At 35.1% G+C, this 72,089-nt stretch overlaps 5 pseudogenes; all 5 read right to left on the reverse strand.

Moving 5' to 3' along the window:
• Positions 1 to 24,982: 24,982 nt before the first annotated feature.
• Positions 24,983 to 26,135, reverse strand: LOC149546044 (monodehydroascorbate reductase pseudogene; annotated as a pseudogene).
• Positions 26,136 to 26,137: 2 nt separating this feature from the next.
• Positions 26,138 to 29,126, reverse strand: LOC149546045 (NEDD8-activating enzyme E1 catalytic subunit pseudogene; annotated as a pseudogene).
• Positions 29,127 to 31,529: 2,403 nt separating this feature from the next.
• LOC149546046 (monodehydroascorbate reductase-like) lies at positions 31,530 to 32,835 on the reverse strand (annotated as a pseudogene).
• Positions 32,836 to 32,879: 44 nt separating this feature from the next.
• On the reverse strand, positions 32,880 to 34,707 carry LOC149546047 (NEDD8-activating enzyme E1 catalytic subunit pseudogene; annotated as a pseudogene).
• A 2,484-nt stretch (positions 34,708 to 37,191) lies between these two features.
• On the reverse strand, positions 37,192 to 45,269 carry LOC149546048 (uncharacterized; annotated as a pseudogene).
• Between the last annotated feature and the right edge of the window lie 26,820 nt (positions 45,270 to 72,089).

The raw sequence follows: 72,089 nt of genomic DNA on the forward strand, positions 1-72,089 counted from the left end.
ACTTTGTTAAGAGATTTAGGAATCATTACTACAATGGTAAGAAAGTAACAATAAAATGATCTAAATGAGATGCAACTGAATTGTTGATTACAGATCTCTATTATGCTTCACACAAGATCCTTCCTGATCAAATGAAACTTTGTTGCTCCTCAAGGATATCTGACCATCTTTCAAATTTTCTCACACTTTCCACTTCAAACAATCAATACACTCACATACTTACTCATTACACAATAGAATTCTCAACTTGACCTTTCATATATACCTTTCAGATTAGCAAGTTGGCCCAATTATAAGTTACAATTACTAATAATTATTATCTCAGTCAGCTACAATCATTACTTGAAATGATTAATATTTATTTCTCAAAGTAACAAAATCCTTCAAACTAAGTCACAAGAACCTGAGGCACATTTTGAAGCTACCAAGCCAATGCCTACCAAGTTTGAGCAGCCAAAACCTAAATTTAAAGTTCAACAGGATGACAATGCAATTCATTCAAGAGGCAAGAAACCTGTATTGGCCAAGTATGCCAGAAGGCATCATGCACCAAATTAGATTATTGGAGACAAATAAAAAGGTACTATGAGACAAAGTAAGCTAAAAGGTACTTGTTTACTTGCTAATTTTGAACCTAGAAATGTCAAAGATGCATTGGAAAATGAAAGTTGGATTAAGAATATGAATGAAGAGATAGAGAAAATAGAGGAAGAAAAAAATCTAGACTCTTGTACCTAGGCCTAAAGATAAAAATATAATTGGAACAAAATGGATATTTAGGAATAAGTTGAATAAAGATGGTAAGGTATCAAGAAACAAAGCTAGATTGATATGTAAAGGCTACTCTCAAGAAGAAGGAACTGATTATGGTGAGACTTTTACTCTTGTTGCAAGATTGGAAGGTGTCAGGACCCTACATGCATATTCTACATATAAAGGATTTAAGGTATATTAGATGGATGTTAAATCAACATTTCTCAATGATATTTTGGATGAAGAAGTCTACATTGAACAACCTGAAGGTTTTGTTGATCTAGACAAAAGGGACATGGTCTACAAATTACATAACACATTGTATGGTTTGAAACAAGCTCCTAGAGCATGGTATGAGAGATTTCATAACTACCTTATTTAGATTTATTTATAGAGAACTAATGATAACAGTAGCTTGTCCATCAAGGAAGGATCAGATAACAAGATTGTTTGGGTAGAAATATTTGTGGATGATAGTTTGTTTCTAGGGAATGATGATCTATGCAAATTTTTTTTTAGAGAAAATGAACAAAGAATTCGAAATGCCTATGTTTGGTGAGATTAAGTTCTTTATTATTGTTTAGATTCAACAAAGAAAGAATGGTATCTACATCACTTAGTATAAGAATATCAAGGAGATACTCAAGAAGTTTCTTATGGAAGATTCAAAACTAGTTGGAACCCCCATATGTACTAGCCCAAACCTTACCAAAGATGATGATTCAAAAGAGGTAGATCAGACCTTACATAGATCAATGATTGGAAAATTGTAGTATTTAGTTTATAAAAGGCCTAATATTGCTCTTGTAATTGGTATAGTGGCAAGATTCTTGTCAAAACCTAAAGAAAATCACATTATGGCAATCAAAAGGATCTTAAGATACTTGAAGGTCATTGAAGATTATGGATTGTGGTATAAACTTGAAGGAAATTTGGACTTAGAAGTTTTTACTGATGTTCATTGGGCAGGAAACATTGATGACAGAAAGAGTACAAGTGATGGAACATTCTTTCTTAGAAAAAGATTGGTATCTTGGACAAGCAAAAAGAAAAATTGCACATCTCAATCACAATAGAAGTAGAATATGTTGCAGTACCAGTGAACTATTCTATGGTTTAAATAGTCGTTGGAAGGCATGAAGGTTGAAATCAAAGAACTAGTTGTTATGTTTTGTGATTATACAAATGCAATTAACATATCAAAGAATTCAGTGATGCATTCCAAAACCAAGAACATTGCTATAAAGTACCACTTTATCAAAGAATTGGTGTAGGAAAAATAAATTAGATTGGAATATGTACATACAAAAGAACAAATTTCAGACATATTCACCAAGCCATTACCTAAGGATGCATTTTTGTATCTAAGAGGCAAGTTAGGGTTCATTCCCCTATCTGTAGCTCACTAAAATAAAGTTTTAGTGATGCATCAATAGGAACCAAGTTGGAGATCTATTAGTTGATGTAGCAGAGTCATGGGAACATTGCATATAAATCAATACTCAAGGTACATTGTTACTCATTTGGTCTGTGTTGTCTTTGGCATGTGTTGTCAAAGAGGGAGAGTTTATTGTCATATCTTTCTAAAATTTACTTGTGGGAGAGTTTACTATTTGAAGAAGAAGCTATGTAATTCCTTCACAAAGGGAGATTATTGCATTAAAGAATTTTGTGGCATAAAATCTAAGAGAGAGAAAAAATTCTATAAAAAAAAAGACTTATTTTCAAATTTCACTATGCTATGACATGTTGTGTTGCCATCAATGCCAAAGAGGGAGATTGTTGGATACAATTGCCTAATTGTGTGTTGCCTTTGATGGAACACAAATGTGATAATAGTTGGCAGTCAGTATCTACCAAGCTCAATTGGTCAACAAAGCAAATTTCTATGTCTGCAAAGCATTCCTAGAAATTACTTCGTGGAAATAATATCTACTGAGATCACTCGGACATCGAAGGAAAATGTGGTAGAAATTAGTGTTAACCGAGATCTCATGGTTAATGAAGAAAAGTTAGTGTTTACTGAGTTCACTTAGTCTTCAAAAGGTTTTTTAGGATTGTAGTGTTAACCAGTTTTATATTGGATAACACAAAAAATATTTTCAGGAACAGTGTTTACCAAGTAGGTTTGGCCAATGAAGGATTTTGTTACTTTGAGAAATAAAGTTTAATTATTTCAAGTAATGATTGTATCCTACTAAGCTAATAATTATTGGTAATTGTAACTTGTAATTGGGCTGACTTGCTAATCTAAAAGGTAGATATAAAAGGTCAAGTTGAGAATTCTATTGTGTAATGAGCAAGTATGCAAGTGTATTGATTGTTTGAAGTCGAAAGTGTGAGAAAATTTGAAGGATGGTCAGATATCCTTAAGGAGCAGCAAAATTTCATTTGATCGTGAAGGATATTGGGTGAAGTAGAACAAAGATCTATAATTAGCAATTTAGTTGCATCTCATTCAGGTCATTTTATTTTTACTTTCTTACCATTGTATTATTGATTCCTAAATCTCTTAATAGAGTTGGTTTAATAGCCATTTACAAATCCTCTAAAAAGGTGACAGTTCCATTGAATTTTTCTAAAGACCTCTTGCAAGGCCACTCCTAACAGGGTGATTAAATCCTCTAACAAGGTCACACCTAACAATGCATTTTGTAACCTTTAACCAGGTTGGCTCCTAATAGGACTTACTTCATATGAGTGAAAATTAGTAGCTAGTTACTTGGTGGTTTTTTCATATTGGGTTTCCATATTAAATCTAGTGTCTCATGTGTTCATGTTATTTCTTTTATGCTTGCATCTTAATCACTATGAATGTTTAGGATCTATTAAAGATAACATACACTAAATTTATCAAGTTACAACATTTTTCATATGGTTACCAAGTGAAAATAGTAACTAATTTTATTAGACATCTAAGGGATCTATGGATTTGTTTTTGTGGTAACTAATTCACCCCCCCTCTCTGTTACTCTATCTATATTTGCAACAAGAAGGACCCACTATCCAAACAACCTTTTAGGCAAGACCACTGAATTCACTATCCAACTAATCACTCAACTATTTCTTGTAGAATAATTTTCTATACTACACTTTAACCCCCTTCCTTTGTCTTGTCAACTAGACCAATCATTGCTAGAACTTTTAGACTAGATTGTGAACCTCAGATCCAAATATCAAACCTTAGATCTCAAAATAAAACCTTTGAAATGAAGTTCTTTCCAACTTTTCTCTACTCTACTTATTTTTGTATTCCACTCTTTGTGCTTCTTGCGATCATTCATCCATTCCATACATAATAAAGGAAAATGTGCTTCCTTTAAACCAAATCCATAAAACCATTCCCTGAGTTAGTTATTACACCTTATCAATTAATTATTATAGGACCTCATTAAGAATACATTACACTTAGTGATAACATTAATCTTTCACCTTATAACTTGAATATCTTTCCATATGTGTGACATAATGATGAGTGAGATTAGCAACATCATCTCCAAAATTTTTTCTATACATCTTTAACTTCGGCTTCTTAGAGTATCAATTTTGCTAAGAGATGTAACAAGTTTACTAGAACATGCTTCAATAAACTCTATCTTAGAAAAATCTTCACCAAAACTTGCATAAATTCTTCTAGACTTAATATCTTATGCTTTCAAGGTTAGCTTGATATACTAGACACTTAGTAGTGTCTCCTTTAAACCTCTCTCTGTGAAAATACTCAATGATCTCTTTTTATCAACTTGATCTTTACTGTTGTTCTTCTATCAGATACCACATAAAATATTATGTTGACATCAATGACAAATAGAATCATGAATGTAACATATCATCATGATAATGATCTAATAATATTTCTACAATACTCCTTTATAGAAGTATCACCAAAATCAATGATTCCAACAGTCTCCCCCTTGTTCATTGATGTCAACATGGATGAAAAATATCTAGTGCTAAAAATACAAACTATAAATGACTATTATCCTTTCTTTTCAAATCCTCTTCATCAATAAATATCCTCTATTGATATACCTTAATGTGATCTATATTAGTTGTAATCTCTCCCTTCAATGTACTCTATATAAGAATATTTTTCATGCTATAATCTTTCCACATTGACATCAATGTCAAAAGTTTCAACAACTATCAATCTCTGCAACAATTTTCTCTAACTTTCTCGAGTGTCCAAAGACACTATTCAAAATAACATCCAAAAAGAGTCCTAGATTACTCTCTCCATCATAGATTCATATAGAAAGCATCATCATTTAGTCTAGAAAAACAACAATTCTTTGTAACACTAGATTGATGTAGTCTTGCATCATTTACTCTAATGTAGGAATGGGCATAACCCCTAACATACCTTCTAAATACTCAAAAGTCTCTTTGGGAAGAGACTTGCTGAAAATATAAGCAATTCATTTCTTTGGTGCTTAAATACTCCAATCTAATTTCCTTTTTTGGAACTTTCTCTCTCATTATGTGATATTTGATAGACATGTGCTTAGTCTTAGACTACAACACTAGCTTCTTAGAAACATTCACTATGCTTTTGTTGTCACAATGTATGATAACATGTTCATTAAATTCTGTCCTTATATCTTTAAACATTTTTTTCATCCAAACAACTTGATTGAAATTATTTGTTGTTGCAACACATTTTTCCTTTACTATACTTTCTAAAGTATAGTCCTACTTCTTGCATAACCAAGAAACCAATCTTCCTCCAAGAAAGAAGGCTCCACCACTAGTGCTCTTGTTGGAATTATGATATATTTTTCATTAGTGCAAAAACTTATTCATTTTTAAATGCTTATCTAGCTCATCACTTAGTTTGTAGTGTATACTGAGCATTTAGTGGTTACCTTATAAGTTCAACAGGTAAACAATTCCCACTGAGCATTCTAGAGGATATCGAGTGAATGAGAAGTTTAGTAGTGTTTACCGAGTGATAAAGGTAAATAAAGGACTCAATGTTTATCAAGGGATAAAGGTAAAAAAAGGACTCAGTGTTTACTAAGTGAAAAAGGTAAATGAAGGACTCACTGTTTACCGAGTGAAAAAGGTAAATGAAGCACTCAGTGTTCACCGAGCAAAGCAAGGTAAATGAAGAAGTTAGTTTCTATTGAGTGACACTATATCTACAGAGTAACCAATTGTTACCGAGTTCCAAGAAATTTTGTGTGGCTAGTATGAACTAAGTCTCTACTTCTATTGAGTGCATGATGATGCTAAGTAATGTAGTAGATGTTGAGTATCAGAAGGTCACCAAGTTAGCTTGACTAACTCGAGTTTTCTACTATTTGGCCAACTCTGTAATGTTTTGTCCACTTGTGTTTTGGCCGACCTTGAAATTGTAAATATTGGAATGGTATATATGTAATGTATGGTATTATTTGTAGATAAGGAGCAAGATGTGGATAAATGTATCAAGAGAGACATGTAATGTTGTGTGAATCAGTACAAGAGAAAAGCACTCAACAAGGTCTACAAGGAGCAGAAAAGATTCATCAGTCACAAGAGGTAATCTATACTTCAAGGATCTAATCAAAAAATAAAGTTTGTAAGTAGATCCACTATTTCATCCTAATAGGTGAATCGGTTTTGTAAATCCTTTAATAGGGTAGACTTAATAGTCTTTGTATAAATCTCCTAACAGAGTGCATACTTTGGTGTATGTTTGTAAATCCTCCAACAAGGTGGACCTAGTAGTCCTTTGTGCTCCTAACAGGGTAGATCATCAGAAGTGATCAATGTAAGCCTTAACTGGCCAACTTCATATTGCAGTGATGAATTTTTATGTGCATCATCCCTACCCCAATTTTACTTTCTATTTGAAAGGTTTTTGGGTCACCAAAACTCTGTGTACATGTGCAATGAATGATTAATCTTTCATTTATGCAGTAGATTAGATGAATGAATGATGAATGGTTAAAATGAAAAGTTTTATAAGTTACTGATTCACCCCTCCCCTCTTAGTAACCTATCTTATCTTGAATATTTCCAACAATTGGTATTAGAGCTTTGTGATTCTCAAGATGAAATTTGACAGCTTGAGCAAAGATCAAGGACAATGGAGATATTCAAACTTGACAAATCTATTGAAAATGAAAAGCTAGATATAGAAATGACCATGGCTCAACTCAAAGAAGCTAAGGATCATCTTTCTCAATCTCTAAAGAGAAGGAAGGAACTTGCAAGATAAATGAATGATCATCAGTATGTTGAAGAAAAGATTGAAGACCTTTTACCATCAAACAGTTCAAATGAAGCTAATGAAGCGATCAAGGAACTCCTAGCAAAGAATGGTTCTCTACATAAAGAAGTAAGAAAGCTTAAAAGAGAACAAGAAATCCAATCAATCAGGCTATGTAAAGTTTTGGAATAGAGAAACAAGGAAAATGAAGACTTAGAGGCAAGAAATAATCAATCCCTTCAGCATGAAGATCTTGTAGGTTAACTATCTAATGGAAATGAAGAAATTATGAATCTAAGATCTAAGAATGAAAGTTTGAGAAATGATTTAATTACTAAAAGACAAATCAATGCAAGCTTACAAAGTGATCTAAGATCTGAAAATCAAATCAATGAAAGTTAAAATGACTTGATCATTGAAAGGTAAGTCAATGAAAGAATGATGAAATCTCAAGCAGACATGAATCAATTGAATCAACAAAATGAGTAGAATCTTCATAGACAAAAGGGTAAAGCTGGTCTTGGATACAAGGAAGAAGGTGAAACCTCCAAACAAGGTTCCCAAAGGAATCAAAGACCAACTTCCAATCACTATGGTAAGTTAGGTGATACATCAAACAAGTGTTGGAGCAATGGAAAAGGAAAATTCAATGGCAAATGCTACAATTGAAGTCAACATGGTCATTAAGCTAATGAATGCAAGGATAAGCCAAAGTTTGAAAAAAATTGTCACAAATGCAAGAACCATGGTTACAAGGCATTCTAGTTAGATCCAAATCATTCAATCTAGCTGAACAACTTGCTAAAGCAATCTTTGGATGTGACTACAATACTTGGTGTAGATGTCATTATTGTGGTGAATATGGACATATTGGCAAAGACTATTCAAGGAATCACTTGAGGAAAAGAGACACAATAGTAAGATGTTATACATGTACAAAACTCGGTCATATAGCTAAAAATTACATGAATATTGGAAGAATTGAAGATGAAAAGAAAGCTAAAGCTGAAAACATTTGGAAACAAATGAGGCAACAGTGGATTCCAAAATCTATCGAGCAAGACAGTTCAAGTGATGGCAATGTCACTCATGAAGTTGGTGACTCCATCATTTCCAATTAGATTCATAAAGAATCTGAAACTATATCATCAAGCTATATCCAGAGAAATTCCAAATGCAAGTAAGTAAATAGATCGAATTAGTATTCCAGATACACAAAGATCAAAAGAAAGGTATCTTTTGCCGAGTTGCATCTACCGAGGAAACTTGAATGAAGATCTTACCAAGCTAGGTTAGGAGTAACTAAAAGTTTTATTCGACTACCAAGTTGCAAGGATCTACCAAGTAAATCAATGACAGATTGGTAAGAACTATGTCATCATAGCTACCTTCGTACTAAGCATTAATGATAGTATTTTTCTCAAAAGGGCAGAATTCGATTTCATTCTTCATCGCAATTTCAGAGCAAAGAAATTTCTAGCAAATCTAGAGAAAATTCCAAGTGATTTCAAGCAATTTTCAAGTGGATAATTTGTTCAAGATTTTCTTATACTTACCGAGCAGCTATGGCATCCACAAGCATGAGCAACACGAAGGTGAAGAGGGGTTTAGAAATGCTAGTAAAGGGTATAGAATGGAATGCACCCCAATTCAAAATGGTTTCGACCATTGCAAAATCACTTGACCCAAATGGAGCTCAATCACGAATTCCACCTAAGGTACTTCTTATCAATGATTATTCATACTCATTTCAAATGTTCTATTCAAAAAATTAGAAACCTAGAAATGGACAATACCCTAGGTGAAATGAGTGTAAATGGCTCTCTAAAACCCAAATTCAAGCATCTTGAAACTAAAGGCTTGACTCATATCTTGTATATGCCTAGAAACTTTCAAACCAAATGGATTAGGTATATTTTGAGTCAGGTGCATAATGGGCAATTATGGTTAGAGCAGCTAGTGTTAATCACAAAGGAGATGATTCACAAAATCATGGGTCTCCCTATGCTCAGCAAAGCTAAAGCCACCAAAACCCTAGGTCAGAAGGAGTTAGAGAAGCAAACCCTATCTAAATGGGATGGTAGAGGTTTAAAGGTCAACACTGTATCAGATGTCCACCTAAGATTTGCCATTCATGTAATTGCCCATAAAATCTATAGCTCTAGTTGACTAAATAGTGCACCTTGTGAAGCTATGGATTTGGCCTTCAAAATTGTAAACAAAAACCTTGAATTTGATCTATCAAAAGTATTGTTCAGAAAATTGAATAAAAATATGGATAGTATAAGGACTTCCAGAATAACCCTTGTAAATTTGGTTCTCTGTTGATCTATTTATTTTTCTACGTTTAAAATTTTTTTCCATCTAAAGGAACTATCATATGGAGAAAAGACATTCCAATTTTGTATCAGATAAATGAGTTTGTAGCAGAGATGGGTGAAAATTTTGACAAAGTCATGGATAACTATTTTGAAGACTTCAAGGAAAGAATGAATAATAGGTTCCGAATTCCTCCAAAACATTGATCCATGACAACAATTTTTAAGTTGCAGATCATGTGATTGAAGTTTCAGCTGAAGTTCAAATAGCACTCTCCACCTACACAATTTTGCAAGAAAATTGGGATAAGACTTTGGCTCTTATTCTCAAGGTACACTCTAAGTTTATCTCTCATTTTGGTGTCTCTGTGTAAATACATATTGTGTAATTTGGCATTATTTTCAAAAAGGGGGAGATGTATGTAAATAAGGAAGCCATGTGTAAAGATATAGATATTTTTAAATACTCTGTGCATATTGTATGGGGGAGATATATGTAAATCAGTACGTCAAAGTTTGCACATAAGTTTTGGCTCATAAGTATTTTTTTCACTAATGCCAAAGGGGGAGATTGTTGAAATTATGATATATTTGTCATTAGTGCAAACACTTATTCAATTTTGAATGCTTATCTAGCTCATCACTTAGTCTATAGTGTATACCGAGCATTCAATGGTTACCTTATAAGTTCAACAAGTAAAAAATTCTCACCAAGCATTTCAGAGGATACCAAGTGAATGAGAAGTTCAGCAGTGTTTACCGAGTGAAAAAGGTAAACAAAGGATGCAGTGTTTACCAAGTGATAAAGGTAAACAAAGGACTCAGTGTTTACCAAGTGAAAATGGTAAATGAAGGACTCACTATTTACCGAGTGAAAAAGGTAAATGAAGGACTTAGTGTTCACCGAGCAAAGCAAGATAAACGAAGAAATTAGTTTCTACCAAGTGACACTATATCTATCGAGTCACCAATGGTTATCGAATTCCAAGCAATGTTGTGTGGCTAGTATGAACCGAGCCTATACTTCTATAAAGTGCATGATGATGCTGAGTAATATAGTGGATGTTGAGTATCAAAAGGTCACCAAGTCATCTTGAGGAACCTGAGTTTTCTACTATCTGGCCGTCTCTGTAATGTTTTGTTCACTTGTGTTTTGGCTGCCCTTGCAATTGTAAATATTGGAATGATATATATGTAATGTATGATATCATTTGTAGATAAGGAGAAAGATATGGATAAATGTATCAAGAGAGACATGTATTATTGTGTGAATCAGTAGAAGAATAGAACATTCAGCAAGGTCTGCAAGGAGCAGAAAAGATTCATCAGTCAAAAGAGGTGATCTATACTTCAAGGATCTAATCAAAAAATCAAGTTTGTAAGTAGATCCAATGTTTCATCCTAATAGGTGAATTAGTTTTTTAAATCCTTTAACAAGGTAGACTTAACAATCTTTGTATAAATCTCCTAACAGAGTGCATACTTCAGTGTATGTTTGTAAATCCTCTAACAAGATGGACCTAGCAGTCCTTTGTGCTCCTAACAGGTCAAATCATTAGAAGTGATCAATGTAAGCCTTAACTGGCCAACTTCATACTGTAGTAACAAAGTTTTGTGTGCATCATCCCCATCCCAGTTTTACTTTCTATTTGAAAGGTTTCTGGGTCACCAAAAATCTATGTACATGTGCAATGAATCATTAATCTTTCATTTATGTAGTAGATTAGATGAATGAATGATGAATGGTTAAAATGAAAAGTTTTATAAGTTACTAATTCACCCCTCCCCTCTCAGTAACCTATCTTATCTTGAATATTTCCAATAGCTCTTTCTATCATCCATACTACCTACCCAATTAGCAATAATATAAGCATATAAGTGAAATCATTAGATCTTTCATACCACAATCCAAACTTTGGTTTTCCTTTTAGGTATCTAAATACCCTTTTGACTACTACGTAATGTACTTGTTTGGGATTAGCTTGAAATATCACAACAATTCCAACTACGTTTTCTATATCTAGCCTTGTGTGAGACAGATATTGTAACCCTCCAATCATAGATTTGTACTTGTTCTACTCAATAGTAGATGACTCATCCTTTGCAGATAACATGTGTCTAGCTACCATAGGTGTTCCAACTAGTTTACATGTTTTGAAACTAAAACTTTTCAATAGATTTTTCAAATACTTATTCTGAGAAATAAAGATTCCTTCTTTATCATGCACAATCTATAATCCTAGTAAGTATTTCATCTCTCCAATAAATCTCTTTCAAATTCCTTCTTTATTTCTTATGTAAACTTGTCACTTTTATCATCATTTCCTCCAAATATGATATCATCAACAAATATCCAAAACCATCAATCCATAATCTATTTATTTCTAGTATAGATTACTATCTATTGGTCTAGGGACTAATTCCCATGTCTCATTCTTCACTATATGATCCAATTCTTCTTTCATAGCTTTCTTCCAATAGTCATATTTACATGCCTCATCTACATTCTTTGCTTCAACTTGAGATATCCAACATAGTTCTTAATTAATTCTACTTCTTATCATCACATATTTATCTTTAGTTTTGATGATCTACTCCATTGGATGATTATTTGTTATCTTCTTACCAAAAGTAGGATTTATTATTTCATCTCTTAGATCTATTTAAGGTTTCAATATTTTTCCCTACCTTTTCTCACCTTTATTCTACAAATCATTATTACTATCAAAGAATACTTCATCACTCCTTGGTTTAGTAACAACATTCTCATCATTAGAAGTTTAATCAACTACTCTTCCTTGTATCCTCAATTTTTCATCAACTCTTACATTTGCACTTTAAACAATAGTCTTACTTCTCATATTATAACATCTATAAGCTCATATTTTCAATGAATAACCAAGAAAACTATCTTGATCACTTCTAGCATTAAATTTAGCATCATCTCTTTTTGATGTAACATTTGCTATAAAAATTTCTAAAATACTTAACTATAGATGAGTGACCAAATCATGTTTTATAAGGAATCTTATTTGTGCCTTTCTTGACTTGCACTTTTTTTATGGTGTAGACTATTTTATTCATAGCTTCTCTACAAAAAATATTGGATACATCATTCTTAGATAACATAGCTCTTGTTACTTCTATTATTGACCTATTTCTTCTTTATGCTATACCATTCTATTTAGGGTTTCACAAAGCTGAAAATTGTCTTTTGATTCCATTAGTTTCATAAAAGATATCAAACTTATTTAAAGTAAACTATCATCCTCTTCCTAATCTTAAACATTTAATCTTCATACTTGTTTCATTCTCAACTATATTCCTAAATATCATTAAGAAATGCAACCCACATCATTCTAGAAAAGTTATCAACAATAATCATGAAATACCTTTCACCATAGAGAACTTTAGTCTTCATAGGACCACTAAGATCTATGTGTATAATATCCAATTTTGTTGTAGTAGTAAACTTCTTGATAGGAAATGCAATTCTGGTATGCTTTTCCAATACATCCTCCTTGCAAATTGTTTTAGTAGGCTTTACAATCTTAGGCAAGTCTCTAATTGTAAACATAATACTAGTGTTTATGATGTTGTCAAAGTTTATATGAAAAAAATCTCATATGTCATAACTAGCTGTTATCTACCTTTTTAACCAAACATGTCATTTCAATAGGATTCAGCTGAAATAAAGGTGTGATGACAAGAAGAGTCAATGAAGAACTATGCTTGATATCTCAAGTTGAACCTAAGAATGCAGATGAAGCATGTAAAGATGACTATTGGAAAGAAGCTATGAATGAGGAATTGGATTAGATAGTAAAGAATGAGACATGGGAATTGGTTCACAGATCACCAGAAAAGAATGTGATAGGAATAAACTAGGTATTCAGGAACAAGATCAATGAGCAAGGAGAAATTGTAAGAAACAAAGAAAGATTGGTATGTAAAGGTTATTCACAACAAGAAGGAATATATTATGAGATGACTTATGCTCTAGTGGCTAGAATAGAATCCATAAGATTATTCTTATCCTATCTAGCATAGAAGAAATTCAAAGTATATTAGATGGATGTCAAGTCATCATTTCTAAATGGAGAACTTGAAAAATAGGTATACATTGAGCATCTTGAAGGATGTCCCTTGATAGATGACAAGGACATAGTACGTAGAAAAAGAAAATCATTGCATGGATTGAAGCAAGCACCCAAAACCTATTATGCAAGGTTGGATAAGCATCTGATAAAGCCTAGATATAGAAGAGGTATGGCAGATAGTAATCTATATTGGAAAGAAATTGATAATGGTTTGATGATATTGGTAATATTTGTTGATGATATCATATTTGGAGGAAATGATGAAGAAAGTAAGAAGTTTTCTAAAGAAATGAAGAAAGAATTTGAAATGTGTATGATAGGAGAGATGAAATATTTCCTAGGATTGTAGAAAGTACAAAATAAAGAAGGAATCTTTATTTCTCATACTAAGTACTTGAAGGATTTACTGAAAAGGTTTGGTTTGGAAACATGTAAACCTATTGGAACACCTATGGTAACTACACACAAGTTATCCACAAAGGATGATACACCTACTATTGAGCAAAATAAGTACATATCTATGATTGAAGGTTTTCAATAATTGAATCACACAAGGCTAGATATAGCAAATGTAGTTGGAATTGTTGCAAGATTCTAGGCTGATCCCAAAGAAGCACATTATGCAGTAGTGAAAAGGATATTCAGATATTTGAAAGGAACTTCAAAATTTGGATTATGATATGATAGGTCTAATGATTTTACTCTAAGTGCTTATATTGATGCAGATTGGCTAGGTAGTTGAATGAAAGAAGGAGCACTAGTGAAGGAGCTTTCTTTCTTGGAGGAAGATTGGTTTCATGGTTAAGCAAGAAGAAGGTTTGTACATATTGTAATAGATCATATGGGTCAAATGGCATCATAGGTTAACTTGTAACCCATTTCATCATTCCATGTGTCCCTAGTGGTAGTAAGGCCCCTATAGACATATAGTAATTGATCATATGGGTAGAATAGGTTTGTAAGCTAACTGAGAACTCCCTTTGATCCATTGCATTGTTTCATGTTTCCCTATGGGTCCTAGGACCCCTAGGGACATATGGTAATAGATAATATAGGTTGAATGGGGTTGTAGGCTAACCTATAACCCCCTTCAACCTATTTTATCATGAAATCTATCCATAGGAGTCCTAGGACCCCTTAAGACATATAGTCATCAATCATATGATTTGAATGTGGTCATAGACTGACCTACAACATCCATTGACCCATTGCAATGTAACATGTGTCCTTAGGGGTCCTAGAACATCTAGGGACATATTGTAATCCATCTTAAGGGTTGAAGGGTGTTGTAGGCTAAGCTATGATCCCCTTTGACACATTTCATTGTGAGAAGTGTCCATAGGCATCCCGAGACCCATAACAATATATGGTAATTAATCATATGGGTCGAAGGGGGTCATAGGTTAATCTAAAACCCCCTTTGACCCATTTCATTGTGACATGTTCCTTTAGGGTTCCTAGAACACCTAGGGGCATATCATATTCCATCTTAAAGGTTGAAGGGGGTCATAGGCTAACCTACTACCCCCTTCAACCCATTCATCATGACATTTGTGCTTAAAGGTCATAGGACCCCTAGAGACATATGGTAAACAATCATGTGTCGAGGGGGGTTGCTAGCTAACCTATATACCCTTTTAACTCATTTCATTGCAACATATGTCCCTATTGTTAGGGACATGGTAATCAATCATATGGATCAAATAGGGCTATAGGCTAACCTCAAGCCCCTAGACACATATGCTAATTGATAATATGGGTTGAAGGGTGTCTTGGGCTAGGCTATGACCACATTGGACTGATTTAATTGTAACATCTATCCTAAGGGGTCCCTTGGGAAATATGGTAATCAATCATATGGGTTGAATGCAGTTATAGGCTATCCTACAACCCTCTTCCACCCATTGTATCATGAAATGTTTCCTTAGGGGTTCTACAACCCCATGGGACATATGGTAATTGATCATATCTATCAAATGTGGGTTGGTTAATAGTTTTTCCCTCTTGCTAACATATATTTACCTTGACTCTAAATGCCCATAATGTGAGGAAACAAATAGATTTTATCAATAAATGGGTCAGTGTATGTGTTATATCACTACCCTCTAAATTATAAGGTATAACTTCCTTATATATATTATATGCAATGAATTGTGTTTTAATGGATCATTAGGATGGGGGTTATGCTCCTAACCTCAAAGTAGAAGAGGATAAATGAAGATGCTCATAAAGTTCTACAAATAGCCTAGGCAGAAATAGATTTGGGAAACCTATAACACCTAGTGGAATGGATATCACAAGCTACCTCAATTTTTTTCTAACATCTACTCTTACTTCGAAGTGTAGATTAGTCCTACTAAAATGCAATCTAGAGATAGAGCAGTGATGTATATGAAAGATGAAATCAAATCCACCTTGACTGATAACTCTCCACTAAAATGGAATCTAGTAAGATATAACTAGATTCAAATACATATGTCCTACAATCCCATTGAAACTATTCTAAAATGCAAGGCAAGCTTGGCTGAAGGAGACAATGAAAGAAGCCTAGGAATGCTAGTCCTAAATGGAATTAGAACATCACATTACCTAACTAGAAACATCATACAAATCCTTCATTCCATCTAACTCTTTGATTCTCACTCGAAATATGAAAATTTAAGGGAAAAATTAGGATATAATTTTTGATTATTTGTATTATCAAAAGAGATTACATTTATAGTTTTCTATCATTTCTCATTTTTGGTAGAGCAATAGTCACATAACAGCAAGAAAATAAGAATAAAACATGGAAAATATGTTATTTGTAGTAAAAAAGGAATACATGGCATCTTCTCCATTGATGAATTTGTATCTATGAAAATTTTGGAAGCATGTGATGACTATTTATCTTCATGCAACTCAAAAATCCTATAGAAATCAACATTCTCTTCATACTCCACTATTTAGCACCAATTCCATACAATAATATTCCAACTATTACTATATTTTTGAATTACTATCATTGATCTAAGGTCAATAGTCCAAATTAAATCCTAATAAACCTTCTTTATTTTATTCCTTAATCTCTCTTCCATGGGTCCCTTTATAGAAACACATTTTTCAGCATTAGTTAAACTTCATTCATTTCTAAAAAGTAGGAATATGACCATTGTTGATGTCTCCAAATCTAATGACTGAGATTGAAAACTCTTTTATGTTATATCCTCACTCATTTGATGTGATGATACAATTGACTATAACCTTTTTTGTTGGGTTACAACTTAACATGTCTTTATTCCATTAACCATAGTGACTTGGCAAAAACTACTCATTAGCTATGATCATGATTTTGCAATATTTAGTTTAACTATGATGACTAGTTCTCATAGCTTTGCATCATTAACTGCATGTTACTTTAAACCTCTTGTAGTGATGTGATTCCTTTTCTTTTCTCAATCATTTCCTTAGCCATGAGTGACTCTAACCACCAATGAATAGGTAATTTCTTTGTTTTCACTATCTCACAACCTAAGAACAATAGCTACCTGATTACCTGTGATAATGCAGCTATGTTATTTTAAGGCTTAACTATTAACACTTTCACTGGGTCACAACTTAAAATGTATTGAATGATTCTTAGCTAGCAACCTTGCAAAAAATATTCACCTTAACCAATATCATCTCTCACACTATCAAAATCTTAAGTTCAGGTTACTCTCAACTGCCTATGACCATATGATTTTTTTTTTGTTGCTTTGTGCACTTGACCCATGATTAACTTAACCTACTTGTGACCTTGCAATCATTGGATTTATACACTTTCACTCTATCACTACCTTAACTTCAAGTAAGCTTTAACTACACACCACATTGCATTCAATAGCTTTTGTAACTTTGTCATGCTATCTCTAGGTTTCATTTAACCACTAGTGACCATGCAATGATCATTGATCTTTATGATTTGATGGCTATGATTAAAGATCTTAACTCTTTTTTATGCTCTGCACTATGGGTCCATTTTCTAGATATGCACGCCATGGAAAATAGGTGGTACTACTTCATTTCCTAGAAGATTTGATGTTGATCTAGTTTTTTTGGAAGATTGGCAAGATTGGAGATATTGGTTTGATGATGATATGTTACATTCATGACTGATTTTTTCATTGATATCAACATAGCATGTTTGATGTCTTCTATGGTATCTAAAAAAAGAACAATAGAAAGATTAAGTTGGTATAGATAGCTAGTTGAGCATGATAATCACACGAGGTTATAAGAGATACTTCTGAGTATTTTTTTAATTTCAAAATTAGAAAGGACAAGTCTAGAACAAGTTATGTAAGCTTTGGTGATATCTATTTTGAGATGGAGTTTATAGAGGCATGCTCTAGTAAACTTGTTATATTTCTTAGCAGAGTTGATATCTTGATGATCAAGGTTGAGGACATGAAGATGATGTGTTGAGGATGTCATGGCTAAGCTTGATCATCATAATATTGTATGTATGGAAAGTTATTCAAATTGCAAGGTAGAAGATTTCTGTTATCAAGAAGTGTAATGTGTTCTTAATGAGGTCATACAATAATTAGTTGAGAAGGACTAATATCCAACTCAGTAACTATTTTATGGACACAGTATAAAGGAAAAAACCTCATAAGAGGAAAATTCCCCCCTATAAAAGAGAAGAAGAACGAGACAAGGTAGTCCCCCCCCCCCCCCCCCTCAAAATGTAGAGTGTCAATCAGTGATAGCTTCTCCAATGTAGAAGCTGATCCATGACTATTGAATAATGTTCCTCCCCTTTAGAAGAAACAATGGTAGAGGTACAAGTGAGATGCTTCCCCTATGTGTAGAAAGAATCCCAAAGATGAATAGTGTCTTAGAAACCTACTCAACTCTCCCTATGTTGATGCTAATGGTCGCTCCTTCCAATACTGCTGAAAAGAATGAGTGTAGTTCTAGCAAGGATGGATGTAGAACATGTCCATAAGAACAAACTATCTCCTTAAATAATAAGGAGACCTCTTACAACTATTATACATAAGGATCCACAATCATATCAACATGTGAAGACTTATCATGTAGAGAATGGACAAGAGGGTCAGAGTGAGCCCTCAAGACAATTGAAGAAGATTCTGCTTCATTAAAGAGTAGATGTAGATCATCAATGTTGTCTCCAGAATCTACTATGTGTCACTCCATGAACAAACCTTCAATGCCTATCAAGAAGTCATCCATTGATGCTAGAGCTAGAAGACAAGGTGTACCCTATTATGCTAGACCTATCACTATGACAATGGATGAAGTATTTGCCTTAACAAAGAGAAAATGAATATCATTGATAGCTGAAGTAGGAAGTCATGGAGGTTCTTACTGCATTGAATCAAAAGCATCTATGACTAGAATTGGATCAATAGTAGCAATAGGAGCATCAAGAGGTGTGATCTCAACTAGAGAGGATGCAACAATAATGGAGGTAAAAGATCTTTTAGGAATGGAGGAATGTGTGGATCTCCATACATCTCCCAAAGATAGATCCAAATATCATATAAATCAGTTAGCTTCATGTCATCAAGTGAACCCATAACCTCCATATCCATATGTAGAAAGAGGGCATGAGAAATGATCAAACTAGTGTCACCATTGTATGAAAGTCCTTTCGCATATGGCAATGTATTATGTTGACTAAGATAAGTGAGAACTAATTGACTCCACTACTTATACTTTTGTGTTGTCAAAGTAAGTAAATCTTCCTCATCCATGATGTACTAATCAATGTACCCCCAAAGTGCAAAAAATCAATCAATACCCCCCCCTAATGTATGATTTGGTGCTTTATAGATAGTGTGTGTACAGTAGGCCACTTGTTAAAATGTACAAGGTGGACTTTAATTTTGCTACTTACAATAGCCTTTTGATACTCAAATCTATCACTAAACACTATAGCTCAGTTATACAACAATTTGGAAAAGTAATCAAAGAAATACAATGTAGAAAAGGCCCTAAGTCTAAAAGTGATATTTTTGTCCACACAACCCTATAATTTGAATGTATATCTAGAAAGTAGATGAAAAATTAATCACTTTCAAAAATAATGGAACCTGAAAATGTGTCCAAATGAGCCTGTATGGAACATTTCAAGTTGCAAAATGCAGGATTAGATAGGTACAGTTGCCAAAAAATGCAATTTTTGACAAATCTATGCACAAAAACTAGAAAATAAAGCACCACTAAAAAGTTGAGGAAATTCTACCCAAAAAAAAAAAAAAAAATCGCACCTAATTTGGAGTCTGGATGATTGAGATATGGCCTACTAAAGTCAGACTATCAAATCAAAATTGAATCTGGAGAGGGGTTTGGGTAGCTAACTATGAGGTTAAATTTGACTATCAAATGGCCCTTGTAGTAGTTCAAATTTTCCTAGAAATGATAGTCAAATTTAAGATAGTGTCTAGTTGACATTAGAGAAAAAGGCCACCTGAGGGACAAGGCAGATGATGTTAGTGTATGGCTTGCTGAATGGGTAGATAGAAGGGATGACATGTCATACATGTGTCCACCAAGTCACTGATGATGTGGCATAAATATGTTTCTAATGTGTTGATGATGTCATAATTTGTGTGTCTAGTTGACCTGTGGGGCTATGGAAGCACCATGTGGTGGACGTTGATAAGGCCACATCGCCAACTGAGATAGGTCTATATAAATGTGGTAGGATCTCCATGTGGTAGAGGCTGAATTGAAAATGTGGTAGGAGGAGCTATGCTAGAGGGTATGAAAAGCAGCGTCAAATAGAATAAATGCTGTAAGGGTCAAAGTGATCATAAACCTATAGAAAATATGCAGAAAGATTTAAACCTTGTGGTTGCTAGAGTAGGAATTGATGGGGATTAAATTGTAAATGGTGTGAAGTTTATTGCTAGGGTTTTCCATGAACTTCACTTGGAATTAAATGTACTAGCCATAAAAAAAATTCTTTGCCACTGGTAAGGGGTTTTTAATACTGCCAACAAGAGTTGGTGATGGCCTGATAATCATTGAATGTTGACAAAAAAAATGTTGATGTCATCATGGTGTATGGAATTGAAACAAGCTGGTGGTGGGAGAAAAATGTTCAAAAAGGTGGGATTTATTAATCCTACTTTTGTTGTGGGTATATTTCCAAGTGTTTTTAAAAAACACAAACGCAGAATCAAAACAAATAATTGCAGAACGCTAGTTGTATGTTCGTCGGTTATGCAATGTGAGTTGCAGCTAGAATTTGAGTGTGCCCTCACTAGATTTGTAATGTGTGGTCATAAATAGAGAGGAATATTCTATATTTACAAGGAATATTCCCTATAGGTGGTGGGGTTTCACTACTTGGTTCCTGCAAAAAAAAATTCTCTACAGGCCGAATAGGCCAATTTTTTTTTGAAATTTCTTTCAAAATTTATAGTAAAATACTGACAAAAATATAGAGAAAATTAAAATACTAATCTAAATTAAATTAAATTGTAGATCTACTAGATCATTTTGTACTTGTAAATCAGGCCTTTGAGTGCCAATTTGCAAAAAAAAATTGCCTCAAATTTGACTATGGCCTAGGGTAGGCAAATTTATACTCAAATTTTACTACATCAATGCTCTAGACATAATGGAAAGGTCCATTTTGACTCTAGATGCTTCCAATGATTGTGATACTCTAGATGTAGGTCAAGGTGTCCTTAGAGAGCTAAAGCAAGATCGATCTCCAATGGCTATGTGAAGAGAAATTCACTCAGCTTTGATACCATGTAAGAATTTGGTATAACTCTGATACCATGTAAGAATTTTCCTTAGCAAAAAATCACCCAAGATCAAGGATCTCGAGCACAAGCACAATAGTAGACCAACAAGGTATGATTAGAATAACAATATCTAAAATTGATTTATTATCATTCAATGTTCTATTGTTTACATACACACTAGGAGTGCCTAAATATAAAAGCCTTTGGAATGCTTCTAGAATGCCTAGGAATCAGCATACTAATAAGTCTTACAACCAAGCACATCTCCAAGAGTGTGTTATCATCCTTTAAGAACATGAGTAAGTCTGATGATGAAAGGATAAGCCTACAAAGGTGTACCACATAAAATTATGTTGTAGACACCATGTGCTAAAATAAGAGTGAAAATAACTATGTTTTCTACATAATAACTTAGTTAATTATGCAAACTCCAATGTTATAGACACCATGTGATGAATTAGAGTTTCTTACTCCTATCTTGTCAATGAGACAACTCATAAGAGTATGCAAACTCCTAGGTGTCAAACTAATAAATAATAAAATAATGCATTAACCTAAGTAAACATAAGTAAAGTGTAATAAGTAAATAATTACTTACGCCAACACAAATGAAGATAATGATTCTAATGATCAAGCATTAAGTGCTAGTGATGATGAAATTAGATTTATGGCAATTAAAGAGGAAATTCTAGAGAAGAAAAATTTGGTATCATAGGTTGAGAAGAAATCTAATTGGAAAATTGACATCAGTTGCTCAAATGATATGACTAGTGATATGAACAAGTCTGTTGATTTCAAAAGTCAGGATGGAGGAATTGTCAAAGTGGGAAATAATGCAACATGCCAAATAAATGGTATTGGATTTATAACTCTTGATGGTAAAACTAATACTGAGGATGTATACTTTGTTGATATTTTAAAAAATAATCTTTTGAGTGTTGGAAAATTAGTAGACAAAGGTTATCAGTTGCAATTCACAAAAAAGACATGCATGATGAGAGATAAAGATAGAAAGGTAATTAGAATAGGAACTAGATCTAGAGGTAATGTATTTCAGTTGAATCCAACTAAAATGACATGTTTGGTTGCAAAGGTAGATGAAAATTGGTTCTAGAATAAGAGATTCTATCATATTAATTTTGATATTATTGTGAGGACTAGTAAAATATTTTCGTTAAGAGATTTTCCAAAGATTGTAAAGCCTACTAACACAATTTGTAAGGAGTGTGTTTTGGAAAAGCATAACATAACTTCTTTTCCCAGCAAGAAGTTTACCAGTACAGTGAAGTTGGAGAATGTACACATAGATCTTAGTGGTCTTACAAAGACAAGAGGATCTAGGGTGAAAGATACTTTATGATTGTTGTTGATCATTTTTATAGAATGATGTGGGTTACATTTCTTAAAGAGAAATTTGAGGCATTTGATAAGTTTAAGATATTCAAGAATAGAGTTGAGAATGAATCTGGTGTAAAGATTAAATGTTTAAGATTAGATAGAGGAAGATAATTTACTTCAAATGAGTTTAACATGTTTTATGAGAAAAATGGAATTAAAAGACATCTATCATCTCTAAGAAACCCTAAATAGAATGGCATTGTAAAGAGAAGAAACAAGTCTATACCAGAAGTAGCTAAAGCTATGTTAGTAGAAAATGATGTATCCAAGACATTTTGGAGAGAAGTAGTGAATATAGTAGTCTACACTATGAACAAAGTTCAAGTTAGGAAGGATACAAATAAGACACCTTATGAACTATGGTTTGGTCACTCACCTATAGTTAAGTATTTCAGAATATTTGGAAGTAAGTGTTACATTAAGAGAGATGATGACATTGGTAAGTTTGAGGCTAGAAGTGATGAAGGTATGTTTCTTGGTTATTCATTGAAAAGCAAGGCCTAGAGATGTTATAATTAGAGAACTAAGACTATTATGGAAACTGTTAATGTAAAAATTGATGATAAGTTCTAAGTACAATAGAGAATGATTGATTATAATTCACAGGATAATGTTGTTATTAAGTGAAGGAATGATGAGGTATTTCTTGAGACTAACAATGGTTTGTAGAATGAAGAAGAGCAAAGGTGAGAACAAAGCTCAACACCTTTAGTAGATCCAAGAGTTGAGACAAGAACTCCTACTTTAGGAAAGAACACGATAAAGAATCACCCATCTAAATAGATCATCAGAAGATAAGAAAAAGGTGTGATGACAAGAACTAGAGTTAATGGAGCCCTATGATTGATATCTCAAGTTGCACCAAAGAATGTACATGAAGTATGTAAAGATGATTATTGGAAACAAGCCATGAAAGAGGAATTGGATTAGATAGTAAAGAATGAGACATGGGAATTAGTCCCTAGACCACTAGATAAGAATGTAATAGGAAGCAAATGGGTATTCAGGAACAAGATCAATGAGCAAGGAGAAGTTGTAAGAAACAAATCAATATTTTTATGTAAAGATTATTCACAGCAAGCAGGAATAGATTATGAGGAGACTTATGCTCCACTACATAGAATAGAAGCCATAAGATTATTCTTAGCCTATACAACATAGAAGAAATTCAAAGTATATCAGATGGATGTCAACTCAACATTTATGAATGGAGAACTTGAAGAAGAGGTGTACATTGTATGGATTGAAGCAAGCACCCATAACCTGGTATGCAAGGTTGGATAAGCATCTGACAAAGCTTAGATATAGAAAAGGTATGATAGATAGTAATATGTTTTGGAAAGAAACTAATAATGGTTTGATGATTGTTGGGCATTTTTTTTGCATGAGGTCAACGACATGAATCCATAGTATAATTCCTCTCTTGAAAAGACAATATTTTTAAGGATCCACTCCAAGCTACAGTGTTTGTCTTGTGATGTATCAAAATATGCTCATGTTGGTAAACATATTTGTTCTTTTACCTTTTGTGAAATTATGACTCTTCATGCCCAAATTATGAACAATATCTATTCACAATAGTTGAAAAGCCATTTTATAGTTACCCACTTTTCTCTAAATTGGTAGGTACAACTCCCTTATGAAATGATATGCAATGAATTTTTTTTATTTCCTAAACTAACTGGGTGTGTTCTTAACCCAAGAATGGAAGAGGAAAACCAAGCTAATCCTAGGTAGGACTAACTTAGGCAACTTTTAGATCATAAATCTAGCCAACTTCAAGAACTCATACATCTTATGACTTCCCAACATTGGTAATGCGATATGAATACAATAAATGAAAATGCAAATGTAATGTAAATGAAATTAGATTAGAAGGTCACCCATTTTGGTCCTTGTAATAGAAATGGTTGCAAACACTTCTTATCCACAACACATTTGTTATCCAATTCTAAGATGTAAGATATGCCCAAAATTGATTAACACAACTCTCTACTTGCAAATAATCAAAAAAGCCCCCTTTAAACTCTCTGGTTTAACAAAGATCTCTTTATTATGAACATAGCAAATAATGATGCTCTGATCATTATTACTTACAACTCAGTATCAAATCTATTACAAAAATAGAATAGAAAAACCCTCCCAAATGCCAGAAATGAAAATTACAAAAATTAAATGTGCTCCTCTCCCTACTCCAGTTCTCTGACTGTGTGGCGGAAAAAGAAGAACCCCTTACATTGAGTTTCTTACAGTATATTTAGAAATTTTACAGCACATAGAGTTTGTAGGAACTCATGATCTTTTAGCTTCCTTGAATACAATCCATCTTAGAAAGGAAAATATAAGTATGCTTCTAAATTAATCTTGTAATTGGTATTGAATAATAAAAGCTCCCTTCAAGTACTAGAAAAAGCCAATACAACACAAATTGGCAAAAGACAAGTTCATAACCGACTCCAAGAAGTATCATATCTTGGAAGCAAAGCCCAGTCCGTCCTTAATGAGTTCTTCTGTGCTTTCTACCAAAGGCTATACACGTGCTACCTTAGCAATAGCTTTTTTTTCTTCAAGAGTACCATTCTCCAAGAATACGACTACCAAACTTAGCTTTTGGTGTAGCAAGGTTATTTTCACCAAATATAACAGCTTCACCAACATTGTCCCCATAGAATTGTCATGACAAATCAAAGGATTGAGAGTAGAAAAAGAGAAGATAATCATATGGTTCAATGCTCTTTTCTTCCTCTTTGGCTTTGATTGCCTACATAGCTTGTACTGCTGACTTTTGAGCATGATCAACATGTTCAACTCTTCTAACGTCCCCATAAATCTTCATTGGAAAAGTTGCCACATCTCCCACAACATAAACATTGAGAACACTAGTCTTGAAAAAGGCATCAGTCTTAATACCACCCTTTTCCTCCTCAATTTCTCCCTTGAATAACGTTGTCAGAGGTCTTGCTCCAACACCAACAATGACAATGTCTACCTCAAATTCCCTTCCATATTTCAACTTTACCATCTTGACATGTCCATCTTCATTTGTGCTAAATCCAGTTACCACAGTCCCTTTGACAATTTCGATGTCCTTCTCTTGATAATAACCCTCATAGAAAGAAGCTACATATAAAGTGAAAAGATGAGCCATGCACCATGTCTTAGGGTACACCATTTTAACTTTATACTTGTTGAGTCTTGAGACTGCAACCAGTTCAAGACCAATATATCCTCCACCAACAACCATAGCTAACCCTTCCTTTTTCAATTTTAGTGCTCCTACTAAGGCATCAGCTTCATCTATCTCTCTCAAATAGTGGATGCCCTTGGCATTAGTTCCTTGAACATTGAAGTCTGAAAACTTGATAACGGTGGCACCAATAGCAATGATCAAGACTTCATATTTGAAATTTTTACCTTCTAATCTACCAAGAGTTTTGGAGCTGAGATTAGCTTTCACTACCTTAGTACTAATTATCAGATCTATGCCTTTCTCAAAATACCATTATGGAAGTTGCCTCTCTCCTCCACTACCAACACAGACATGGAAACCTAGTAGTCATGTTGTCCCTTCTAGAAAGAGATATGCCTTGCTAAGAGCAGGTCGCTCATATGGTGCTACCTTCACCAGCCTTCATTATTATCGCTCATGAATCTCCCACTAGTAGTGTCTATGTCTGTAACATCATCTGAGATTCCCCAAAAATAAATTCACACTTTTCTTTGTTGTTGTGCTCTTCTTATCGTTAGTAATTATAGTACCACTTAAATGTATAGAGTCTTTTGGAACTTTTCCCATAAGCTCAAACAGAGGAAGTTGTAGATTGGATCTTGTCATTTGCTCGAGGATAGGAGGTGATTGAATATGCAAATTGTTTCCTCTACGCATCACACTTGGTATTGACAACTTAAGCCTTGGATGTTCTCCAACAAGGTCAATAAACTTCTACAAAGTAGCACAAGAATCTAGTTACATCAACACTCCAGGGCCACAGACCAAACAATCCTCATATTTTGATATTTCATCTACTCTTGTATGAGTACCTTTTTCCCATTATAATTCAAATAATTTGACAACGATTTTGCTGCATTCTGTTGCAATTTTTAGAGCCTCCAATGCAAATGCAGATGATATGATAGCATTTGTTGATGCAATGGTTGGTATGATATTTTTGACAACACCCTGAGTTAAGGAGCGACTGACTCCACTTATACCAAAAGTGTTTTCTCTTTTGAATGCCTGTGAATAGATCCACTACATATGCTCTGGATTGTCTGCATCAAAAGTTTTTCAATAACATACCTGGTCCCATTGGATTAGATGAGCATACTCAATGCAGTGAGCAGATGTATGAGGAGTCTTTGCAAGAGTACATAAAGTAAATTTAACCTAAGGTGGGGAAAGATATGTGGTACACTCAAAGTAAGGTGTGACTCCAGGTAAAATTACTCTGGCATGGCCTTGGAATCCTTCAGTACCCCCATCAACCATAAATTTGATTGTTTTCAAATGTGGTTTATCATCAGAATCATATTCAAGAAAGCTACAAGCAACTGCATCAATATAGCTTTGAGCCTTAATTGAATCAAGACCAAGTCTAATTATATTAAACTCGTTGTAGAAATCAATTTCTTTCCCCTCAATCCGACAAAAATGGGGTACAATTTTTACCCCACTAACTTGCTCCATGATTCACTTTGCAGCTATTTTTGCCTTTGGCTTCCCCACATCTCTCATCCTGAAGAGGAACTATCAATTGAGATTGGATACATCAATGGTATCTATATCTATCACCTCTATGTTCTTAAATCGAGACAAGGCAAGATCTTTTAGCAACTCGCAGCCAAGACCCCTAGCTCCTACAACCAAGACCTTGACATATTCTTGCAAATCACTTCTCAACTTCTAATTTCTTCACCTTGAATCATATTTAAACTCTTTAGCTTTGGACCTTTAGAAACTTTTTCATTTTGCAATCTCTACTTTTCTATTATCAATGTATTCATTTAGGATAAGAAAAGCTTCAACAACTAAATGCACACACTATCACATAGCATAAAATCTGAATCTTTCAATGCTAATTCCATTATAATCTTAGTCACATGAAAGCTTTCTGCTGATTCCTTGCAATTGCCTAAAGACCAAGATCCATAATCATCATTTCATCTTAGAAAGGACATCAATTGGAGTACCATTTCTTTGTCAGGTTGGGATCTACAACCTACCCAAATAATGAGACTTTTAAGACAACCCAACTAGCTAAAACATGAAGGCCATGGAAGGAAAACCTGACAAAGATTTCCTATCCTAAAGGAGACCTAGGCCTGGACACCAGACTGACTAGACTAACTTGACATGACCAATATTGCCAAAAAAAATGGGTGACTTAAAGTCAGGCAACAGCTGGCTCCGACTGGGGAATATGTACCACAAGGTGCATAGAGAATCCAATATCTTTGGTTAAGAAAGTGCCTTTAAGCATTGGGTTACAGAGTCTAGACTAAAGATTAGTGAGAAAGTGCATAGAGGGAGGGCAGAGGGGAGTAGGGAAAACTAAAAAAAAGTGAGAGAAAACAACCACAATAGACTGAGAAAGAAGAAGCTACACTAGACACGCCAAACAAGGAAAGAAAACTTTTTTACAAATGGCGAGGAGACCTCACTAGCAGGACCAAAAGTAAGTAAAGATTCAAATGTGGCCATTCACGGGAATAGAAAAATATGAACCTCTTCTGAATAGAGGAAGATACTCCATCAATCTAAAACAACATTGGTAACCTTTAGCCACTCCTTCACTGTTGAACTTAAGTGCCAAAGCTATCTACAACATGATGACCCACAAGACCTTTCTAAATAGCATGCCTCATCAAATACTTCTATTTCCTCTGTACTTGCCTGCATACTGTCTTTCACATGCTCTATCATGTTTTGTGAAGAAGAATAAAATTCACTGAACTCTAGAAATATCAATGAATCATACTTGCATCTATTCTCCTCAACCTTGTCACTTATAACAAGGATATCAATTTTCAAATCCAGACTGGTAGAATATTCAAGTGATTCTAAAAGCACTACTAGAACATAATTACATCTACTGATACTATTACTTTTAGTAGAAATATCTACATTAAAACTGGGATGGAGAACTTCAAAAAATTTTGGCAGCACTGCTTGAAAATACTCACATCTGTTTACTTCATTATAACTCTCAGCAAAGATATCATCTTTCAAATCAAAATGAACATAATCAAAAAATTGAAAAGCTTCTGGAAGTGTTATAGAATCATACCAATCACAGGCTTTATCATTAGCAACTTCAGATTTCAAAATGGGGTCAAAATTAAAGGATTCTTTATTTGCTATAGCGTCCATCCAGGCAGAGACATCTTCTTCATTTGCTACAGCAAGATGCTCATTTGAATTCACAACTTCAATATCTGGATTAATTATGGAACAGTATTTTAGACTAGGATGATTATAATTAGTTTCACTACCTTCTTCATAATGCAACAATACCTCATTATTTTTTGCAATTCCTTCCTTTTCAACATCTATTATTGCTACATCTTCAGATTCAGTATGATGACCACTAAAGCATAATGCAGCCAGCATGTTTGTTTTAGGATAATTTTTAGGAAGACAACAATTTAAAATATAATCCCCATTTATTTCTCTTTCAATTTTGCTATTCATTTCTTCAATCATATTTTCAGATTTGACAAAACATGTTTCCACTTTTTCTTCAAGACACATAGATTCTAATATAGTATCACCACAAACCTTTGGAACTTGAAAATCAGTTTCACAAAATTTTTCAATGGAATTCAACTCTTCATGTTTTTCATTAACTATCTGATTATTCTCATCAAAGACTTCATGCAAAGGTTTATCCTTATTTTCTTCAAATCTAAAACTTTTAAAATCAGAGGTAAATGAAGGTATGAAAGAAAATTCTTTATCAACAGTTCTTACCAATTCTTCATCATTGAGAAGGTTGTCTTCATTTGCTGAAAGTTGTGCTTCCAGAAAACAAGGCTTCTCTTGTTGTTCAGAGCTCAAACCATTGGTTTATATGATCTCTTCATTCTGCTCATTAATTATATCCACCTTAGGAATGCTTTCTGCAACTTCAATGATTTCAGCATGCTGGTCCAAAACTTATTATTTTGAACTTGCAGTTCTAAGAGTGGTTCTAGATTCATACTTACTACATCAGGCTTAGTATTAGGAGAACAAGTCTCATTTCCAACCTTAAATGATGGATCTAAATGTGTAACTAAAGACTCCATAGGAAATATTGTTGACTAACAAGGAATAAAAACAACCTTTTCTTCTTTTCGTGGTGTTTTAGGTTGGAAATGCTTTCCATGCTGATTACCTTCTTCATGTTGATGGGTCATCCATGGTAATATTGAGGATGAAGAAAATTTAGGTTCTCTCAAAGCAGGGAAGATGTGAGAAGACAAAGCATCCCTTTTAGAACTTGCATCAGTGCTTTTCTGCCTGAACTCCTGGAGAACATAGAATCTCTTTTCAATCAGCTTCCACACTTCTCTAGACCGATGGTCTTGAGTTATACTCAAGTTGTTTCTTGTGGCATAGCTAATACTCTCTTTAAATTTACTCCAGAGTTGTTGAAGCATAGGATCATCATCAATATCAATCTCTTCAACAGATGGAAAAAGTCTCTTTTTATATTTTAAATCATTTCTCAGAGGAATCTGACCTCGATACATTTCTTGAGATTATTTGTACAACAAAGTAATAGAAATTTGAATCAAATTTATGGAACGATAATGATGTTACCTCGATCATGAGCAACAAATTTTCCAGCAAGTTCTTCAAAAATCTGTTCTAATAGGCATGATCTATTTTTACAAGAAATTCACCAATCTCTGAGTAGCAGAGGACAATAATAAACTGAAAAAACAATCTCTAGCATTGATCTTCTTGTACAATTCCCCAGTAGAGTCACCAAAAATCTATTGGTAAAAGGATTTTTTCTTTTACCTTTCATGAAATTATGACTCTTAATGCCCAGATTATGAACAATATCTATTCACAATAGTTGAAAATCCATTTTATGATTATCGGCTTTTATCCAAATTGGTAGGTACAGCTCCCTTATGAAATGATATGCAATGAATTTGTTTTATTGCCTAAACTAACTGGGTGCGTTCTTAACCTGAGAATGAAAGAGGAAAACCAAGCTAATCCTAGGCAGGACTAACTCAAGCAACTTTTAGATCCTAAATCTAGCCAACTTCAAGAACTCATACATCTTATGACTTCCTAGCATTGGTAATGGGATATGAATAAATAAATGCAAATGCAAATGTAATATAAATGAAATTAGAATAGGTCACCCATTTTGGTCCTTGTAATAAAAATGGTTGCAAACACTTTTTATCCACAACGCATTTGTTATCCAATTCTAAGATGTAAGATATTGCCCAAAATTGATTAACACAACTCTCTAATTGTGAATAATTAGAAAAGCCTCCTTTAAACTCTCTGGTTTAACAAAGATCTCTTTATTATGAATGTAGCAAATAATGATTCTTTGATCATTATTACTTACAACTCAGTATCAAATCTATTACAAAAATAGAATAGAAAAACCCTCCCAAATGCCAGAAATGAAAATTACAGAAATTAAATGTGCTTCTCTCCCTACTCCAGTTCTCTGACTATGTGTCAAAAAAAGAAGAACCCCTTACATTGAGTTTCTTATAGTATATATATAGAAATTTTACAGCACATAGAGTTCGTAGGAACTCATGATCTTTTAGCTAACTTGAATACAATCCGTCTTAGAAAGGAAAATATAAGTATGCTTCTAAATTAATCTTGTAATTGGTATTGAATAATAAAAGCTCCCTTCAAGTACTAGAAAAAGCCAATACAACACAAATTGGCAAAAGACAAGTTCATAACCGACTCCAAGAAGTATCATATCTTGGAAGCAAAGCCCAATCCATCCTTAATGAGTTCTTCTGTGCTTTCTACCAAAGGCTATACACGTGATACCTGAGCAATAGCTTTGTTTTCTTCAAGAGTACCATTCTCCAAGAATACGACTACCAAACTTAGCTTTTGGTGTAGTAGGGTTATTGTCACCAAATATAGCAGCTTCACCAACATTATCCCCATAGAATTGTCATGACAAATCAAAGGATCGGGAGTAGAAAAAGAGAAGATAATCATATGGTTCAATGCTCTTTTCTTCCTCTTTGGCTCTGATAGCCTGCACAGCTTGTGTTGTTGACTTCTGAGCATGATCAACATGTTTGACTCTTCTAACGTCCCAATAAATCTTCATTGGAAAAGTTTCCACATCTCCCATAGCATAAACATCGAGAACACTAGTCTTGAAAAAGGCACCAGTCTTAATACCACCTTTTTTCTCCTCAATTTGTCCCTTCAATAACTCTATCAAAGGTCTTGCTCCAACACCAACAATGACAATGTCTGCTTCAAATTCCCTTCCATCTTTCAACTTTACCATCTTGACATGTCCATCTTCATTTGTGCTAAATCTAGTTGCCATAGTCCCTTTGGCAATTTTGACGCCCTTCTCTTGATAATAACCCTCATAGAAAGAAGCTATGTCTGCAGTGAAAAGATGAGGCATGCACCATGGCTCAGGGTACACCATTTTAACTTTATACTTGTTGAGTCTTAAGACTATAACCATTTCAAGACCAATATATCCTCCACCATCGACCATGGTTGACCCTTCCTTTTTCAATTTTAGTGCGTCTACTAAGGCATCAACTTCATCTATCTCTCTTAGATAGTGGATGCCCTTGGCATTAGTTCCTTGAACACCGAAGTCTGACAACTTGATAATAGTGGCACTACTAGCAATGATCAAGACTTCATATTTGAAAGTTTTTACTTCTGAACTGCTAAGAGTTTTGGAGCTGAGATTAGCATTCACTACCTTGGTACTAATTACCAAATCTATGCCTTTCTCAAAATACCATTCTGGAAGCTGCCTCTCTCCTCCACTACCAACACAGACATGGAAACCTAGTAGTCATGTTGTCCCTTCTAGAAAGAGATATGCCTTGCTAAGAGCAGGTCATTCATATGGTGCTACCTTCACTAGCCTTCATTATTATCGCTCGTGAATCTCCCACCAACAGTGTCTATGTCTGTGACATCATCTGAGATTCCCCAAAAATAAATTTGCACTTTTCTTTGTTGTTTGTCTTTTCTTATCCTTAGTAATTACAATACCACTTAAATGTATAGAGTCTTTTGGAAATTTTTGCATAAGCTCAAAGGGAAGAAGTTTTAGATTGGATCTTGTCATTTGCTCGAGGAAAGGAGGTTCTTGAATATGCAAATTGTTTCCTCTATGCATCACACTTGGTATTGACAACTTAAGCCTTGGATGTTCTCCAACAAGGTCAATAAACTTCTACAAAGTAGCACAAGAATCTAGTTCCATCAACACTCCAAGGCCACAGACCAAACAATCCTCATATTTTGACATTTCATCTACTATTGTATGAGTACCTTTTTCCCATTATAATTCAAATAGTTTGACAATGATTTTGCTGCATCTTGTTGCAATTTTTAGTTCCTCCAATGCACATGCAGATGATATGATAGCATTTGTTGATACAATGGTTGGTATGATATTTTTGAGAACACCCTGAGTTAAGGAGTGAGTGACTCCACTTATACCAAAAGTGTCTGCTCTTTTGAATGCCTGTGAATAGATCCATTGCATATGCCCTGGATTATCTGCATCAAAAGTGTTTCAATGACATACCTGGTCCCATTGGATTAGATGAGCATACTCAATGCAGTGAGCAGCTATATGAGGTGTCTTTGCAAGAGTACATAAAGGAAATTTAACCTGAGGTGGGAAAAGATATGTGGTACACTCAAAGCAAGGTGTGACTCTAGGTAAAATCACTCTGGCATGGCCTTGGAATCCTTTAGTACCTCCATCAACCATAAGTTTCATTGTTTCTAGATGTGGTTTATCATCAGAATCATATTCAAGAAAGCTACAAGCCATTGTATCAATATAGCTTCGAGCCTCAATTGAATCAAGACCAAGTGTAATTATATTAAACTCGCTGTAAAAATCAATTTCTTTCCCCTCAATCTAACAGAAATGGGGTACATTGTTTACCCCACTAACTCACTCCATGATTCACTTTGTAGCTATTTTGGCCTTTGGCTTCCCCACATCTCACATTCTGAAGAGGAACTGCTGATTGAGATTGGATACATCAATGGTATCTATATCTATCACCTCTATGTTCTTAAATCTAGACAAGGCAAGATCTTTTAGAAACTCACAACCAAGACCCCTAGCTCCTACAACCAAGACCTTGACATATTCTTACAAATCACTTCTCAACTTCTAATGGCCATTTCTTCATCGTGAATGATATTTAAACTCTTTAGCTTTGGACCTTTAAACACTTTTTCATTTTGCAATCTCTACTTTTCTATTATCAATGTATTCATTTAGGATAAGAAAAGCTTCAACAACTGAATGCACACACTATCACATAGCATAAAATCTGAATCTTTCAATGCCAATTGCATTATAATATTAGTCACATGAAAGCTTTCTACTGATTCCTTGCAATTGCCTATAGATCAAGATCCATAATCATCATTTCATCTTAGAAAGGACATCAATTGGAGTACCATGTCTTTGCTAGGTTGGGATCTACAACCTAACCAAATAATGAGACTTTTAAGACAACCCACCCAACTAAAACATGAAGGACATAGAAGGAAAACTTGATAAAGATTCCCTATCCTAGAGGAGACCTAGGCCTAGACACTAGACTGACTAGACTAACTTGACATGACCAATATTGCCAAAAAAATTGGGTGACTTAAAGTTAGGCAAATGCTGGCTCTGACTGGGGAATATGTACCGCAAGGTGCATAGAGAATCCAGTATCTCTAGTTAAGCAAGTACCTTTAAGCATTGGGTTATGGCATATAGACTAAAGATCGGTGAGAAAGTGCATAGAGGGAGGGTAGAGGGGAGCAGGGTAGATTGAAAAAAAATGAGAGAAAACAACCACGATAGACTAAGCAAGAAGAAGCTACACTAGACGTGCCAAAATTGGAAAGAAAACTTATTTACAAAAGGTAAGGAGACGTCACCAGTAGGACCAAAAGCAAGTAAAGATTTGAATGTGGCCATTCACGGGAAGATAATAATATGAACCTCTTCTAAATAGAGGAAGATACTCCATCAATCTAAAAAAACATTGGTAACCTTTAGCCACTCCTTCACTGTTGAACTTAAGCCCCAAAGCTATCTACAACATGATGACCCACAAGATCTTTCCAAATAGCATGTTTGTTTTAGGATAATTTTCAAGAAGACAACAATTTAAAATATAATCCCCATTTATTTCTCTTTCAATTTTGATGATCATTTCTTCAATCATATTTTCAGATTTGACAAAACATTTTTCCACTTTTTCTTCAAGACACATAGATTCTAATATAGTATCACCACAAACCTTTGGAACTTGAAAATCAGTTTCACAAAATTTTTCAATGGAATTCAACTCTTCATGTTTTGCATTAACTATCTAATTATTCTCATCGAAGACTTCATGCAAAGGTTTATCCTTATTTTCTTTAAATCTAAAACTTTTTAAATCAGAGGTAAATGAAGGTATGAAAGAAAATTCTTTTTCAATAGTTCTTACCAATTCTTCATCATTGCGAAGGTTGTCTTCATTTTCTAAAAGTTGTGCTTCTAGAAAACAAGGCTTCTCTTGTTGTTCAGAGCTCAAACCATTGGTTGATATGATCTCTTCATTCTACTCATTAATTATATCCACCTTAGGAATGCTTTCTGCAACTTCAATGATTTCAGCATGGTGGTCCAAAATTGATTCTTTTGTTTGCAGTTCTAAGAGTGGTACTAGATTCATACTTACTGCATCAGGCTTAGTATTAGGAGAACAAGTCTCATTTCCAACCTTAAATGATGGATCTAAATGTGTAACTAAAGACTCCATAGGAAATATTGTTGACTAACAAGGAATAAAAACAACCTTTTCTTCTTTTGGTGTTGTTTTAGGTTGGAAATTCTTTCCATGATGATTTCCTTCTTCATGTTGATGGGTCATCCATGGTAATTGTGAGGATGAAGAAAATTCAGGTTCTCTCAAAGCAGGGAAGATGGGAGAAGACAAAGCATCCCTTTTAGAACTTGCATCAGTGCTTTTCTATCTGAACTCTTGGAGAACATAGAATCTCTTTTCAATCAGCTTCCACACTTCTCTAGGCCAATGGTCTTGAGCTATACTCAAGTTGTTTCTTGTGGCATAGCTAACACTCTCTTTAAATTTACTCCAGAGTTGTTGAAGCATAGGATCATTATCAATCATAATCTCTTCAAAAGATGGCAAAAGTCTCTTTTTATATTTTAAATCATTTCTCAGAGGAATCTGACCTCGATACATTTCTTGAGATTATTTGTACAATAGAGTAATAGAAATTTGAATCAAATTTATGGAAAGATAATGATGTTACCTCGATCATGAGCAACCAATTTTCTAGCAAGTTCTTCAAAAATCTGTTCTAATAGGCATGATCTTTTTTTACAATGGAGTCGCCAATCTCTGACAATAATAAACTAAAAAAAAATCTATAGCACTGATCTTCTTGTACAATTCCCTAGTAGAGTCACCAAAAATTTGTTGGTAAACAGATTTTTTCTTTTACCTTTCATGAAATTATGACTCTTAATGCCCAGATTATGAACAATATCTATTCACAACAGTTGAAAAGCCATTTTATGATTATCAGCTTTTCTCCAAATTGGTATTTACAGCTCCCTTATGAAATGATATGCAATGAATTTGTTTTATTGCCTAAACTAACTAGGTGTGTTCTTAACCCAAGAACAAAAGAGGAAAACCAAGCTAATCCTAGGTGGGACTAACTTAGGCAACTTTTAGATCCTAAATCTAGCCAACTTCAAGAACTCATACATCTTATGACTTCCCAGCATTGGTAATGCGATATGAATAAATAAATGCAAATGCAAATGTAATGTAAATGAAATTAGAACAGAAGGTCACACATTTTGGTCCTTGTAATAGAAATGGTTGCAAACACTTCTTATCCACAACATATTTGTTATCCAATTCTAAGATGTAAGATATTGCCCAAAATTGATTAACACAACTCTCTGATTGCGAATAATCCGAAAAGCCCCCTTTAAACTCTCTAGTTTAACAAAGATCTCTTTATTATGAACATAGCAAATAATGATGCTCTAATCATTATTACTTACAACTCAGTATCAAATCTATTACAAAAACAGAATAGAAAAACCCTCCCAAATGCTAGAAATGAAAATTACAGAAATTAAATGTGCTCCTCTCCCTACTCCAGTTCTCTGACTATGTGTCAAAAAAAGAAGAACCCCTTACATTGAGTTTCTTATAGTATATATAGAAATTTTACAGCACATAGAGTTTGTAGGAACTCATGATCTTTCAGCTTCCTTGAATATAATCCGTCTTAGAAAGGAAAATATAAGTATGCTTCTAAATTAATCTTGTAACTGGTATTGAATAATAAAAGCTCCCTTCAAGTACTAGAAAAAGCCAATACAACAAAAATTGGCAAAAGACAAGTTGATAACTGACTCCAAGAAGTATCATATCTTGGAAACAAAGCCCAGTCCATCCTTAATGAGTTCTTCTATGCTTTCTACCGAAGCCTGTACATGTGCTACCTTAGCAATAGCTTTGTTTTCTTTAGGAGTACCATTCTCCAAGAATACGACTATAAAACTTAGCTTTTGGTGTAGTAGGGTTATTGTCACCAAATATAATAGCTTCACCAACATTATCCCCATAGAATTGCCATGGCAAATCAAAGGATCGGGAGTAGAAAAAAGAAGATAATCATATGGTTTAATGCTCTTTTCTTCCTCTTTGGCTCTAATTGCCTACACAGCTTGTGTTGTGGACTTTTGATCATTATCAACATGTGTTCGACTCTTCTAACATCCCCATAAATCTTCATTGGAAAAGTTTCCACATCTCCCATAGCATAAACATCGAGAACGCTAGTCTTGAAAAAGGCATCAGTCTTAATACCACCCTTTTCCTCCTCAATTTGTCCCTTGAATAATGTTGTTAGAGGTCTTGCTCCAACACCAACAATGACAATGTCTACTTCAAATTCCCTTCCATCTTTCAACTTTACCATCTTTACATGTCCATCTTAATTTGTGCTAAATCCAGCTGCCATAGTCCCTTTGACAATTTTGACACCCTTCTCTTGATAATAACCCTCATAGAAAGAAACTATGTCTGTAGTGAAAAGATGAGGCATGCACCATGGGTCAAGGTACACAATTTTAACTTTATACTTGTTGATTCTTAAGACTGCAACCAGTTCAAGACCAATATATCCTCCACCAACAACCACGGCTAACCCTTCCTTTTTCAATTTTAGTGCTGCTACTAAGGCATCGGCTTCATCTATCTATCTCAAATAGTGGATGCCCTTGGCATTAGTTCCTTGAACACCAAAGTCTAAGAAATTGATAATAGTGGCACCAGTAGCAATGTTCAAGACTTCATATTTGAAAGTTTTCCCTTTTGAACTGGTAAGAGTTTTGGAGCTGAGATCAGCTTTCACTACCTCGGTACTAATTACCAAATCTATGCCTTTCTCAAAATACCATTCTGGAAGCTGCCTCTCTCCTCCACTGCCAACACAGACATGTAAACCTAGTAGTCATGTTGTCCCTTCTAGAAAGAGATATGCCTTGCTAAGAGCAGGTCACTCATATGGTGCTACCTTCACCAGCCTTCATTATTATCGCTCGTGAATCTTCCACCAGCAATGTCTATGTCTGTGACATCATCTGAGATTCCTCGAAAAAAAATCTGCACTTTTCTTTGTTGTTATTCTCTTCTTATCCTTAGTAATTACTGTACCACTTAAATGTACAGAGTCTTTTGGAACTTTTCCCATAAGCTGAAAGGGAGGAAGTTGTAGATTGGATCTTGTCATTTCCTCGAGGAAAGGAGGTGCTTGAATATGCAAATTGTTTCCTCTATGCATCACACTTGGTATTGACAACTTAAGCCTTGGATGTTCTCCAACAAGGTCAATAAACTTCTACAAAGTAGCACAAGAATCTAGTTCCATCAACACTCCAGGGCCATAGACCAAATAATCCTCATATTTTGACATTTCGTCTACTCTTGTATGAGTACCTTTTTCCCATTATGATTCAAATAATTTGACAATGATTTTGCTGCATCCTGTTGCAATTTTTAGTGCCTCCAATGCACATGCAAATGATATGATAGCATTTGTTGATGCAATGGTTGGTATGATATTTTTGACAACACCCTGAGTTAAGGAGTGAGTGACTCCACTTGTACCAAAAGTGTCTGTTCTTTCAAATTCCTATGAATAGATCCACTGCATATGCTCTGGATTGTCTACATCAAAAGTGTTTCAATGACATACTTGGTCCCATTGGATTAGATGAGCATAATCAATGCATTGAGCAGCTATATGAGGAGTCTTTGCAAGAGTACAAAAATTAAATTTAACCTAAGGTGGGAAAAGATATGTGGTACACTCAAAGCAAGGTGTGACTCTAGGTAAAATCACGCTGGCATGGCCTTGGAATCCTTTAGTACCCCCATCAACCATAAGTTTGATTGTTTTCGGATGTGGTTTATCATCAGAACCATATTCAAGAAAGCTACAAGCCACTACATCAATATAGCTTTGAGCCTTAATTGAATCAAGACCAAGTCTAATTATATTAAACTCATTGTAGAAATCAATTTCTTTCCCCTCAATCTGACAGAAATGGGGTATAATGTTTACCCCACTAACTCACTCTGTGATTCACTTTATAGCTATTTTTTCCTTTGGCTTCCCCACATCTTGCATCCTAAAGAGGAACTATCAATTGAGATTGGATACATTAATGGTATCTATATCTATCACCTCTATGTTCTTTAATCCAGACAAGGCAAGATCTTTTAGCAACTCGTAGCCAAGACCCCTAGCTCCTACAACCAAGACCTTGACATATTCTTGCAAATCACTTCTCAACTTCTAACAGCCATTTCTTCATCTTGAATCATATTTAAACTCTTTATCTTTGGACCTTTAGACACTTTTTCATTCTGCAATCTCTACTTTTCTATTATCAATGTATTCATTTAGGATAAGAAAAGCTTCAACAACTGAATGCACACACTATCACATAGCATAAAATCTAAATCTTTCAGTGTCAATTCCATTATAATATTAGTCACATGAAAGCTTTATGATGTTTCCTTGCAATTTCCTAAAGATCAAGATCCAGAATCATCATTTCATCTTAGAAAGGACATCAATTGGAGTACCATTTCTTTGCTAGGTTGGGATCTACAACCTACCCAAATAATGAGACTTTTAAGACAACTCGCCTAGCTAAAACATGAAGGCCATGGAAGGAAAACCCAACAAAGATTTCCCATCTTAGAGGAAACCTAGGCCTAGACACCAGACTGATTAGACTGACTTGACATGACCAATATTGCCAAAAAAAATGGGTGACTTAAAGTCAAGCAACAGGTCAGTAGAAGATAAATGTGAGTGTTCATGAGGAGGCCTTTGATTGTTTTAAAAACTCTCTTACCTTAGAATTGAAGTAAAATCTATTTGCTATCTCAAAATATCATACCAAAAGAATAATATTTTTGTATTTTCTATTTTTTTTCAATGAATGCAACTCTAATAATGCAGCTACTATGAGGTCCTATTCTAACAGGGGGTTAGCAAAGCAAATAATGAAACTGAAAGAAAATAAAATTAAATAAAATAACTTGAAATTGAAATTCCTAAACAGACATAAGCTATAGAACACAACACGTTTCAAGTTAAACCTTCAAAGAAATCGGTAGCAAACCAATGAAAATAGGAGTAGCGCTTCCTAGAATCCACTGATGTAATCGTCGGTGAGAATATTTAACAAATCAAATGATGTTTCACTCTTCATCAACTTATAAGGCCACGAAAAGTGTGCTCATGTGAGACAAAAAGCTATGTAGACACAATCGAGTGATCTCTTCTCAAGCTTGTTACATCAACGAAATTCATATACCTATAGGAAACACCAAAACTAAAAGATCACACAACCAAAAACAACACAATAAACCTTTGGCTCAATCACAATCTCATGAATAAAATTCACAAAATACATTTAGGCAAGAATAAATACACTCCGAATGCTAGCACCAAAAGCATAACTTTATTGCATAATAATGGTGGCCCTTGTTACATTTTACAATGGGGTATTTATAAGAAATTGTCTCCTTAATTTGTGTTGAGAGAGAGATATCTTGATGCAATAAAATGCTATAAAACCATTTAAACAAACTAAATATATACAAACTAATAATCTAACTGATGCTTAGAGGGACTCCATCAATATTTTATTCATTAATTGGATGCATGAGCCCTTTACATGTCAAAAACAATAAAAGCATGAGGGAGAAAGTAGGAGGAAGCCATCAATCAAAGTAGAAGTGCATGGAGACACCAAAAAAATAGAAGCTGCCCCTTTACTAGGTGTGTGTCAGAGTTAAACTATCATTAGAATGCATTATTGATGCATGGAAAGTACTATTTTTTGAACTAGCAGTCAACTATCAAGGCAGCTTTGAATTTCGGAGCTGCAGAGTTGCAGACCTACGAACCTTGACTGGGTCAAAAATCTCAAAATTTTACTAAGTGTCAAAATTGAAATTCTAGCATCTGGGTTTTTCACATCTTTATCCTAAAGATATGTTTGGATGTTTTCCCTTGAATTTCTCTATAATCTCAATAATCTTAGTAGCATCTTGAAGATCCAATGCCTCATACTTGTCTTTGACCTTATGTCTTTAGTTGTCCACCTCAATTCGAGTTTCTACAAAATCTTTGAATTTGGTGTCCAACTCTAATAGTGCTTCCTCTATCCTAAAGGCTTGTCTGATGTCTTCATCACTGGATGCTTCCTCTAAAGTCTTTCTAAAATTTTCCACAACTACCTCAACTGGTAAAAGCTTCTCTCATTCTTCATCTTCAAAAACATCCAAGCATGCATCACTGTACAACTTTTCTGCTTCCAAAATTTGCTCTTGGGCTTGGTCCTTGAGCCTATATATCTCATCATGCAATGTGTCCATCACTTTATTTCCATCTGCAATCTTTTCTATCTGATCATCTATCATGTCTAACTCTTCTTCGGTATATACATCAATCAGAATGTGGTACCTTTTCCCTTTTATGGCCTGTAGAGTTTGTAAATCCTTGCTCCATACCCATACCTCATCCATAATACTGAAGTCCTACCTAAAAATTGCCATGATCTTATCAACATTCTCTTGTGTAGCATGCAATAACTTCAAACTTCCTGTGATAATAGTAACACACCCCTATCCTCAAGGTTGTCTCGCCAATCCAAACAAGCTCTCAAAATTGGACTAAATCGTACACCATCCCCTTCTATAAGAATGGTATTTAAAGTCTCCTCAAGGCATTCAAAATCAAGAGGACCAATAACTTTAGCTAAATATCCTTTTAAGCTCTCAACTTTCCTTTGAAGTGTTCAAATTTCAATCTAATCATGTTCCATATGGCTGAGAACCTCCTTGACTCCCATAGTCATCATCTATTGGGAAGTATCTCGTGTAAGCTTTCCTAACATGATATCTTTCACTTCATAGTCTTGAAGGCTAATAGCTTCTTCATCTATACCTTTCAGAAGGTGAACCACTTGTGCAAATAAGTCCTAGTTCCAGGTAGTTGAAATGAATGCAAATAGCATTGCATCATGTAATGGAGAGTCAGGCTTGTTCAAAATCTCTGTAATGTCACAAATATCATCCTCTGAAGCAAGGAATTTATGTTTAGCACTTCTCATTATTTCTTTATGAAACCATCTTGGGATATTTCTTTCAATAACCTTGGCTCTGGATGATGAAGGGATGTGTTCAACTACCTACTTCCCTCTATCACTCTTTCTTAGAGTCTCTTGTTATGAGGGTTATTCTTCTGTAGTCTCAGTTACTATATATCTCGTAGTTTGATCCTAAACTTCCTAAGAAGGTTGTTGTATACATTCTACTACATGTGCCTCTTTTGATGGCTCATCAGTAACCCTTGGCTCTGGTTCTCCTTGTAATGATGATTCCTTCTGAACATGTTCTTCTGAACTTGGAGGTGGAGGTGTCACTAAAACCTTATCTACTATCATAACCTAAGGTGAAGATGGGGGAGTTGGATGAGGACCTTGTGTCTTGGGTTGCATCTATGTCCAATCTTTCTATTGAAGTTCACCTATAGGAGTGTCTCTAATATTATCTCCAACCAATTTTGTACCCACTAGCATGAAATCAAAATCTAGGATGGAGAGAACATCATCACCTAGCTTCGTTTTCTCACTCACCCTTCATTGTACTTCATCTTCCAAAGAAGAGAGTTCTATTGTTTCAACTTGGGTGGGTAGTGGGGTATTTGTGACACTCTTCTTTCTTTCCAATTCTGTGGCTTTGGCCAATTGAGTTCTCCTTTGTAGAGGTACTTTCACCTCCTCTTCATCTGACTCTATTTCCCCTTCATTTGATTCTTCCTCTAGAATGGTTTCAGGAATAGAGGGATTAGGCACTAATATTTTACAAACTCTTTGCCTCTTATTCATTCTAACCTTCATCCTCTTCTGCTTCTATGGAACGATAGGAGAAATGGGATCTTCATGCACCGAATGAATGGATGTCTCTGGAATTTCTCCCTCTTCTTGTTGACTTGAAAAAATAGGAGGTAATGGAAAATCAATCTGGATATAAGAAACTCTAGAGTTTCGGGACTCCTGTGGAGTAGATTCCTATCACTATGAAGGGGCTTGTTCTTCATCATGCTCTACCCGAATCCTCTGAGGAGAGGTTCTCTTCCTCTTTTCCTTCTTCTTCTCTGAAGGATGGTAGTATCCCATTAGATGATCAAGCTGGTAGACTATTTTTGGCCTGATAGGAGACTGGAGCGCGAAGATAGGAACTGTGACTTTCTTCCCCTTTACCCTTTTTAGGTGAGCATGTCCATGGAATATCACTGTATCTAGAATTGGATCAAGTGGAAAGGGTTTCTTGATCCAACTCTTTGTCATTCTGATGACATGTCTCACTCAATGATTAATATCATCTCCTTCCTCTTTATCAATTTATGCATTTAGGATGAGCCTCTTGCCAATTTTATCTATATTGAATAAGGGATCTAGTAGCTCCTATGAGTCTTGTAGCCTTATCTCATTCAGGATGGTCAAATGAAGAGCCTTCTCTGCTAAATACAAAGTCATTCTACAATAGTCTCTGATATGAACATCATAGTCATTTGTGGCATTCATCCAATGATCTTCAATGGCATCCTCATGGTAGAAATCTTATCCTACTAGGTTTTCTACTTTACCAATATTGTCCAAGAATGATCAGGGAGGGTTATATTCTTCAAGAGGATAATTCTCCCATTCCCACTCAAAAGTTTAGATATCTTGCTTTCTCTTTACCTAGTATGCTCCTATTACAAAAGGCCAATCCCAACAAGGCCTTTGTTTTTTTTTATCCTCTCGTAAGATGACTCAATCTGCCAAGAAATTTCCATTAAAACCAACTTGTCACTTGGGTACCTTGGGAGTTTCTTTGGATTGACGGATGCATCACCAACTTGAATGTATGTGAATGTCTAGAACTAGATGAAATATGCACTGAGAGCTATGATCTGCATCTTGGCCTCATCAGATAATCTCTTCCCATAATCCCCTTTGATGAATTGAATGATGGCAAAGATGAAGGCATCATTCACAATTCTATACTCCTTGCTCTACAGTGAGAGCTTCTTCTTCACTAGCTAAGGATAGACTATATACGGCCATGCATTAGGATCCTACATACTACCCTTCTTGTACAACCCCAAATAATCGGTGGCCCTTGCTACAAGTAGATATACCACATAAGAAGTCATATAGAACTTCCTCTTGTCCTTTACTATCTGCAACTGGTCACATAGGTTCTCACTAACTGTGGTAGCCCAATCTAGTGGCATCTTTGCATGTCTGATGGTCTCAATGAAGTTGACCATGAATGAAGCGAGATGACCTCCTGCAGAAAATCCCATAACTCTGCTCAGGAGAATGATTGAATATCCAATGTCATCCTTCATGTATCCTTGAGTTATATCTACTTTGCTAATTGTCTTCCCCCGAGGTGGTTTCTCAATGAAGTATGAGGAATATATGATGTTGATGGCCTCTTGGTAATGATCCTTATGCCACCTCTCAGCTGCTTCATATGAAAGCCTAATGAATTGATCAGCTCTAGGTAGATGAAAAACCCTCTCAATATTATCGGGTCATAGATCCAAGACCACTTCCCTAGTGATTCTCTTTACCACCATTTCATTAGGAACAAAATGTCAAGATAGGGTCATAATCAATTCAGTTGACTGCATGGTCCCAAGATGCGATGTTGCATTTACTAATCTAGAATAGATTAGGGTGGATCTCAAAGATGATCTTTCGCTTGGATTGTTACAAACTCTCACGAAATCTCCCAAGTCTGTGTTTCCAAGTTCTGTGTCTTTGACCTCAGAGTATTCATCATGCAACCATGATTTTAGGGTTACACCTTGGAAATTGTATACAACTGGTTTTGCTGCTAATTCGGATGTGGATGTCATCTGATTATATTACCTACACGTCACAGAAAAAAGAAAAACATGATTAATTATTAGATATGAGAAAAAATGTAAAAAAGAGAAAAAAAAAATCCCCCTAAGGAACTTATTTATTTGTTTATTTATTTATTTTATTTTATTTTTTAAAAAAAAACTAATAATACAAAAATTTAAAAAAAAGTGTGTGGGTGGAGGTGTGGTGACGTGCGTGGCTAGGGTTTGCATGAGGGCAGTGCATGCCTTATGCGCACCCAAAATGGGGGGGCACGAGTGATGTCATACGTAGCCCAAAGGGGCATGCATCATGCCATGCATGCAGCTAAAAAGGGAGTGCATGACACTGCTCCACATGCCCAAAAGGGGCACAACAGTGCTACAGCCCAAAAGAGTGTGTGTGGTGTCGCACAAGCAGGTGTCATGCTGCACACACCCAAAAGTGGCAGTGAGAAACCTAGCGCACAGGTGCGCCACTCAAGCATAGTGTGCATGCACCCAAAAGGGTGCTGCATGCTGCCTCCAATGTGCATGCACACACATGCTTAGAAGGAGAGAAAAAAGATGGGGGGAGGGGGTGTCTCCATACCTCTCCCTTCTTGCCCTTGTGAAAAATGAGCAAGGCAAGAAGGGGAGGGAGGGTTTTATAACCCTCCCTCTCTTTTGCAAAGTGTGTTGTGCCTCAATGCACATGTACACGAGATGATGCTTTTTTTTTTTTTTTGACTCTAAGGCTCCTAGCTAAATTTTCTTCCCCCAACTGCCACACTATGAGTCTGAGAGTCAAAAAAAGTAGGGGTTCCCCATTCCTCCATAGGAATGGGGCGTGTGTTGTGGACACCACAATAATGATTTTGGTAATATTTTTTGATGATATCATATTTGGAGGAAATGATGAAGAAAGTAAGAAATTTTTTGAAGAAATGAAGAAAGAATTTGAAATGAGTATGATAGGAGAGATGAAATATTTCCTAGGATTGTAGATGGTACAAAATAATGAAGGAATCATTATTTCTCAAACTAAGTACTTGAAGGATTTACTTAAAGGTTTGGTTTGGAAACATGTAAACCTATTGGAAAACCTATGGTAACTGGACACAAGTTATCCACAAAGGATGCAACATCTACTATTCAGTAGAAGAAGTATAGATCTATGATCAAAGATTTGCAATATCTAAATCACATAAGGATAGATATAGCAAATGCAGTTGGAATTGTTGCAAGATTCTAGGCTAATCCCAAAGAAGCACATTATGCAGTAGTGAAAAGATATTCAGATATCTAAAAGGAACTTTAGAATTTGGATTATGACATGATAGATCTAATGATTTTACTCTAAGTGCCTATATTTATGTAGATTGGCCAGGGAGTATGGATGACAAAAAGAGCAGAAGTGGAGGAGCTTTCTTTCTTTGAGGAAGATTGGTTTCTTGGTTAAGCAAGAAGAAGGATTGCACATCTCAAAGTACAATAGAAGTAGAGTATGTTGTAGTAAAAAATAATTGTAATCAAGTAATCTAGATGAAGTAGATGCTAAAGGATATAAGGATAGAAATTAGTGAACCTATTTTTATACATTGTGAAAATACAAGAATAATAAATTTGTCTAAGAATCTAGTATTGTTTTCAAAGACTAAGAAAATTTCTATTAAGTATAATATGTTGAGAGAAAAAGTTGTAGAAAAGGAAATCAAATTGGAGTATGTAAGCACTAAAGAGTAGGTTGCAGATATATTCACTAAGCCACTTCCCAAAGAGACTTTTGAGTATTTGCAAGGTATGCTTAGGGTTATGACCCTTCCTACACCATAGTAAGAAGATGAAGAGTGCATTAATCTAGGGTAATAGAGCACCATTTTTTGTCTAGACTGGATACTAATGCTTCCTTTATGGGGGAGTATATATGATGGAAAGATTCATTTAGGACTCTTATTGATGTTGTTGATGTTTTTTTGAATAGTTTCTATTGACACTTGAGTTGGGTAAGTACCAATTGTTGTAGAGTTTGATGCAAAGATGTTGATTGCAGAAACCTTTGACAATGATGTCAATTGGGGAAAATTTGGCATGAAAAAACATAACACTATGGGGGATAGATTGGCATGAAAAACATTATGCTGAGTATATGGGAGAGTTTAGCATGAATTTGTAAAAATAGTTTGGTATAAAGTACATTGAGGTATATCAATGGGGGTGTATGATTGATGAAGAGGATTTGAAGAATGTTTATCTTTTGTTGATATTCTTAGAACTAGATGTTTTTCATCTATATTTCCATCAATGCCAAAGGGGGATTGTTTGGAAGATTGGCAAGATTGGAGAGATTGGCTTGATGATGATATGTTATAGTCATGATTGAGTTTTTTTTTTTATGTCAACATAGCATGCTTGATGTCTTCTATGGTATTTGACAGAAGAACAACAAAAAGATTAAGGTGGTATGGATGGCTAGTTGAGCATGATAAGCACCCAAGGTAGTGAGAGATAGTTTTGAGTATCTAGTTCATGTAGTTAATGTCAAAAGTAGAAAATACAAGTATAGATGAATTTATGTAAGTTTTGGTGATGTCTGTTCTGAGACAGAGTTTACAAAGGCATGTTTTGGTAAACTTGTTATATCTCATAGCGGAGTTGATACCTTGATGATCAAGGTTGAGGACATGAAGATAAAATGTTGAGGATGTCATGGCTAAGCTCACTCATCATAATATTGCATATGAATAAAGCTATTCAAGTTGCAAGGCAGATGATTTGTGTTATCACTAAGTGTACCACATTCCTAATGAGGTCATATAATAAGTAGTTGAGAAGGACTAGAAACTAACTTAGGAATTGCTTTATGGACTTGGTATAAAGGAAGGACATTTTCCTTTATCATGATATGTGTGGATATGAGGATATACAAGTTGTAAATGTTTGGAAATAAGCAGAGGATGCAAACTTGAGCAGAGCAATGTGGAAGTGAAGAAAACTTCATTGTTGATGTTTTTCTGAGTGAACCAAGGTTTGGAATTTGGATCCAAGGTTCATGACCTAGTCTACAAGGTCTAATAGTAATTGGTTAGGTTGAAATGATAGAGAAAAGTATAGAGGAAAGAAGAAGATACCAACAAATTACTTGTTTGAGCAATGGTCTCTTCTTGTAGTTGAAATTACATGTTTGGGCAGTGGGCTCTTCTTGCATACATTATACCACAACTCCTAATAGGGTTGGAATATCCTAATATGGATTAAAAGTTTTTAATTTAAATAAGTATTTACTATTTACACTTTACTTAAGTCTACTTTGGTTAATGCATTATTTTATTATTTTACATTATTTTATTATTTATTTGAGACACTTAGGTGTTTGCATACTTTTATGAGTTGTCATGTTGACAACACAAAAGTAAGCGACTCTAATTCAACACATCATGTCTACAACACTAGAGTTTTCATTATTAACTAATTTTTCATGTAGACAACACAATTATTCACACTCTTATTTTAGCACATGGTGTCTACAACATTATTTTGCATGCTACACCTTTGTAGGCTTATCCTCTCATCATCACACTTACTCTTGTGCTTAATGGAGGACAACCCATATTTGGTGGGCATGTGTCTAGTTGTATGATTTATCATGTTGTTGATTATTATGCATTCTAGAAGCATTCCAGTGGCCTTTATATATAGGCACTCCTAGTGTACTTTCACATTGAATCAAATACATATCGATATTTTGATCATACTCTTTCTAGTCTACTATTGTGCTTGTGTTTGAGTTCTTTGTTCTTGGGTGAATTTTTCACTATGGTAAATTCTTACATGGTATTAGAGCTCTTGAAGAATTTCTCTTCACATATCCATTTGAGATCATCTTCTTGCTTTAGCACCTTGGCCCAAATCTAGAGTATCATAGAAATTGGGAGTGTCTAGAGCCAGAACAGACCTCGCTATTGCTTTTGGAACATCAATTTGGTGAAAATTTACTATAAATTTGGCTACCCTAGGCCAAAGTCAATTTTGCGGCAATTTTTTTCTATAAATCAGCACCCATAGGTTCAATTTGCAACTTAGTTTGGTCATTATCTGATCTATTTAATTAATTTTCAGATCTATTTTTCTCTTTATTTTTTTGGATAGAATTTTCAAAAAAAATTTGACCAAGTGGTAGTTACACCTTGGCCCTATGAAAAATATTTTGCAAAATATTCTTTAAGCAATGGCATATTCATTTACCACATTGCGGACCAGCCGTATCAATTTCTCAGTATTGGACTACATAATTTTTTATCAGTGGCCAAGTCTTTTCAACCGGTGACCCAACACACTAGAACTCAATGAGATCATTATTGGCAATCACCATGGTTTTATTTTAAAGCCACATATTGGTTTTTAAAAACACCACAATTTTCCTTTGTAGGGTGTATGCGGGATTAAATCCCACTACCCCCCTACTGGCATTTCTAAATCTGGCCTAACAAAGAGTAATTTAGCCCTCACCAAACCCTGCCCTAGCTCCTCACTGCTATCTTCCACATGACACGATATCTATCCACCATGCATAAAGCATAAGACCATGCCAGAAACTTCCTTTTAGTCACAACTGCTTCTTTTCTAGCCACCAAAACCAACTCATATCCACCAGCCCAACACATTAGCAAATAGTGTGGACTATACGACTCCCACAACAACTTAGCTCTCTGACATGTGTCAACCCAGACACCATCCACATTGGCTTTCATCCACAGCAGTGAATGGCTCAATGTCAACTGACATGTGTACTTTTTAATACCATCTATATGCCCCATCAGCCTACCATGTCAGTAGTGAGGCTATCTTTTGCTTGCATTAACATTTCACAAGATTAAATTTGACAACTGTTTGACCATCATTCCTTGAAATTTTTCCACAATTGTGACAACCATTTGACTATCAAATTTAAGTTCACAATTTTTCACCCAAACCCCTCTCCAGATGCAGTTTTGATTTGATAGTTTGACTTTGGGAGGCCATAACTTAGTCATTTGGACTCCAAATTAGGTGCATTCTTTTTTAATTTTGTGTAGAACTTCCTAAACTTTTTAGTGGTGGTGTTCTTTCCTTGTTTTGGTGCAAGGATTTGTCAAAAATTGTATTTTTTGGTGACTATACCTATTCAATCCTACATTTTGTAACTTGAAATGCTCTATACGGGCTCATCTAGACACATTTTTAGGTCTTGTTTTTTTTGAAAGTGTGTTATTTTTTATCTTCTTTCCAGATCTATAATTAGTTTATAGGGTTGTGTGGACAAAAATATCACTTTTAGACTTAGGGCCTTTTCTACATTATATTGTTTTGATTACTTCTCAAAATTGTTGTACATTTGAGCTATAGTGCTTAGTGATAGATTTCAGCCTCAAAAGGTAGTTATAAATAGAAAAATTAGAAGTCCACTTTGTATATATTGACAAGTGACCTATTATACATGCACTACATGTAAAGTGTAAAAAGAATCATTTTTGGGGGGTCTTTTGATTGCATGAAAAATGAGGGTGTGTATTGTGTTCTTGTGTCTCTCTTTTGTGCTCTTTTACTTTTCTACATCATGGGTTTACCTAAATTTCCACTTCTAACTTCACACAATTATTCTACATGGAAAGATATTGCATGGAGTAGATTAATGGATAAAAGGTCTAAGTCTTTATGTTGATGGTACAATTCACAAACCCACTAATGCTATAGCACTTGTTGATTGCCAAAAATAGGACCAACAAGCTTTATAAATTATCAAGAGTTGTGTACATAGAGATCTCTTCTTCCACATTTCCAATTTCAAGAAATTCAAACCTACATGGGACAAACTTGAAGCATTATATGGTAAGGTGGATGAGGAAAAATGTTTCTAGATTGAGAACAATCTACTTCTGTTGGATCCAAAGAACTTTGACACAATTCAAGATTACATCAACAAAGCCAATGAGTGTAGGGCACAACTTAAGATTGTGGAAATCCATGAAGGATGAAAAGTTGATTTATCACATCCTGAAGAGGCTACCCTTTGAGTATGCTTCCTTTGTTTCGAGTTATAATACTCACAAGTTAACCATGGAAAGTTCTTTGCAAAAGCCTACATTTGATGCATTTGTAGAAATTTTTATTCTTGAACAATCTCACTTGATATATTTGGGACTTCTTATGAAATCAAAGAGCAAAGAATTGGTGGCTAGTGATGAGAACCAGTCAAGTCAAGGAGGAAAAGGTTCTAACAACAAAAAGAATAAGTAGTGGAAGCAAAATTCACAATCACAGATACAACAATCCTCCTCACAACAAGGCAGTTCTTCTTCCAACAAGAAGGGAAATAGTGAAAAGAAGGACAGACATTTTTTTGCATATTGCAAAAAGCCAAATCATGATGAGCATCATTGCAAGATTAAGAGAATCGATGAGTTAGGAAACCTACGAAGAAAGAAAAAAATTCAATTGCCAAGTACTTCCAAGGATTCAACTCCACCCACTTCAAAGGAAAAAGGGCAAGCACTTATGGTAAACACAAGTTCTTCATTAGAATGGATTCTTGACTCCTCCTATCATATGGGTTCTTCAAAGGGAGACTTTTCTTCATTGAAGTAGTCATAGGTACTGCAAATCTTTGTGGGAGATGATACTAAAATGGAAGTTGAAGGGAAAGGACATGTGGAGATGGAAAATGGGGAATTCAAAGATGTTCTCTATATTCTAAATCTAAGCTCTAATCTTCTCTCAATTTACCAAATCACTCACCTTGGAGATGGTAATAAAGTTGAGTTCCTTCCAGATTCAATGATTGTGTACAATCTTAAAGATGATTCATTGGTTGCACTGGGGAAAGTCAATCATGACAAGAGGCATTATTCCTTCTCCCACTTTGTGCCTAAGTCTCCTTTACATGCCTTGTTAACTCAATCTAATTCACAAATCAAATTATGGCATGAGTGGTATGGTCATCTTGCCTTCTGCTATCTTAAACAACTTTTCTCAAAACACATGGTCAAAGGTCTACCAACAATCAACTTTTCCAAGGGAGAATGTTCATCATGTTTAGTGGATATGCATCTTGAGGAGGAGTTTGATAAAAGGAAGTCTTCAAGAGCACCAATTGTTCTTTAGTTGGTTCACATGGTTTTAGTAGGTCCTTTTGCAATGACATCAATCAGCTAGGGTCACTACATCCTTACTTTCATTGATGACTTTTCATGGTATACTTGTGTCTACTTTCCTCATCACAAGAATGAAGTGTTGGATAAGTTTCTAGCCTTCAAGGCTCATATTGAAAAGAATTTGAGGAAAGCCATCAAAGTTCTAAGGATGGACAATGAAATTAGATATGTGAACAAAAGACTTAAAGACATGTCCAAACTTGACGTTATTGATCCTCAAAATCCACTAGCATTCAGTTCGCATAAGATAGATATTGTAGCACTGAGGATATGAACTCTTAAGTCCATGGAAAGTTGAATGATTAAAGCCAAGTCTATTGATCCTAAACTTGAAGTTGAAGCTATAAGTAGTACCACTCACATACTTAATAGGTCTCCTCATAATGTCCTTGATGGAAAGACTCCTTTTGGGACATGGTGTGGCAAAAAACTAGTTATAAAACACTTCAAAGTCTTTGATTATCCGGCATGGGAAAACATATCTTCGAGGGGATGCAAGGCACCACCACCAAGGCCTTGTAATTTCATCAGATATAAAGATGGTGTTAAGGCATATAGACTTATGAATCCTAAGACTCATGAGATCTTTGTGGAGAAGGATTTTCACTTTGAGGAAAGTTCACCCAATTTATCCTCTAATCCTCTTCACACTTCATACATTGTGGAAATTGATAGTCACACTAGTAATAGTGCTTCAATAGATTTAGATACGTGGGGTTCTATCAATAGTTATAGTGAGAGGTCATGCCATCAGCATATTTCACATGCATACATTGCCACAGTGATAGGTCCAACACAGTAGGGTAAACCTCATCTTCCACCTCCAGTAACAAGGGATGACTACACAACAGACATTTTAGGTTTTTTTGTGGAGTCATACACAAAAAACTTGGGGGACAATGAGGTAGATTATTCTTTAGTTGTTGCAAGGGCTCACTCTGACCCTCATGTCCATTTTTTGCATGATTGATCTTCACAAGTTGATATGATTGTGGATCCCTATGTATAGTAGTTGTAGGAGGTTTCTTTAACATTTGAGGAGACTATTGGTCATTTGGAACAGGTTCTACCTACATCCTTGCCAGATTTGCATTCGTTCTTTTCAACAGTTTTGGAAGGGATGACCATCAACATTAACACAAGGATAGTTGAGTAGGTTTTAGAGGCATCATTCATCATTGGGATTCTTTCTACACACAGGGGAAGCATCTCACTTTTACCTAGGGTATTATTTCTTCCAAAGGGGGGGAATATTATTAAGCTCTCATGGACTAGCTTCTTTCTTGGAGTAGCTATCACTAATTGACACTCTACATTGGGGGGGGGGGTAGGGAGATGGGTGGGGACTACCTTTTCTCTCTTCCTCTTCTTTCTTATGGGGGGCTTTTTCCTCTTATGGGATTTTGTTCTTCTCCTTATTCACTATTGTATATACTTGATGTATGTGGTAATGGGGGGTCTTGATTACTCCATCCATCCATGCATCTTGTCTTTTAACCTCTCTTTTTAGGGGAGGGTTTTTGCCATGAGGTTTTCTCTCTTTCTTTTCTTTATGGGAGAATGCATTGCATTATTTACATGGGTACCTAACATGGTCTAGTAGGTGTGACCCATTATGCATTTCATCCTAGTTTTCATAAGCTTAAGGGCATTCCCCTAAGTTGTACTTAAGGGGGGGTATTGGTGTAAATAAGTATTTACTATTTACACTTCACTTAAGCTTACTTAGATTAATGCATTATTTTATTATTTATTTGAGACACTTAGGAGTTTGCATACTTTTATGAGTTTTCATGTTGACAACACAAAAGTAAGCAACTCTAATTTAGCACATGGTGTCTACAACATTGGAGTTTGCATTATTAACTAAGCTGTCATGTAGACAACATAGTTATTTACACTCCTATTTTAGCACATCATGTCTACAACATTATTTTTCATGCTACACCTTTGTGGGCTTATCCTCTCATCATCACTTACTCGTGTGCTTAATGGAGGATAAGCCATATCTCGTGGACATGTGCCTCATTGTATAACTTATCATGTAGATGATTCTTATGCATTCTAGAAGAATTCTAGAGGCCTTTATATTTAGTCACTCCTAGTGTGCTTTCACATTGAATCAAATACATATTGATATTCTAATCAAACTCTTTCTAGTCTACTGTTGTGCTTTTGTTTGAGTTCTTTGTTCTTCGGTGAATTTTTTCTTATGAAAGATTCTTACAAAAGTCTCCTAATAGGGACTCATTTTAATAAATGTTGTATTAGACTCCTAACAAGGTCTATCCTCTAACAAGGAATATTTATATTAGTACATCATCTAGTGGGCATCATTCCCACTAGGTTTTTCCCTCTAATCAAGGGTTTTCCTAGTCAATATATCTAATGTAATTGTATATGTGCATCTTTGTATGGTTGTTGTTTACTTTGATTGAATGGTTAAATTTTTTTGATGAAGATAAGTGGTTTAATTATTGGATAATCACCCCCTCCCCCCCCCCCCCCCCTTTTTCTTTTAGTTACCTTGGTTTTGAGTGTATCTTGTGGAATGTGATGAGCCCATAAGGACATGTGTTGTTCTATTGTTATGTCACATAGATTAAAACATCCCAATCTTTCCATAATGAAAATGTGACAACCACTGATTAAACCAAAGATCAACAAAAAAATAAATTCTTAAGAACCTAGATCTATTTTGTTATAAAACCAATAAAAAAATACACTTGTCATTTCATCTGACAATAGTACCAACTACAAAAGGAAATGTCCCACAGGGACACGTGCTGATCCATCATTGTATTTTTGTAATTAATAATCAAGAAACATTCCAAAGTGATATAATGACAACCATTAATTTCAACTCTGATCTATGGTTATAATTCCTCTAGTGATCTTACCATCAGTTGGGTCCTACAGAAAGTTGTCAACCCATCATTATGTTAGCATGATTATCAATGATGCAACTTTGGAAAGTGACATAGCAAAAAGCTTAGATCCTTTAAGATCTAATAAATGAGGAGATGAATTGTTGAATACTTATATTTCCATCATGAAGCACCATTCGTTGACATGGTCTTCATCTAATGATCTAGATTTATTCTTTGAGCCATTTGACTTGTCAACTTTACATAGATTAAATATTAATCATCGATTCAAAAAAATATCCATTAAGCCATTGACTTTGTCCCTTCATAATTTCTAAGGATTTATTTGCTTCTTTTTTAGTTAATTTGACTTCTTTGGTTTTCATGATGTTCTTGTGATATGCACCTTGGACTTGAGCTTTGATCCAAATGTTTTTGGTTACTATCTATTTTGAATGCAATGTGCTCTTCTTTTAGATGTCTCATGTCTTTAATGAAATACTTGATCATAGAATTAGTGGTTTTGAACAACTTTCTTCTCATCTAGGAAATGCATAACTTACCCTATCTTTCCTAATCACCTAATATGAACTAATACATTAGATTTCATTTTAATTCCCACCTTGGTGTACACAAAGGAATAGATGAGAAGAGAAGTTCCTTAAAGGCAATCTAGACACATACATGACATCACATTGACTCAATTCTAATCCTAGAAGTTTTAAAAATATAGGGAACTAAAATCATGGCAAATATGTGGTTGTAGGCTAACCCACGACCCCCTTTCACCCATTGCATCATGACATGTAATCAATCATATGTGTCGAAGGGGGTTGTTGGATAACCTATGTCCCCTTTTAACTCATTTTATCACATGTGTCCCTACCTATAGAGACATATGATAATTGATTATATGGGTCGAATGGGGCAGTATACTAACCTCACACCCCTAAGCATCATATTTCTCCCCACCTATGACCCCACTATACCCATTTTATTGCAACATCTATCCCTATGTATCATATGAGCCCTTGGAACTTATGGTAATCAATCATATGGGTGGAATGTGGTTGTAGGCTAACCTATGACTCCTTTCTAACCATTTAATCACAACATGTATCTCTAGGGCTCCTGGGACACCTAGGCACATATTGTAATCTATCTGAAGGGTTGAATGGGTTTGCAAGCTAACCTACTAACCCCTTCAACCCATTTCATCACAAAATCTATCCCTACGTGTTCTAACACCCCTAGGGACATATGGTAATTGATCATATGTGTCGAAGGGGGTCATTTGCTAACCAATGTCTAGTCAGCTCATTTTATTGCAACATGTGTCTATAACCCTAGGGACATATGGTAATCGATCATATGGGTTGAATGGGGTAGTAGGATAAAATTAGACCCCAAGTAACATATGATAATTGATCATATGGGTCAAAGGGGGTCTTAGGATAACCAACAACCCCCTTCCAACTATTGTGTTTTAAAACATGTTCCTAGGGGTCCTAGGACCCCTATCAACTTATGGTAATCAATTAATGGTTCAAGTGGGGTTGGAAGATAACCTACAACACTATTTGACCCATTTCTTTTTGACATGTGTCTCTAGGATCCCTAGGGTTATATGGTAATCCATATTAATGGTGGAAGGAGGTTGTAAGATAACCTATAACCCCCTTTGACCCATTTCATCATGACATAGGGACAAATGATAATTTATTATATGGGTTGAGTGGGTTCATAGGATAACCTATGATCCCATTTGATCAATTTCATCTTGACATGGATCCATAGGGGTCCTGGGAGCCCTATGGACATATAGTAATCAATTATATGGGTTGAAGAATGTCATAGGACAATGTATGACACCCTTTGACCCATTTCATTATGACATATGTCTTTATAGGTTTTAGGACCTCTAAGGACATATGATAATCGATCATGTGGATGCAATAGGGTCATAGGCTAATCTATGACCCATTTCAACCCATTTTATTGCAACATGTGTCCCTAGAGGTCTTGTGAACCCAAGAGATATATGGTAATTTATCATATGGTTCAAATGGGGTCTTAGGCTAACCTACAACCCCCTAGGACCCATTTTCTCATGAGATGGGTTTCTAGGGGTCCTAAGACACCTAGGAACATATGGTATTCCACCTTAAGGGTTGAAGAGGGTCATAGGCTAACCTAAAACCCTCTTTAACCCATTACATATTGAAATGTGTCTTTTGTAGTCATAAGACCTATAAGGACATATGGTAAATGATCATTTTGGTTGTAGGGGGTAGTAGGTTAACCTACAACTCTTTTCAACCTATTTCATTGTGCCATGTGTTCCTATGGGTCGTAAGACCCCTAGGGACATATGGTAATCAATCATATGGGTTCAATGGAGTTGTAGGCTAACTTACAATCTCCTCTGACCCACTCATCATGAAATGTGTCTCTAGGGGCCCTAGGACACCTAGTGACATGTGGTAATCTATCTTAAGGGTCAAAGGGGGTTGGAGGCTAATCTATGACCGCTTTTGACCCATTTCATCACAACATGTGTCTATAGGGTTTCTACAACCCCTTAAGACATATTATAATCAATCATATGTGTTGAATGTGGTCACAAGGTAAACTACAACCCCTCTAACCCATTACATCATGTCATGTGTCCTTAGGGGTTTGAGGACACCTAGGGATATATGGTAATCCATCTTAAATCTCGAAAGAGACAGTAGGATAACATATGACCCCCTTTGACCCATTTCATCTTGACATGTTTCTTGAGGTGTCATAGGACCCCTTCAAACATGTGGTAACCAATCATATGGGATAATGGGGTTGTAGGCTAACGTATGACCCTCTTTGACCCATTTTATCATGACATGTGTCTCTAGGGTCCTAGAACACTTAGGGACATATGGTAATTCACCTTAAGGGTCAAAGGGGGTTGTAGGCTAACCTATGACCCCCTTCAACCCATTTCATCATGAAGTGTGTTATGAGGGATGCTAATTCCCATAGGGCTATATGGTAATTAGTCATATGGGTAAAAGGGGGTCATTGGCTAACCTACAACTCCTTTTGACCCATTTCATCATGACATGTGTCTCTAGGGGTCCTCAAATATTTAGAGAGATATGCTAATCCATCTTAAGGGTTGAACAGTGTTGTACATTAAACTACAACCCCCTTTGACCCGTTGCACTATAACATGTGTCCCTAGGGGTCACTGGACCTAGGGACATATTTGGTCATATCACTCAAAGAGGTCCTTCTCCTAACCAATGACCCCCTTCAACTCGTTACATTGTGATAATGCTCTTAGGGGTTTTGGACCCCTAGTCACTTATCTTAATCATTCATATGGGTCAAATGGGGTTGTAGGCTAACCTATGATCCCCTTTAACACATTTCAATGCTACATGTGTTCCTAGGACCCCTTGTGACAAATGGAAATTTATCTTAAGGGTTAAAAAGGATCATAGGCTAAATAACTACCCCCTTTAACCCATTTAGTCTTGGCATGTGTCCTTAGGGGTCCTAAGACCACTAGGGACATATGGTAATCAATCATATGGGTTGAATGGTGCCATAGGCTAACCTATAACCCCCTTTGACTCATTTCATTAAGACATATCTTTTAATGGGTCCTAGGACCAGTAGGGACATGTGGTAATTGATCATATGGGTCAAAGGAGGTTGTATCTTACCCTACAACCCCCTTCAAACTATTTCATTGTGATATGTGTCCCTAGTGTTGTAGGACCTCTAGGGACATAAGCTGATCGATCATATGGGTTAAAAGAGGTTGTAGGCTAACCTATGACCCCCTTCAACCCATTTCATTATGACATGTGTCCCTAAGGGTCCTAGGACCTATAGTGACATATGATAACCCATCGTAATAGTCAAATATTTTTTTAGGCTAACCTATAAGCCCTTTCAATCCATTTAATTATGGCATGTGTCCTTAGGGGTCCTAAGACTCCTTGGGACATATGGTAATCAATCATATCATTCAAACTGGGTCATAAGCTAACCTACCACCCTCTTTGACCTATTTCATGATGAGATGTGTCCCTAGGAGAACATATGGTAATCCATCTTATTGGTCTCATAGGGTTGTAGGCTAACATATGACCCTCTTCGATCCATTTTATTTTGAAAATGATTCCCAAAGGTCCTAGGAACCCTAGGGAGATATGCTAATCTATCATATGGGTTAAAAGGGGTCGTAAGCTAACCAACAATCCCTTTCAATCAATTACATCAAGACATAAGAAATATGATATTCAATCATATGGGATGAAAAGGGTTATAGGTTAACCTATGACTCCTTTTGATCCATTACATCATGACATGTTTCCATAGGGGTCCTAGAAGCCCGAGCATATGGTGATTGATCATATGGGTCAGAGTGGGTTATTTTCTAACCTACATTCTCCTTCAATTCATTTTATCATGACATGTCTCTCTACCTCTAGGGATATATGGTAATCAATCATATGGGTAAAATGGGGTCATATGATAACTTAAGACCCCTATCAAGCCATTTCATGGTGAAATTTGTCTCTAGAGATCCTCAGACACCTAAGGACATATGGTATTCCATCTTAAAGAATGAAGAGGGGTCATAGGCTAACTTATAACCCTCTTGGAACCATTGCATTATGACATGTGTTGCTAGGGGTCCTAGGACTCCTAGGGACATATGGTAATCAATCATATTGGTCAAAGGGGTTCTTAGGCTAAAAAATGATGCCCTTCCACCCATTGCATCATGATATGTGTTCCATGGTAATCAATTTTATGGGTTGGATGGGGTAATAGACTAAACTATAACCCTCTTTGACCCATTTCATCTATACATGTGTCTCTAGGATCACTTGGGACATATGGTAATCCATCTTAAGGGTTGAAGGAGGTCATAGGCTAACCTATGACCCCCTTTGACCCATTTCATCATAGCATATATTAAGACCCATAGGGACATTTGGCAATCAATCATATGGGTCCTTTCATGCATTTCATCATGACATGTATCTGTAGGGGTTCTAGGTGCCCAATGGGCATATGGTAATTGATCATATAGGTTGAAGGGGGTCATAGTAAAACCTATGATGTCCTTTGACCCATTTCATTGTGACATGTGTCCATAGGGCTTCTATGACCCCTAGGGAGAAGTAGTGATTGATCATATGGGTGGAATGGGGTTGTAAGCTAACCTACAACTCCTTTTGACCCATTTCATTGAAACATGTGTCCTTAGAGGACCTAGGACCCCTAAGGACATATTGTGGTTGATCATACGGGTCAAATGGGGTCATAGGCTAACCTATGACCTCCTTTGATCTATTTCATCATGACATGTGTCTCATGGGGTCTTAAGATAGCAAGGGACATATGGTAATAAATCATATGGGTCAAATGGGGTTGTAGGATAAACTAAGAACCCCTTTGACCAATTTCATTGTGATATGTGTACCTATGGGTACTAGGACACTTCAAGACATGATATTCCATTCTAAGGGTTGAAGGACTATGACCCCCTTCGACCCATTTCATTGTGAAATATAGCCCTAGGAGTCCTAGGATCTATAGGGACATATGGTAATTGATGACATGTGTCAAAAGGGGTTGTAGGATAACTTATTACTACCTTTGAACAATTGTATTGGGACAAGTGTCCCAAGGGGTTATATAGGTCAAAGGGGGTCATCAGATAACTTACAACACCTTTCACCCAATTTCATCAAGACATGTATCCCTAAGTGTCCTAAGAACCCTATGGACATATGGTAATTGATCATCTATTTTGAAAGGTATCATAGGATAGCCTCCAGCCTCCTTCAACCCATTTCATCATGAAAAAATCTATCTTAAGGGTTGAAGGGTATCATAGGCCAACCTAAGACCTTCTTCAACCAATATTATTGTGACAATACATATGATAATTGATCATATGAGTTGAAGGGGATTATATTAGCATACAACCCCCTTTGATGAATTGCATCACAACATGTTTCCATAGGTGTCCTAGGATGGAAAGGAGATATGGTTATTGACTATATAGGTTGTATAGGGTCATAGACTAACCTATGACCCATTTCAACTAGTTTCATTGTGACATGGGTCACTATGGGACCTAGTCCTAGGACCCCTAGGAACATATGGTAATCACTCATATGGGTCAAATGGGGTTGTAGTCTAACCTATGACCACCTTCAACCAATTTCATTGTGACATGTGTCCCTAGGGGTCCTAGGACATCTAGTGACATATGGTAATAAATATTAAGTTTTGAATGGGGTTGTGGGCTAACCTATGACCCTCTTCGACCAATTTCATCATGAAATGTGTCCATAGGGATCCTAGGACCCCTAGGGACATATGGAAATTCATGATATGAGTAGAAGGTCCCTCAACCCATTACATCATGACATGTGTCACTAGAGTTCTTAGGACCTATAGGGAGATCTGGTAGTCAATCATATGGGTCAAATGTGATAATAGGCTAACCTATGACCCTCTTCATCCCATTTTATCATGACATATATGGTAATCAATTATATTGGTCAAATGGGGTTGTAGGTTAGCCTACAACCCCCTTCAATCCATTTCATCATGACATGTATGCCTAGGGGTCATAGGACCCCTAAGGACATATGGTAATTGATCATATGGATCAAATGGTGTCATAGGCTAACTTACAACCCTAGTCAACCCATTTGATCATGATATATGTCCCTAATGATCCTAGGATCCCTAGGGACACAATAATTGATCATAAGGATTGAAAGGGGTAGTTGTCTAACCTACAACCCTGTTCAACCAATTTAATCATGATATGTGTCCCTAGGGGTTCTAGGACCACTAGTGGAATATGGTAGTCGATTATATGAGTTGAAGTGGGTCATGGGCTTATATACACCCCATTGCATCATGACATGTATTCTTGTAATAAATCATATTGGTTGAATGGCTAGCTTACAACCCCCTTCAATATGTTTTATAATGACATGTGTTCTAAGGGGTTCTATGACCCCTAGAGAGATATGGTAATCAAATTAATAGGTTGAATGGGGTTGTAGCCTAATCTATGACCGTCTTCGACCCATTTTATTATGACCAAATCTATCTTAAGGGTTGAAGGGGATCGTAGGGTAACCTATGACCCCTTCAACTAGTTTTATCATGAAATGTATCACTAGAGGTCTTGTGACACAAAGGGACATATGGTAATTGATCATATGGGTCAAAGGGGGTCATAAGTTAGCCTGCGACCCCTTTAACCCATTGTATCACTATGTGTGTCCCTAGGGGTCCTAGACACTTAAGAACATATGGTAATCGATAATATGGGTCAAATGGGGCCATAGGATAAAATACAACCCCCTTCAACCTTTCTCATCATGACATGTGTTGCTAAGGGTCCTAGGACCCCTAGGAACATATGGCAATAGATCATTTGGGTTGAATGGGGTTGTATGCTAACCTATGACTCCCTTTAACCCATTTCATTAGGACATGTGTCCTTAGGGTCGTAGGACATCTAGGAACATATGGTAATTGATCATATGGGTCAAATGTGGTGTTAGGATAACCTATGATGTCCTTTGACCCATTTCACCATGACATATATGGTAATCAATCATATAGATAGAATGGGGTCATAGGCTAAGTTATGACACCTTCGACCCATTTCATTGTAACATGTGTCCCTAAGGGTCCTAGGACCTCTTGGGACATATGATAATCAATCATATGGGTTGAATGGTCTTGTATGACAATCTCCTTTGACCCATTTATCATAATATGTCTCCCTAGTAGTCCTAGGACCCCTAGGGACACAAGATAGTTAATCATAGGGGTCAAAGGTGCTTGTAGGCTAACCTTCAACCCCTTTTGACCCTTTTCATCCCAACATGTCTCCCTAGGACCCTTAGGGACATATGAAAATCCATATTAAGGTTCAAAGTGGGTTGTACACTAACCTAATACCCACTTCATCTCAACATGTGTCTCTAGGGGTCTTATGACCCCTGTTGGAAATAGAGATGGAGTAACTAAGAGGGGAGGGGTGAATCAGTTACTACAAAAATATTTCCACAGATCCTTAGATGTCTTAAAATATAGCTGTTGATAATCTCACAAGTAAATCTAAAACTTGATAGATGTTCTGATAACTTATTTAGCATTTAAAATGATAACATGCATGCATAAAGAAATAACATGAACACAAGGGACACCAGATTTAACGTGAAAACCCAATTTGGGAAAAATCGCCAAGTAACTAGTTACCAATTTTCACTCTTCTGAAGTGAGCCCTGTTAGGAGCCAACCCTGTTAAAGGTTACAAAACACACTGTTAAGTGTGACCCTATTAGAGGATTTGATCACCTTGTTAGAAGTGGCCTTGTCAGAGGTCTTTAAAACAATTCAACTGAATTGTCACATTGTTAAAGGATTTACAAAATGGCTGTCAAACCAACTTTGTTAAGAGATTTTGAATCACTATTACAATGATTAGAAAGCAACAATGAAGTGATCTAAAATATATGCAACTTATCTTTGCTGAATACAAATCTTTGTTCTACTTCACTAAATCCTCATTGATCGAATGCAACTTTGCAGCTTCATAGGGATGTCTAATTCTTCCTCAACATTTTGCTCATATATTTTCTTATTCATACATTCACACTTTTATGCATCCACAAACTTCTACATTTCTTGAATTCACAACTTGACCTTTCATATATACCTTATAGATTTTCAAGTCGGCTCAATCAACTGAAAAACATAAATCAGTCAGCTGCATAAAACAATTAAACTTAATTCTTTAGAATAATAAAATTCTTCACTTGCCCGACCCAGCTCGGTGACCACTGCTCAGAATGGTTTCCCCAGTGTTAACCAAATGGAGCTTGGTAAACATTGCAAACCTTGCAACTTCCTTCAGAGACCAAGTTAACTCGGTAAATACTGACCTTCCTTTGTTTACCGAGTGAGTTCGGTAAAAGCTAATTTTTCTTCACATACCAAGTGAGCTCGGTAAAAGCTAACTTTCCTTTTCTTATCGAGTGAATTTGGTAAAAGCTAACTTTCCTTTGCTTATCGAGTGAGCTCGGTAAAAGCTAACTTTCCTTTGCTTACCGAGTGATCTCGGTAAAAGCTAACTTTCTTTTGCTTACTGAGTGAGCTTGATAAAAGCTAACTTTTCTTTGCTTACCAAGTGAGCTCAGTAAAAGCTAACTTATTGTGTAATATTTAGGAATGCTTGGTAGTCACTATAAATTGCTTTGCTAACAATCTGAGCTCAGTAGGCTCTGTCTGATGGTTGATATGACATTTGTGTAACATCAAAGACAATACACAATTAACAAATGTATCCAACAACCCCTACGGACATATGGTAATCTATCATATGGGTCAAATGTTGTCATCTAACCTACAAACCCCTTTGACCCATTTCATTATGACATGTCTCCCTAGGGACATATGGTAATTGATCATTTGTGTCAAATGTGGTCATGGTCTAACCTATGGCCCCCTTTAACCAATTTCATATTTACATGTGTCACTAGGGGTCGTAGGACCCCTCACAACATATGATAATTGATCATATTGTTTAAATGGGGTTGTAGGTTAGCCTACAACCCCCTTCAACCTATTTCATTCTGACATGTGTCGCTAGGGGTCCTAGCACCCCTAGGGACATATGGTAGTCAATCATATTACAATTTAATAAAATATATAATACTATGTAATAATTTCCAATACTATGTTAAAATATATATTATAGTATTATATGTAATAATATATAATATTATAGATAATATATAGTACTATAAAATAATATATAGTACTATAATCCTAATATATTATCTAATCATATTTAATATCATATATAATATTATAACAATAAAATTTATAATTATATAATATATAATAATAAATTAAACAATAATAATATTCAAATTTCATTATATCTTAAATGTGAAAATATATTTAAATATGTTTGTAAGTCTTTTGGTTTAAAATATACAATTGGTTCCTACTATCTCAATTTTTAAAATTTTGTATTTTGTTGCCACATTTCGAGTACCTAATTTGAAATTAGGTATCCAATCCAGGATCAAGTGCTTGATTTCAAATCAAGTACATCATTAGGCTTGGTATTTACCAAACATTTTTGGTCAACTCAAAAAACATGTTTGATAGACATTTCCCTAACATTCAGCCTTTTACTGGCTATTTGACAATATTTTTATAAATCCAAATTTAATGAAATGAAATGGGCTTTTTGAGAACACTCTCAAGATTTCATCAATATAATTGCTATAAAATTATGAGTTTGATAAGTATTTATTAGTTAATTTGTAATGAAGATGTCTATAAACTGTTGATTGATATATTGATTGAAAAATAGCTATTACTTTCAAATGGTATAACATTTTTGAAATCCAAAAGTTTTGTCACTATCTATGATTTGCCCAGTATAAGAAAAATATTGATTTTGTAAAGTTTTCAATTAGTTAAGGTGGTCAAATAAGCGATTTTTTTTTATTCTGAAAAAGCTATAGTAGAAATTTAGCATTTAATTATTTATTTGGAAAAAATACCCAAAAATATATGTCACATTCAGACATTAGTCTACTTTTCCTTTCTATAATTATATTAAAAAATATTATTATTTGATTTTGACTAAGATAGTTAGATATACAACTACATTTTATTTTTGCCTTGAAATATTTGTAGTACTAAATTAAAATCCAAAATTTTGATCAATCAATTTCTTTTCTTCAAATAATGCCTAGTAGTTTATAAAGTACATTCAATTTCCTACAAATTCTTCTTACAACTTTTTGATATAAAGCCCATAACTACTTTAAATTTATGTTACAAGTTAACATAACCCTGTTTTGCTAGTTTTTCACTACCACTTAAAGCCATGGTTTGGTTGACCATGATCTTTCACATACCCTCAATAGATACAACCTTTAAATTCTATGGTAAATGCACAAACCGATGTTACCCTTTTATAAAGGAAAAGGATAACAAAAGTATACCAATTCAACTTGAATGACATAAACCTAGTATTACTATTTAGAATTTGAATGTGAAGTGAACTAATGAAATGCATAGAAATAGATGAAGTTTACGATTATTATTTTTATTGACTATTTGGGAAAAAATGATATATTTTCATAATTTTTAAGAATGAGTTTTTAATTCCTAAAAAATGCTAAAAGTTAGGGGTCTAATTTTCAGCAAAAATGGAATTGATTTTTTACCCTTTGATCTTGAATTGTGTTATAGATTACATATATAGCTAGAACAATAAAAAATAAAAAAATCTTTTTGACCTATATTTTCTCTTTTAACAATTCAAATTTCAACACACTTGAAATCAATAGATTTCATCTCCCACCACATTTTTCAAAATCTATTCTAACCAAAATCAAATTTATATGTTTTGGAAGAAGACTCTCTCCTCTAGAACATCATACTATTTTTAAAGAAAAGTTGATAGGATTTACTATTCAGTCTTTCCCAAAATCAACATCTTCTCGAGTGTTGAAATATGGACTTGTAATAATTTTTAATAAAAATATACTATATCTAATTAAAAAACACTATAAACTCTACATGAGAATATTCTTGACTTTGAGCTCTATAAACTAGTGATTATATGTTATTAAAAAAAATCATCAAAAAGGGTAAGAGTTATTGAAACATCATTTTTCTGAAATAGTTTTATTTCTTTAGTATTTGGATACAAAATAGTATAGAACATTCATTGGATAGACATTTCCAATTGGGAATGTGTGAGAACATATATAACTTAGGTAGAATGAATTTCTTGATCACATGTTTGAACAAAAGCAATTTTTATGTAGAAATAATCAAATTTAGTGTTGATCTCATATTTGGTTTTGACAATTGAGTGTCAACACACTTAACCACTTTTCATATAGAAGTTGAGCACACTATGTATGCCGAGCTACAATATGTGCTAAGCTAGAATTCCAATAGGTACTGAGTGACTTCAAGTGCCGAGCATTATATAGGTGTTGAGTGATATATAGGTGCCGAGTCATAGTTGATGTTGAGAAAATTAGAATGCTTCATGTGCCGAGTGACCTAGAACTATGCATGTGCCAAGAAAGACAAAATGTAATAGGTGTTGAGCAAACTAGGATCAAACATGTGTCAAGCACCAATAATCTAGTATGTGTTGAGTAACATAGAATCAACATACAAGTTTGTGCCTTCACAAACTCAGATGCAAACCATTTTTTGAGCCAACATAGAAGGATCTCAAAGGATAATAAGGATAAGAATGCATCTTTTCTATTTCCTATGCAATCAGCATGCAACCAATAAGAAAAATAGAGAAGGCATGCAACTAATGAGAAAAGTGCAATGAATAAGTGGGAATTAAAGATTCAATATGGATCATAGATCCATACCTAACCCTAAGTCTTTATAATCTTTAAAAGGAAGAAAAAAACCCTATTGTATGTGTGGATGAGGATAGTGTATGGGTAAACTATAGTGTAATTTAGTTGGAAGTGTGAAAGACTTAGATGAACATAGCAGCAATTACATATCTAGTTGATTAGAACAAAGCAAGGGATATGAGTAGATATCAGATATCATAAGATCAAGATTAGAATGAGTAGAATCAGTGTCTGAAATCATCAATTTGAGATTGTAAGCAATAAGGTTTATGAATGTAATATCTCTAGCAATTGTATTAGAAGGAAAATCCTATGTTGATAGATTAGCTTAATAGCTATTTTGTAGATCCTTTGAAGAGGTGATTAAATCCTTTAACAGGGTGACACTACATGTAAAGTGTTTGTAAATTCTTTAACTAGGTCACTATTGACACAGTGTAAAGCCTTTAACATTTTAGACTATTAGAAGTGGTCAAACAATTATTGCTACAGTGATTTTGTGGGTATCATCCCCACCCAAATTTTACCTTCTTATTCCTATAGGGTTTCTGGGTTACCAAAATTTGGTTTTCTGTGTTGTTGATGCATGTGTCTACTTTATGCTTATTTGATATGTTATGTGCATGATGTTTATTTTTGGTTAAAAGTTTTAATGGATAAAATAAATTACTTTTGATCCACCCCCCCTAGAAGTATTCTTCCCATTTGATTATTCCAACAATTGGTATGAGAGTTGAGTTCTAACAAGGAGAATCCCAACAACTTAGAGAAAAGATCTAAACTTAGGAAGATCATAGAGAATCAGGTGATTGATTTATAACTTTCTCTACATAACTTGGAGCAAGCCAGAGAAGAATTGAGAAAATCTTTGAAGAAAAGGAAGGATATAGCCATAGTTGAAAATGACATACACTACAAGGAGATTGATACCACAAAAGTGTTTCCCAATGGAGATTCCAAAGAGTTTGATGCAACAATACTAGAGCTAATGGAAAAGAACAGAGCCCAGTAGAAGAAATTAGAATACTCAAGCTTGAACATGAATCACAAGCCATAATGCTTTGTGAAGTAACTAAATAGAAGAACAAAGCCATTGAAGACAAGGCTATGATAGAAGATGACAAGAGAAATCTTAGCAATAGACTGGAGGAGAAGATAATTGAGTTTGAAAGAATCTCAAACATCCAGCTTGACACCTTAAGCTAGATAATGAATGCACATCATGAGTAGAATATGAAAGACATTGATATCTCTATATTGAAGATACAAAATGATCAACTACAAAATGACCATAAAAGAGAGAATAAAGTTGTAGAAAGATTCAAATAACCCAATGAGGCTATCAAGTACTTTGAGTAGATACTAAAATCACCAAGGGTCAGTAATGATACTTTAGGACTTGGTTACACTAGCACTAAATAAGGATAATCATCCAAGATTGTAGAAGAAAGGAGTAACAAAGGTAAGAACACTAAACCCACTTGTCATTTTTGTGATAAAAAGTGACACACTACTAATGTATGTAGGAGTGAGAAGAAGAATTAGCATGATAAGCTTAAGAATGCAAGCTACTACCATAAGTGCAAAAAGAAAAGACATCAAGCACAAGAATGTAGGACTAGGACAATCAGAACACCATGATTTGAGGGTCACTGCTACAACTGCAAGAAATATGGACATAGAGTTTTTAAATGTAGATCAAAGCCCATGTGGACACCTAACTAGACTATAAGGAGGAACAATCATGGACATCACTACAATTGGGACTATAACACTAGGTATAGCTGTCACTACTATCAAGAATATAGACACATTCCTAAAAATTGCATAAAGACACATTTTAGAGGGAACTATAGTAGATGGTTAAGTCAAACCACATGTTTCAATTACTTTAAGACTAGTCATATTAGTAGGAAATTCCCAACAAATTCCAAGGCACCCAAGTTAGAAGTCAACAAAGGAAAAGAGGAAGTAGATGCTGAACAAATTAGAGGGGAAATGAATAAGACATGGAAGAGAAGGGATGGAGCCAGCACATCAAATGAAGGGATCACTTCACCAAAGAGGTCAAGTGATCACACCTCATCCAACTAAGCATGAATAGGTGTATGGGACTAATATACATAGTTATATCATGCATCAATCCTAAGACAAACAAGAACTACAAAGAAGTAATTGACATGATTAGAGAGGTTTTCACTAGTGTTGTCGATTTGTCCTTAGAGGCTGAGTAAAGCTCTAATGGATGCTGAGTTGCTAGTAGTGACCAAGTTAATAGTTAGTAGTGACCAATGAAAGCAGAGTCAAGTTGAAACCCTCAAGAGCCAAGTTTATAGTTGTATGCACTAAGAATTTAATGCTAGGTTTTGAAAGGTATAAGGTCAATTTTTTATTATTTGACACCATTCAAATGTAGAGAAAAGATGAAAAAAGCATAGAAGAGATCAAAGAGCAACCTTGAAGCCATTTACATTGATTACAATAGTGATTCAGCATCATCTTCGTCAATCTAAGGTATTCATCAAGTGCCAAGTTATGCAATTTTTAAAGTTTAAACTTTTAAAACCCTAGATCAACAAAATGTCTTCTAGTTCTAAGAACCCAAAGGGTAAGGAAGGTTATTAGGTCTTGTTAGTTAGTAAGAAGGTCAAACAACCCGAGTTTAAGCCAATCCCAGAAGTTGCCTCCAAAAATGAACTTGCTAGCGCATTGTCCATTGTTCTACCCAAAGTTGTCATGGTGCAAGATGTGAGAAAATGTTACAATTACAAGATAGGTGCAATTGGAGACCTTGAGATTTTTCAAGTGTATGATAAACTATGTGATAGAAAAATACTCAAGGATGAAATTCAAATAGTCAAGAAGAAGGGTTTCATCCATGCCCTAGTTTACCCCACAGGTTTCAAAATAGAATGGATACAGATTGTCTTGAGCAGAATACACAATGGTTGTTTGTGGTTGGAAGGAGGACCAATTAAAATAACAAAGAGGATAGTGTATAGGGTTACAGGCTTTCCAACCCTAGATTGGCCCAAGAACCTACATAGTGACTCAAAAGAAGTTATTGAAAGAAACATAGGGGCTAAATAGAATAAAAGGGGCATGAAAATTGACACAATCACAGATCCCCTTTTGGACTTTGTTGTGAGAATCATTTCTCACAAGTTCTACCAATCTAGTAGATTAAACAGTGTACCATGCATTGTTGTCAATGTAGCCTATAAGCTTCTAAAGAAAGATCATACATATGATCTAGCAGAACTAATATTGTAGCAGATAAATGGGAACCTAGGAGAAATAAGGTCAAAAGGAGCTCAATGCAAGTTTGGTTCATCCCTTGTCAACATATTTTTCTATGTCATGGAAGAGTTTCCTTCAATTGGAAAGGTAAACTAGAACTGAAACAAGTCTACTATCACTCAAATCAATGAATAAATTGAACAAATGGGTGACAACTTTGAAGCCCAAATAACAAGCTATTGTAAGGATTTTAAGAAATCCATGAAACAAAGAGTGAGAATATTAGTTTTCTTAGTGGAACAACACATCAATGGCATTTTCTTCTTACTTGATATTGATTACACCTATATTCAAGAAGTAGTTCTGATGGTGAGATGGATAGGGCCATTAGGTTATGAACTAGATGTGGATGAAGCAATAGCAGTAATAATTGCATTGCTTGTAGAAGAAATTGATAAGGAGGCAACTCATTTTGGAACATATGATGTTGTGCATTCCAATGTAGATATGGAACTAAAAACAACCTCCACCTTAAAGAAGAAGGATAAACTAGTGAAGAAGATAAAGAAGAAATTTGGTGCAGAAGTTGAAGGAGCAGTAGGTGCTAAAGAAGAAGAAGGTGAGAGTGAAGAAGGAGAACAAGGGAAAGGACCTATGGAATTGACCCAGGGCTTAGGAGAAGATAAGGAGGAAGGTGTCAAGGAACCACCTACACAAGCTGATTCAAAGAAGAGAAATGCTAAAACTCTGCCTCCAGGTCAGCCCAAAGCCAAGAAGGTAACCAAGCCTACACAAGCCAAACCAAAGACAATTGGAACAAGAGCATGTACACAAAAGGCCAAGGAGAAAACAAAAGAGAAGAAAAAGGCCACTGAACAAACTAGTGAAGTAAAAAAGAAAAGAAGAAAGTATGTAGCACAACTAGATTTTGATGAGGAGGAGAAGACTATATCAGAGGATATTAGCCAATTCAGAGTGGTAAGTCATCCTCCCAAATCAGCCATAGATAAAATTTATGATAATATTAGGAAAAATGTAGATTTTACTAATTTGAAAAGTGTTGATTTTAATAAGTTAAGTAGAGAGGACCAA

Source organism: Cupressus sempervirens, chromosome 7, assembly GCF_028749045.1.
Source record: "Cupressus sempervirens isolate cs-2001-9-10 chromosome 7, ASM2874904v1, whole genome shotgun sequence".
Lineage (NCBI taxonomy): Eukaryota > Viridiplantae > Streptophyta > Pinopsida > Cupressales > Cupressaceae > Cupressus > Cupressus sempervirens.